Source organism: Hydra vulgaris, chromosome 02, assembly GCF_038396675.1.
Source record: "Hydra vulgaris chromosome 02, alternate assembly HydraT2T_AEP".
NCBI lineage: Eukaryota > Metazoa > Cnidaria > Hydrozoa > Anthoathecata > Hydridae > Hydra > Hydra vulgaris.
In genome coordinates, this window is record NC_088921.1 from 55682203 (window position 1) to 55754291 (window position 72089).

Consider the following 72089-nt stretch of genomic DNA (forward strand, 5'->3'; position numbering starts at 1 on the left):
TTGCTTTTAACATTGTACAACCAACTAAAACATTGGATAATTTTTTCGGAGAAAAACCCAACACTAGTATAAATAATGAAAAGATAACTAAACGAATTTAATAAAGCAATTATTGAACTTAAATGCAACTAGTTTTTTTTATTGTTTTTTTTTTAATTTTATTTTGTTGATTCGCGGTGCTCTGTGATAAGACCGTAAGAAGTCCTTACGATCTTTTCACAGAGCACCGCGGATGTAAAGACTTCTTACGGTTTTATCACAGAGCACCGCGGATGAGTATTGAATTAGAAGTTCACGCCTCTTTCCTAACCGATGTTGCAAAACCACGAACCACGGATTTTAAACCATGGATCCTATGTTTCTGAGGTGAGTACGCTACCACTGCGCTACGCTTGATATGGGTATAATGGAATTTCCAGTAATGTAGTTATTTATCTTATAGACAGCATTCGTTAACCATTATTTTATTTAATATCATCTTCATTTGAAAATAGTATATTCCCTGACAAACTCAAATTAGAATTTATGTTAAATATTATTTAAAGTCAAAATTATTCCGATTCTCAAAAAGGTGATTGCAGTAATGTTTCTAACTATCGACCTATTTCTCTACTTCCAGTATCTTCAAAGGTATTTGAGAAAGTAATTTATAATAAAATTTATAACTACTATATATAGAACAATTTATTTTACAAAAATCAGTTTGGATTTCAAAGCAATTACTCTACTGAACATGCTATTATTAAACTTGCTGACAAAATATATAAGTTGTGCGATAGTGATGAACTGGTATTAGGAGTTTTTATTGATCTTTCCAAGGGCTTTGATACAGTTAATCACAGTATTTTACTTTCCAAAATAAAATATTACAGTATAATAAGCTAAACATTTAAGTGGGTTCAAAGCTATTTGTCTAACAGAAAGAAGTTTGTATTACTAGAAAACTCAGGAGCCCTCGATACTACGTGTGAAGTTCCTCAGGGTTCAATCCTAGGTCAATTATTGTTTTTAATATATATTAACAATATGCATAAAGCTTCCCAAAAAATATCTACAATTATGTATGCTGACGATACAAATTTATTTTTTAATCATCCTGATGCAAAGACTTGGTTAGAAACTATGAAGATTGAACTCGAAAATTTCAACCTCTGGTTCATAGCAAATAAAATCTCTAAATTGTGAAAAAACTAGATCTATCTAACTAGCAAATAAAAATCAGTTAATCTTCCGTTAAAGTTGCCTAAACTGCTTATTAATAAAATAAAACTAATCGTGAAAAATAAACAAAATTTTTGGGAGTACTTTTTGAAGAAAATTTGTCATGGAGAAACTATATTAGTCTTCTTAAAACAAAAGTGTCCTCTAAAATAAATGTTTTGTATAAGTTGCAACCTTTTCTCGATAGTAAATCACGTAATATGCTTTACTTTAGCCTTGTAAATAGCCAGCTTTTTTTACGCAAATATTGTATGGGCCAGTACCCATAAAGCAAAATTGATAAAATTGCAAAGCCTGCAAAACCATGCATGCAAAGCAATTAATTATTTAAATAGGTTAGTAAACCCGGCCCCAGTGATAAAAAGCATAATGGTTCTATATATTGAGAAGCTTAATACATTACAGATATTAGTTTTTAATGTATAAGTATAAAAGCAATCTACAACCAAGCGTTCGTTCAGATAATTTCTTGATATCTTTCTCTGAAAAATATAATCTGTGTTCAAATACAAGGTACAACTATCACCTAGGGAAAATTAAATTACAGCAGTCAAGTTTTCTAATTACAAACCGTGTTCAATCAATATGGAATCATTTTCAAAATAAAAATATTAAAGACCTAAAAAGCATTTCATCGTTTAAATGATAAACTAAAATGCATCTTCTTGATTCCTGATATATATATTATAATTTACAGTAATTGCTTTCAAAGGAGTATGTCCAACTTACATGAAATTTTGGCCCTTTTTTTTTTTTTTGTTTAAAAATCATAATTAAGCTTAAGGATGTTAGAAAACTATTTTTTACAACGTGAAAATAATTTTGAGCCCCCTTCCCCCTCTTCGCCCCTCCCCCAATTTTTTTTTTTTTCCTCCTTTAAAACTTATAATTACGCTCAAGGATATTAGAAAAGTACTTTTTATAACTTAAAAATAATTTTAACCCACCCTCCCCCCTCAAAAAAAATAAAAATTTAAGGCAATTTTTTATTTACAAAAAAATTGAAAAAAAGACTTTTAACTTTTCAATACGCACTTGTGGCTAATAGAATCGATATGGTATGGTTAAATTCCACATTTTAAAACGATATAAAAGGAATTAGAACAACAGTTAACTACCCCGCAACTATTTTAATTGAGCTTAAATAATAAAGTTTAAAACACTAATGGTTTTTTTATTTCATTTTTATATTTCCTTAATAAAAAGTTTTGCAATTTTTATTTTTTATTTCATGTGAATTAAATCCTTTAAAGATTTTTATTATAACTACTGAAAATTAAAAAAATTATATAATAATATTACAAAATGGTATTAAATAATCTTAGAAATAGATATTGTTGTGTTTGTAAAAAGTGAGGTGAAAGTATTGGCTCAAAAAAAGTTTTTAAAATTAAAAATGAAAATATGATAGATAAAGTTGTATATCATTTTAAACTTGATCGAATAAATCTTATACATGATCAGATAATGTGTTACAAGCACTTAAAATCTTTGAACAAAGCCGGGTTTTTTCTTGATAAAAATATAAATGTCATTTCTAACAATACACTTGTTGAAGATAATTCTAATGATGAGTCAAATCCTAATATTGTTCTTGAAAACTATGATCATTTCGATTCTAGGAGTACTGATAAGGGTTCTGAAGAGTTCGAGAATGTCGATGACAACGGTGACAATGATTATTGCAATAAATCTATTGAAAAGAAAAAGATCAATATAGAAATCGATAGAATTTCAAATTCACATGGTTACTGTTTTATTTGTAAATCTGAATCTGGTTCGACTCCATTTAGTAAAATATCAAATGAAGGGATAATTGATGTTTTTATTAAAACAAATATATTTATACCTATTGATAGTAGGTGTTGTAAGTTTCATTTGACAGACAGTAAGTGGCTTAAAGATGAATATTTAAATAATATTTCATCTTTCAAAAACTCCGTAAACTTAAATAAAACAATGATACAAGATTTATTTAAAAGTTTTCTGTCTAGAGATTCAAAAACTGCATCTATATTTGCAAAATTTAGCGAAATAAATAACGTAACAACTGAGTTTTGTTTCCAAAATGCCGGTTTTACCAAAGATGAATTTTTATATTTGGTAAGTGAATTAAAAACAATTAAAAACTCTTTCAAACGTTCAAAAGAGCAAGCTCTTGCCGTTTATCTCTTTTGGTTAAAGACTGGTCTTGATCAAAATTCAATTGCGTGTTATTTTGGTTTGTCGTGTCGGTCAAAGGTTCAAAAGTATTGCCATCAGATAAGAACCTCACTTAGTGCTGATTTTGTTGAAAAGAATTTAGGAGCAAAATCACGATCACGAAAAGATTGGCTCTTAAATAACACAGACATGATCAAAGATTTGTTTGACTTAAAAGAAGAACAGCTAGCAATTATAGCCGATGGTACTTATCTATTCTGTGAAAAAAGTTCTAATAATACTTTACAACGAAAACTGTACAGTGGGCAAAAAAAAAAGACATTTAGTTAAGCCTTTTGTAGTATGCACTGCAAATGGTTTTATTATTGATGTTTATGGACCTTTTGCTGCAACTATGAATGACGCAACTATATTAAGTAATATTTTAAAAACCAAAAATGATATAAGAGAACTAGTTGAGCCCAATGATTTATTCATTTTAGATAGAGGTTTTAGAGATATCGTTGATGAATTGAAAACTACATATAAAGTGTTTACGAAGATGCCAACTTGTTCTAAAAGTCAGTTAACTAGTTTACAAGCGAACCATACTAGGTTTGTTACAAAATGCAGATGGGTTATCGAGGCTGTTAATGGTACATTTAAACAATCTTTTAAATCTTTGGAAAAAACAAGGAATACAATGCTTCCTCATATAATGACTGATGTTAGAATAGCTGCCTCTTTGATTAACTGTTTTCATGTAAAATATATATCCGATAAAAAAGACGGTAAAGATATTGCAATTCTAATGAAAATTAAAATTAATTTCAAAAATGATTTGGAATCATATATTTTGAACACAAAAAATAAAAGTAAAAAGCATTTTGAACCAATCGACGCGTTAGATTTAAACGATTTCCCAAAGTTTTCTATAGATGATATGCGAAAATACATCACATTTGGTAGCTATAAAATAAAGCAAAGTTACAGTTATCTAGCAGAACATTTAAATAAAAATGGAAAATATATTATTTTGATTGATAAAAATATTCAACAAATTCAAAATTATAAATTGATTTCCGCTGAAATTCAGTCAAGACATTCAAACGCGACTAAGTATAGGTTATATATTAAATACTTGCCAAATATCGATAGTCCAGAATCAGTATTGTCTTGGGCATGCGGGTGTTTTTCTGGTTTAAGAACTTGTGGTTGTTGTAGTCACATTGCTAGCATTATACTTTATTTGTGTTGTGGAAAGTATTTAGAAAAACTTCCTAATCCAGGCTCAAGGCTTATGTTTTTTTTACAAAGTGAAAATGAATCAGAATGCGAATCTGAAAAAGAAACATTAGAGATAAATGAAACTATGAAACGAGATATATCAACGAGTTTAATACAATCGAAAGCTAAATCTAACGTAGAATTGAATATAATTGATTCTGAATTAAGTATTTCACTATTGAATAAGAAATCTGCAAAAATAATTAATGAAACAAACTTTAGATCTTTTTCAAAACATTTACCAAAATGGGGCGGCTGTATTTTGTTAAATAAAGATGATTTTAAAATGGATACAGATTATTTTTTGCTGTGTCAGTTATACCGAAGTATTATCATTCAGAACACTTGCACAATTGATTATTTTTTGTTGGCTATTTGGTGCTCATCTTTATTGTCACAAAATATCATAAGTGTATTAGAAGAGAATAAAAAAGATATCAAAATATATAATCACATACTCGATATACTTTCTCTCATTGAAACTTGTGAATGGGATAGAGTAAAAACTATATGGATTCTTCTTGCTATGAGACTAAAACCAAATGATTCTTTAACTTTCAGTACTCTTGATACAGAATGCAATGCGTTTATTCGTTTTTTAATACATTTTCAGACAATTCAGTTTAATTGTTCAACCTGTAACAAAACGATTTGTCCAAACATTAATGAGTTTATCTTAATTAAAAACGCAGAGAAAGTAACATATTTAAATATCAAGTTGAATGAATTGTGTAAAATCTGCTCTAATGATTCTACTGCAAAGTTTTTATTTCACCCATTTTGTTTATTTGTAGAGGTGTTCCAAGAAGATGAAGATGAACTAAATATAAATGATATCCCATTATCATTTATAATTGATAAACGTTGTTTCAATTTTATATGTTGCACAATATTTAATAATGAAACAAGCCACTATAGATCAATATTTTTATTAAATAGTGAATTTTATTTGGTAGATGATTTAAGCAATTCTATCATCAAAAAACTACCAAAAATGTATAATATAAAAACTATTTTTTATTATTTGGCTTAAATATATAAAATTACAATAATTTTTCTTGTTTTTTGATTTTTTTTTTTTTTTTAATTTTTGGCCAAAAAAATATTTTTACCAGATACCAGATTTACCAGAAAACTATGACGCCAAGCTGATCGGGTTTAGATTTTTTGGCTGGTAATCCGTAAGACACTAACAATACGTTGATGTAAAAATCTAAACACGATCGGCTTGGCGTGATTATGGGCCAAAAGGCATAAAAGTAGTACAGACTCCTTTTTGAATTTTTTTTTTCTCTTCTTCTTTTCTTTTTTCTTATTTGTTTTAATATTTTTTGTTTTTAATTTCTTACACTAAAAAAAATATAAGCTTTGAAAATAAAAAATATATACATTTTTTATTTCAAAACTTAAAGTGTTTATTTAATGAGTGACTAGAGAAGGTCTATGAAAAGGTTGTGGTGATAAACGCATCATCCTTACCTTCTTTGAGTCCCTGACAGATTATAACAGTGTATATATATATATATATATATATATATATATATATATATATATATATATATATATATATATATATATACATATATATATAAATAATAAAAAAAAATTAAAAACGTTTTTATCATGTTTAGAATATTATTTATTTTTTTGCATGATTATATAAAAAAATTGTAATATAGTTTAATCAGCAAAATAAAAGTTAATATAAATAAAAAAAATTTTTTGAAGAATCAAAAAGTTTATTCGAATGTTATGGTCATCGTTGTTATCAAATGCATTTTTTGTTTTAAGTTTTCTTTTACCTGAACAAGATTTTTAAACTGCATATTTTTTTGTCATCAAGCTTGTTGTTTTTTGTGAATCTGTTTCCTTTGAACTTCATCTTTTTTTTTTTGCTTTCAAAGACTTTGACATCTTTAAAAATAAACTAATACACTTATTAAATGTTTTTATAATTCTAGTTAAATATGGAACAGCACTAAACAATTAATTATTTGTACTTAGGTGTGTGCTTCACTTTAGAACTTGAAACTTGTAGTCATGATTTAATGAAAAAAATGTGTTTTCAACTAATGGGTTTAAAACATTTTATGAAAAAACTTATTTGCAAAAATTCATCGTGACCCCCTGTTTAAAAGCATGTATATATATACAAAAGCATGTATATATTACTACATATTGGGACAAAACCAAATATCGCTTGGCGTTCCTAAGGCGTTGCTAAGTAAATAAAATTATACCTGGTTTTTTAAAAACCTTATATCTTTAAATATCATTAAAAAAATATAAAAGTTATTCATATTTGAAACCAGAATAAAAATTTAATTTTAAAATAGTCTAGTCTAATTAGAAATCTATATTAAAATCATTAAAAAAAAAAAATGTGGGATTTTTTTTTAATGATTTTAATGCTTTAGTACCTTAACATATCTAAAGTAGAGTTTCAAAGAAAAAAATTTGCTTAGTTTCTATTCCTCTGCTATTAAATACAGGTTTCTAATTAGACTAGAATATTTATTAACGCCATTTTTAAAATATCTAGTAAGTTTTTTTATTTATAGAGTTTGACTGTTATAATGAGTAAATTTCATTTTACTAAAATGTTATTCTGTTAATCAAACAATTCAGTAATCAATCTTTAATGTAGACATCACTGCTTAAATATCAAAATTAGATCAACAAACATGCCAAACCAATTTATTTTAGGTATATAACATATACTAAATATATGCTATGCACTTACTATATGCTATATGCCGGGCACCAGGCCAACTTTGGTCTTCTTTCTCAAGCATTATGTATTCCCTTTCAAGAGCATCGTTGGGCCTGCCGCATTTTGCGTTATTTGACGCAACTGCATTTGATTTGTAGTTGTATACGTCACATTTTGTGTTAATTGGATAAACAGATTTGTACCTACTCAGGTTGCTTAAGGCCAGTCTCCATAAATTTTGGTTTTTTTGACGTTTATGTGCGGGTGACGTGCTTTTTTTATTGTTCATATCTTGCGGGAGACTTTCAAAACGCTGATTTAAAATATAACAATGACTTTTTGACTTACGAAATATGACAAAAGAAGTTTCCTGTTTTATCATGAATTCATAACATTATGAACATTATGAATTCGTGTTAGGGTTATGGTCAGCATAAATCTTAGGTTATTGTATTATTTTTATTCGAAAATTTAGAACTTGAATGAGGAGTAGAAACTAACAAATAAAAAATAGTGAGCCAAAATAAATTTCAATATGAAAAACTATATTGTATAAAAGAAATTTAATTAATAATATATATAAATGCGAAAAGATCCAACTTTAATCCAGACAATTTCTAAACAAATAACAAACTATTACAAAAACTATTGATAGGCTTGATCATTATTGTTAACAAATAAATGAGATTTCAATAACAATGAAATAATTAATTAAAACATTTGAAATATGTCTTGTGATTTATTATTATAATCTAATAACATTTTTTTATTTAAAATTATTACTCAAGTAATATACCAAAGCAGTACACTAGCTTTAGTGCAACATTGTATCAATGGTCTAACGATGTTGAGGTTGTTTTGATGTTGTCCTTAAAGAGTGTGCTGCTTGTATAGACAATTTCATAACAACAGGAGTTGTTCAATTCACCTCCTTATGTAAAAACTAATTTTCTTTCTCAGATGAAAACTAATTCAACTTCTTAAGTGAAAGTCTTATTTATTATCAAAACCAATTATTTTTTTGTTTTTCAACTTTGATTTTTGTCTGTCCAATTCATTTTTATAAATATATATATAAATTTCTACAACTCCCACTATCTTTAAACTGTTTAGAACTACTTGTTAATTAAACAAATAATTGATTATTTGTTGTTGATTTAAAACTACCATCTTTATACTTAAATCTATAAGTCCTTTGAATAATATTTATTTTACAGAAAAAAGCTTCTCACGATATTTTATTAAATCACTTTTTTTTACTTGCAGAAAAATTGGTTGAATTAGTCATGTCAAAAGTATAAAAACATTTTTACATGCGACTTTATTTAACTTTACAACTCGATGTATACACCGAGTAACTATAATTAACTATAGTTAAGGCAATTTCAAAATATTATAGCGTCTGTATGATATTTTGTCTTAGTAGTAATTCTAGTATTTTTTGTGAAAATTGATAGAAGTATTGTATTTTGATAACTATATATAGTTAATATACGTAAGAACCGATTAGAACTAGGATCTATAGTGGGTTGAGGCACTTTTTCAAAAGATTTTAACTAAGCTCATGTTTACACCGATGAGCAAAAGTGATCTAAAGACTCCAAAATGGTGTTCTTTAGATTCACTATTAGGGGTAGTAAAAAGGTTTTGAAAATTATATAAAAAAAGAAAAGTTTCTTTAAATATTAAAAAAACCTGAAGCAAAAAAAATTATAACATCTAAAGCTCTTGTTTGGACATAATACACTGATTAAATCATGCTAAATTAAAATAAAAGAATTCAAATAATTTGTAAATCACCTTAACAATACCGAGAATTCATTCAATTTTTAATATCTTCCGTTAATTTATTTCTTTTTTAAATTATTTACTTAAATCTAAACCGTTTCTTTTCTCCCAATACATTAATTGTTGTTACAAAGAAACCATTGTCTCCAATTTCAATATATCTGTATTTTGTTTATTGCAAATGTTATTCCACCCGGCATAAACATTACTGTTTTATGGCCATTTTTATTATATTTTCTTTTTTAAATTTGATAAGAGCTGGATACAATGCCGTTAATAATGCAGCGAATGAGCATAACAATTGTGCAAAAGTAGATAAAAGCATGAAACCTTTTTTACACATTGAAAATAAGTATATAAATCATTTAAGATATGGTGGCACATTCAGATTGATATAGACATAGATATATATATTGATATAGCTCGTATATTATACCAAAAAGGTATATTATACGAGCTAAAGCCTTTTTGGTACAATACGAGTTAAATACGTATTAACAAGTATTACTACGAGTTGTAAAAGTTTTAAAACACGTCTTGTGCCCACAGTGTTAGTACAATATACCTGGATATTAAAATACATGAGTGTGTCATTACCTTGTGTGATTCAAAAAAACGTGCTTTCGGTTGACGCTTGCGTGCTGAAACTTACCAAGCAGGCAATGTAACCGATTTTGTAACACGTGTGTGCATTTTCTTTTATTAGTTATTAGTTTGCATTGAAGAAAAGCGGTTAGACATAAGTCTTTCACCCAATTCAAACTAGTTGATCTAGCTAGACTGATCAAATAATTTGAAGATGCTGATCACTTGCTCCAGCAAACTGAAGACAAGTTACATACTTTAACTCAGTGTATTCATATCACACGGTTAAAAGAAAGATTATATTAATTATAAAAAGTCTCCGAAATCCTGTTGCGTACCCATAACATGTGTACGCAACAGGATTTTGGAGATAACAGAACAGGATTTTGGAGATAACAGAACAGGAGTTTTTATAATAATTTTAAACTATTTCTTGTTTTTAATGATGAGATTGGTCAAACACTTCTTAGAGCCTGTCAATAACTTTGTGATCGTGATGTATTGTTTAGTTTGCAAAGGCTGCGCAAATTATTCAGCAAACCATATTTGACACCGCTAAACCTTTTACTGGTGAATTTCAGCCGGGGTGTCAGGAAAGATCTGTATTAAAAAAGCTCCTTGCACTCTTTATGATGATACTCAAAGGTCAAAGAATTGACATACAAACCAAGCCAAATAACATTCCAGCTGCACTTGCTATAAGCCAGCTACTTACTTTTAATAGCATAAAGCTCTTTCACTTATTCATTAGCTACTTCATCTCGGTTTGGGTGTAATATATGATTGTATACTTGCACTGACAAATAAATATAGTAAAACTTTTTGTGTAAAGTGTGTAAATAATTTTTTGGTTATCATAGCATACCAATAAAATTAAGAATCCAGAAAAAAATTTGTTAAAAGTTTCATTGTTTCCACTATTACAAGATTCTTTCAATAGTGAAGCTATAATCAGACACTCTATGAATGTAAATAAAAAAACTCTATCCATTAGTTTAAACCTAAACAGATCCGTTTTATCACATTTGATCATCAGTTTGCTAAAACTGTTTAATGGCACTAGTCTGATCTGTACGGGGAAATTAAACTCGTTGTATTGATGGGTGGTCTACACATAGAAACGGCTTGTTTTAAAGCGCTTGGTATCTTATTAACGAAAAAAGGCTTGGCTGAAGCTGTTATTACAACCGGAATTGCAATATTTGGCACCGCTGAAGCTCTTTTATATGCACCCCCTGTAAATTATTGTCGGTATATACATGAGGGTTTCTGTTTCTGCAGACTATTTATATGTATATATTTCTTACGCTATCAGGCATACGATTTGTATTGGAGTATTCTAGATAACGATGTTCAACCTTTGACTTTACCTGGTGCGTAAAGCAAATGGTTCATTCACATTTTGCTTATTGGATTTCAATCAAGAAAATCAATCTCTTTCTGTTTATCTTTGTCAGGCATCTGAATACTTCTCATTTTGATCTATAATTAGATAGTTTGACAAAAATCGTACCATGTTTTTTTCAAATTCAGTTGAAAAAATTTTGTTTAAAATTGTTTTTGTTATCAGGACTGTAAGTGTGTATGCGCCCCTAAAACGTAACAACTTATCCGTATTTAGAACTTTAAGCAACAATGATATATTTCCCAGATTATACATTGGTTGCCAAACTAATGGTAAACATTTTTTGAAAGCTTTGAAAACAGTCATACCCCACATCAACCTCTGAGTTTAAGCTCTTCGTTTTGGAGCTGTCTGATTTGAAATGCTACGTCCTCAAACTCTTGCCTGTGAAATGCTATTCCATTTACGTGTAGCAATACAGCCGCAAAGATAAAAAAATACGACCTGGTGTACTTGGTTCTCTTTTAATGATGTAACTGATGCATTGTTTGCACTTTCTGCAGCTCATAATCTAATGACAGACAATACTGTTGTTAGAAAAATTTGTCATTTTATTGTGTGACCAAACGGAGTGTAAACAAATATAAATATTGTTTCGAAGTTATTCTTTATTTAAAAGAACTGGCAGATTGGCAACATTCCACCCACACGTGATTCAATAATGCCATATGTGAAGCGTACGGTGTATTAAGCGTATATTTGGAGTCAAACAATAATAGTATCTTTACCTAGATTGCCATCTTTACTTTGCCATTTGGACTAGGGTTGGAAGCTAAAAGGAACTGATTTTCTTTGTTTAAGCGGTCGTAATTAGAGCTTCTGCTTTAAAAGCAAAAGATCCAAGGTTCAAAACAAGCTCTGGGTATATATTGGAGGCGTGAACTTCCAAGTTAAATGCTTTTCGGCGGTACTTTGTGACAAGAACGTTAGACTTTTGTGGGGCATTTGAAATAAAAGTTAAAAAGAAAATTATTTATGGATGATGCTTCCTGAAGCTGATAAATACTTTCCTGAGTTAATTGAATACTGATGTTACACAGGTTGTACAACTTACCGCTGTAAACGTTCTTTGCAGCTGTGAAGAAAAGTGTACCAAAGATTAAAATGTAGCAATATATATATATATATATATATATATATATATATATATATATATATATATATTTAATTTTATAAAAGTTGTTTTAGCTTGTTATCTGCTGAAAATCAATCTGTCATTCAGATTGCTAAATATAGTTTTTAAAAAAAGTTACTCCAGTTGTAAAAGGAGTGTGGCTATTAATACTTATTCATTTACAAAATCTCTATTACATGATAATAAATTTCTGAGTCATACATTAGCATGTAATATATGCTTTTGTTGTTTTTTCACCAGGCAAAAACTGTGTAATCCAAGATGGTAACAGTCACTAATATGATAGCCATTTAGATCGTGATTTTTTCTCCCAGGTCGTTTACGGTAAGGCAATCAATATATAAATCATATGATTTACCTTGTCTGAGATTTTAATGAAAATTAGTTCAACGGTTTATAAATTATTAGGATTTTGATAAATTGTATTTCTCTCTCAGTTTGATCAATATTCAATATCTTATGACCAATTACAACATATCGTCTCTGACCAATTTTAATGCGGGAGCGGATTTCTTTGCGAGTTACTTCCTCAGCACGCTATCTAAATAGGTCATAAAAAGCTGAAGGACAATTTTTAGTTATAATAGAACGAACAAGTTCAGTTACATGCTTTTCTCTTATTCCCTTTAATGAGTCCAGTTTTAGTTCAGTAAGAAGAGGGTTTGAATCAGCACCTAGATTTGCTTTGCAAACAATTCATGATGCAATTTTTCGAAATGTCTAGCTTCTTTAACTGTAATGGTGCCGCAGATAATAGAATTACACTAGAATACTGCGGAAGAGCATTTATCTAGGAAGTTCACGCCTCCTTCCTTACTAATAGCGCGAAATGTCCAAAGTTCGCTTTGAAACCTGGATCTCTTGCTGCTAAAACAAGCACTCTAACTACTGCGCCAAGGCTGCTTAAATATAGGTCTGTAATTCTCTGGTTTTGATTTCGATTTTTTTTTTTTTTACCCTATCTTACAGCAGTTTTTTGCTTCAGGTTTGCTAAATGCTGGTATACTATTATGCAATCAATTTTTTTGAGACTGAATGAGTCTTTAATGTTGTAACCTGAAATTAAAAAGCCCTTAAAAACTTAAAAATTGCAAAAAGTATTACCGAATTCTCAACAGGTATTCGTCGTTTAAAAAAAAGACGTCGGATTTTCTAGCTAATCAAATTATGGAACAGAAGTAGAATACAATATTTGTATTCCATCTCTGCATCTTAGGTTGTAGGTTTCTAGAAAAGCTGTGTTTAGTGATTTAAACTACTACTTTTTTAAATGTTCTTCTTTTAGTTGAAAGGCAATTTACGTCCACCCTCTTACTGTCGTCAGTAAAAAAACTTTTTTCTTTTGGGACCACTTTTGCTAGATATTATTCAGTTTAACCAACAATTTTCTAAAGCAGCTTGTTTTAAGTGAAATACGTAGAAGGTCAGTCGAACTCAGAGGCGGTTCTACAAATAAAATAAGGAGGAGGAGGGGGGTGAATCCTTATAAAGTACCAACTGGTTCCTAAAAAAAAAGTCTCTAAAACTAAAATTCACCTGGCCGAATTTTGTCAGCCAACTACCCAACTATACTCGCCAAAAAACCAACTATAACTTGAAAATCACCTTCTTTAGGATGGGAGGGTGTGTGTGTGGCGTGGAGCACCTACCCACACACTACCCCTTCTCCCCTAAAACCGCCTATTACGAAGATAAAATTGCGTATGTCAAATAGGATGATAACAGGTTAGTTTACTAGCTGAAATGACAATAATTGTGTTTTTCAGAGATATGCAACGTGAATTGTCTTTTTGTGAGTTTTTACTTTTTATTTCTCCGTTTATTTAATAAAAACCGAGCGTAGCATTAATTTTGCGGCGTTGTTAAGTGTAAATATTTAAATATTTCTAGTCGGGCATTTAACGTTAAATGAAGTCGCGAGGGCTCGAAGAAGACCATTCAAGGGGTAATTATGGGAGTAAAATTAGGAATATCAGGAAAAAAAAACAACAACTTAAAATCACCTGACCGAAATGTGTCATAACACATTTCAAGATTTTTAGTTTGAGGTATTATAAAAGTGTCTTTATTATTAAACACGTTATTTTTATACTTAATTATTTTAAAGGTTATTGATTTAAAACTGCGGGGGCAATGGCATTATGGCGCTGGAATCATGGATACAAACAATCATTAACAATCATTATGACATGGTCATAATGGTTCAAGGAAAAGTTTTATAAAAAACGAAATGCGGTATTAAGCTGATTATGATAGTAATTGTCTAACTTGTTTTTAAATACTTGAAAATTTTTTTTATTTTTAACTTTTTTATAATTGTATAAGATAATTTTTTTTTGACCTTATTTTATATAAAGATGTACGAACAACAATTAAAATAATAAATAGTTTGACTTTGTGCCGCGATGCATAGGTCGATGCTCAAAACAGTTTGTCTATATACCGAGTGAAAACAATCGTGCTAAACAGCATGAAATTTTTGTTTTTCATTCCAATTTGCCTGACTGTTGATACTTAAAACTACACCCCATACTTTAAATATTCAAGTGCTTTTTTTTGTATGTAGCTAAAATAGCAAAAATTACAAATGATTTCTCTTGCACACTTTAATTGTATTTTTTACAATTTTTAACGTTAATATAAATGAAATGTTACGTTAAGTAATTAATTTTAAATAAAAATAAGTATATTATTTTTAAAATTTCATGTTTTATGCTCATTAACTGTCTTTTTAATTTTTGTAATTATTACAGTCTGTAGTAATTTTAAAGATATTTTTCAAATAATGTTAGGATATTTCAATATTTAAAAACTCTAAAATCTTGTATAATAAAAGTAGTATAGCTTGTTCTTACTAGAAAAAAAAATCTATTTTCAGATATACATTTAGAGAAATGGAAGTAATAAAAAAAATAATATGCCACTTGGTTTTTATCTATATGACATATTTTGTAACTGTTAATTGCAATATAGAAAACCTTGATTTAAATTATACAAGTAACAAAGAAACCTACGATGAGCTTTATACAAATGCATTAAAAGCATACAATGAAGATAATTATCTACTAGCCACTATTTATTTAGAGAGAGCTATTGCTGACTATCATCATGCAAATGAAGTTAAAGCACAGTGTAGAATACAATGTGATTTAAAGTTTAAAAAAGTTCAATCTTTGTATAGCAGTTATTTTAATGGTGAACTAGATTATTTACATTACTTTATTAAAGTGAAATCTTGTTCAGAGTTATGTGCTGAAAAATTTCTTGGTAGAAGGCAAGCTGTGGCAGGAGAAATACGTGCTTTATTTGAAAAAAGAGAACCGTACAATTACATTCAGTATTGTTATTATAAAGTAGGTCGTTTGTTTTTAATGCTTTCCAAATATTTTTAAATATAAGTCTAATAAATTTCAAAAATATCAGTTTGTTCTTATGGTGTATTGTGTATATTTTGGATTATTATTGCTGTTAGTCTTTTATTCTTTCAAAATACTTTAAAATACAAAAAGTGTTAAATAAACATAATTTATAAAAAGGTTGTAAAGAATAATCAAATTAATTATGTTGGCTCAAAAGAGCTATAATTATACTAGTCTATAACAAAATAACTAAATACATAAAGTATATATAGTATAATACAAAATGTATATGTATTCATAAATATATTGATAATAATATATATGTATATGTATATCACATTAACATAACATTCACCATCCTCTTAAAAGAGTTCAGGTGTATTTATAAGTTAAGTTTTTCTGTTGCTTTAGAAATTCATGAAGATCTACGAGGAAGAATGTTAATTTGCTCTATAGGATTCATTTTGTTTTCTAGTTCCTTTTCAGAGATAAAAGGAGTTTCATTGCTACCATTAGGGGTTGGGGATAGTTATCAATGGCTGTTACTTCTAAATTGTTGTTTGATGTTTTTATTATAGAACTTGTTCCAATGGGAGCCAGCTGTTTAGTTGACAGGGTAGTCTCATGATCACTAGGAAATCTCACATATGTATAATGAGGATTTGCTTCAATGAGTTGAACCTCATATACTGAAATCATATTTATTTTGCGTCACATTTCTTTTTATAAATACAGGTCCAGGGTTGACAAGTCATGAAAGAATTAAGGACCCAGATGATGGTTTTTGTTGAAAATTGAAAAGATATTCATGTGGACTACAATTAGCAGAAGTACATATTAGAGATCTTGTAGCATGAAGTGCATCAGGAAGAACTCTTTTCCATAATGATATAGGCAGATTTCCAGATTTCAGAGTGAGTAAAATCGACTTCCAAATAACTTCATTGTATCTTTCAACTTGCTCATTTCCAGTCGGGTTGTAAGGGGTTGTTCTGCTAGTTGCGATTCCTTTTGATAAGAACCAGTGCTTTAATTCAGAAGATATTAATGAGGATCTGCGATCAGAGTGAACATAGCTAGGCATACTAAACATGGAAAAAGATCAGCTAAACAGTTTATTATTGTCTGAGTTGTCATATCTTTTACAGGATAAGTAATGGGAAAATGTGAGTATTTCTCTACAATTGTTAGCATAGATTGTTCAGGGGTTGAGGAAGGTAATGGACCTTTGAAGTCAATAGGTATATGTTTGAATTATTTTACTGCTTGATTTATATTTATACATAAATGCCACAGATTGTTGGTCAGTGATGAGAATGAAATGTCGTCTCAAAAGTAAAATGCGCCAATGATTTATGGCTTCGACTATCGCTTGAGCTTTTCTCCGATGATAAATAATATTGTTCACTCCCTTGAAGGGTTTGTGAATGGCAGGCAACAGGCCTTCCGTCCTGGTTAAGTGTGTTGGATATGGCAAAATCAGAAGCATCAGTCTCTACAGTAAAAGGTATATTCTCATCAATAGTTTGCATGGAAGATTGAACAAGCTCATTTTTTAATGTTTCAAATGCTGATATTTGCTGCTGATTGAGTGGGAATTGAGTAACAGAGTTCTAATTTTAAACAGAGTCTAATTTTTTCTGAAAACTTTCTTATCTATTTTGGATTGTACGAGAACATTCCAATAATATGCTGTAAAGACTTTGCATTATCAGGTGGGGGTAACTTAATGAGGATCCGGTTTTAAAGAGCCATAAGATATACGGCAACCTAAAAAATCTAAAGTCTCGTTTGAAATTACACACTTTTCTTCATTAAATGTAATTCCAGTATCAATGGCAGCTAATCTGAACTTAAGCAGATTTTCATCATGTTCTTTCTGATTATTACCATATATTGTTATGTTATCAATGAAAGGAAAGCAGTCAGTTAGTTTATAATTAAATGAACGTCATTAAAACTTTTCGTTATTGAATTAACAATAAACAAAATATCTTATTAATAAAATATTATTAATAAAATATTTACATCAAATTAAATCATGCATTTTTTAAAGTATTATGGCAAAAAATAATTTCTATATTTAAAAGGAATTTATATATTTAATTCCTTAAGATAAAACTTAAAACACTTTTTTTTTTTAACTAATTTTTAACAACAACAAAAAAATTATTAAACAAACTGTTTCTTTAACAAAAAATATATTAGTTTACAATTGCGGTTAAATGCTTTTACTTACGATTGTTTCTTCTGAATTATATCACGTCACGTAAACGATATCAAAAGATAATTTAAATATTTTAAAAGATAAAAGTTTTTGCGTAACGCAAAACTGCTGAATGTGTAGGCAAATCGCCTATTCGCAGGCAAAATGCGAGCTGCGTAACGCTTCTTAACAAGGCCTGCATTCTAGTATATTGCCACAATTTATTGTCAGCTTCAAAAGCAGTATATGGTCGATCTCTTTTAGATAAAGGTATTTGGTAGTATGCTGAGCGAAGGTCGAGGGTACTATAAATTTTGTATTTAGAAATTATACTTACAATCATTTCAATCTTAGGTAGAGGATATGGGTCCAATTGGGTATACTTATCAAGAGTTTCAGAGTAATCGACTACCATACAATGTTTAGTCTTTTTATTTACTACTAAGACCTGGGCACGCCAAGGTGAATTACTTGGTTCTATTATTCTTGCTTAGACCAGGCTGTGAATTTCAGATTTTATAAATTCTCTATCTCTTTGAGAATAATTTCTAGATTAGTGGCAATCGGTCGACAATCTTTCGTGAGATTAGCAAACAATTCAGGAGCTTCAGTTTTCGTTGTTGTTAAAGCTACAAGCTTTATGGGTGGTCTTTTCCCATCATACTTGATGATTTTACTTAATAATAATTAACATTTAGTACATAGATATTTTATATTTCCACAAAACCAGCACAATTGTTTTGATTTTACTGTAGCAGCTAAGTGATTATCAGTCATGAATTGTTTTTGTAAAGATGATTTAATTTCCTGAATTGAGGCAGAGATAGGTATGGTCGATTGTGAGTATAAGTTTGAATTTTGTTGAGCCACATCTAAAGATCTAGCTTGGTCAAAGCCTGATGAAAGGTCGAATATCTTGTTTTCTAGTAAACGTTGGCATATAATGTTGGAGAGTAAGCCATTTATAAATGCATCATGAATCATTTCAGATTTATATTGCTCAGCACTTACAGCAGTGAACTTACAGTCCTTAGATAAATTTTTAAGTTCAATTAGGAATTAATCTATTGATTCACTTGTTTTTTGCTTCCATGTTGACAAAATGTTTCTGGCAAATATTTCATTCTTTGGTTTTATGTAAATCGAGAATACTTATTACTTGTTCAAACTCATCAAACTCTGATATGAATTCATAGACATTAGGTTCAATATGGTTTATTAGGAGATTAGGCTTGATGGAGTTATCATCAACTGTACTTACAAAATTGCAAAATGTTCTTAACCAATGGTTGTATGTTTTTGCTGCATCTGGTGAGTTCGGATCTATACCAAGTCTATCAAGTTTCATGAATCGCTCCATCTTTCTTTTATTTCATAATAATATTTTAGCTCTTTTGATTGTAAAGAATAACCAAATTAATTATGATGTGTCAAAAGAGCTACAATTATACAATGGTGTATAATTATAATTATACTATAATAAAATAACAAAATACATAAAGTATATATATTATAATACAAGAGGTATGTATACATAAATATATTGATAATAATATATATGTATATGCATATCACATTAACATAACAAAGGTACTTTTTATAGGTTTTGTTTATTTGTTCTCGAGTAATTGAAGTTGAAGTTCTTGAGTTGAAGTAAATCAAATATTGTTTAGTCTTGTAAACTCTTTGCTCTCATTTACTATAAAAATTAGTTCTTAAATATAAATGTATAGTAGAGTTTTATAAATATTTTTGGGGTGTCATATCATTATGTCGCCCAGTGTATATCATTATTCTTAGCTATATATCATTACTCTTAGCTATATATCATTACTCTTAGCTATATCATTATTCTTAAGCAGTACAAGTATTGAAACAAAAAAAGTTAGAACCACATTTTTTTTTTAAGTAGGAGTTGGTGAGAATAGCGTGAAGTGGTTTTAAATGGTAGTGACAAATTTAGAATTAAACACTTTTTCATTATCATAGACCAGTCGATAATTTTCTTGAAAGAAAAGCTTACTGCTTAAGAGTCTGCAAAACAGATGTATGGTTTTCCAACTAGTTTTCTGGCCATGGCCATTCCTGTCATTATTGCTTCTGCCAAGTTCTTGTGTAGTATTTATCCTTCAGACTTACCTACACAATTTCATGATGAAATTGACCAGTTTTACAAGTTCTTAACAAATGAAAATAAGTATCTGCGCTAGGTTGTTTGCAAACAATTTGTAGGAATAAATTAGAATCAATTTTACAATTAATGTTAACATTCCATATTGGATTTTTCTAACCCTTCCCATTCAAAAATGACAAGAGTTAAGAATGATCTCCATTCCTCAATATTAAATAGTCGCTGAAATGACAATTGAAATAATTCTGTTGCAAAATATAAATTTTGAAGATGTCATAATTGACATCGCTAATGTTAAAGCAAGAAGGGTTACTCTGTGAATAAAAAAGTAATTTCAGTGCTGCTATATCGACTGAGGGTTTGGGATGGACACAATCTTTTCTTTCATTATTCTCCAGCTTTTTCCTTTTTTTTCTGAAAAAGCTGAATGCTATAAAGATAAGCAAAACTAGTAAGCAATTGCTGATCTATATATGCTATAGTAGATATATATATATATATATATATATATATATATATATATATATATATATATATATATATATATATATATATATATATATATATATATATATATATGTAAATTATGTTAGTGTATTTTACAAATAGAGTGCTCAATGTTCTTAAAGAACAGAGCAATAATTAATTAGTAAAAAACACTTATCTAACTTTTATCTTCGACTTGAAGTTTCACCATTTTCATTGATTTTGATATGAGAAATGAAGTGCATGGAAGGCTACTAAAAAAATAATCCAGACAAATATGTTTTGGTTGATTTTCAGTGGGAAAGGCCTTGATCAACTGTACAATGTGGATGGAATATTGAAACAGGTCCAATACAAATAAGTTATTAAAACTTGTCTTTTAGCTTAATTAAAGGAATGGCCTCCAAATAAGCCCAAAATATTTGTGTGAGATAGAGCCCCATGCCACACTGCAAATACTATTAAAAAATTATTAACTTCTCAAAAGATTCTACTATTTGATTGGCCAGGGAACTCCCCAGATATGAGTATATTTAAATGTCTGTATATTTATGAGAGAGATTTCTCTTTTTGGACTTGAGTTACATTCATTTAAGGGTCAAATCATTATATTTCAACCAATGCCTGTGGGTCACTATCTCTGATTTTCCTGATTTTTACATATTGTTATGTGCATTATGTAGATAGGTTAAATTTGAAATAAAAGAGGCAGTAACTTTTTAGAGACCTTCATTATGGATCAAATGAAGGTCTCTAAATTAATTTAAGTATTTAGAAACTTAATACCTGCGGTAGTGGTGTAGTGGTATGGGGTAGTGGTGTAGTGGTAGAGCGCTCGCTTTATAAGCGAGAGGTTCTGAATTCGATCCCCACCACATCCCTGTTAGTACCGCGCTCAACTTGTTTCTCTGCGCAGCGGCCTTGTTCGTCAAGGTTCGTGTTTCAGAGTTATAGAGTTGAGAGAGGGTTATAACCACAATTAGGTTGCCTCCTCGTCTGTAGTGGCCTTCTCAGCCTTGGGGAGGTGAATTAACAAAAAACTAAATATATAAAAAAATACCTACATATCAAAATTAATTTCAAAATGAAAGCATTAATTCTTTAAATTCTTTTTTATTATAGGTAATTAGTTGTGTAAAAATGTTGTCTGAAGCTCCCCCTCCCCTCCTCTCCTCCTCCCCTCCCCACTCCCTAAGGTGAGGGTGAGGGTGAGTGTGGGGAATTGGGATAGCATCAATCAAAGGGAGGGGGGGAGGCAACTAACTTTTAGTAATTTAATTAACTTTTGTTAATTTCTATTTCCAAGCATACATTAACAATTTACAAAATTTTCAATTTTGTAAATTGTTAATGTATGCTTGTATCTTTGTAAGTTGGTTGCCTCCCTCCCCCTTTGATTAGTGCCACCCTAAACCCCTTTTGCCTCTCACCCTCGCCTTAGGGAGTGGTGGTGGTGGTAGTAGGGGGGGGGGAGGTCCAGACCACATTTTTAGACAACTAATTACCTATAATAAAATAGAATTAAAAGAAATAATGCTTTCATTCTGAAATTAACTTTGATATTTAGGTATTAAGTATCTAAATACCTAAATTAATTTAGAGACCTTCATTTGATCTATAATGAAGGTCTCTAAAAAGTTACTGCTTCTTTTATTTGTGCCCCTATCTACTATAAAGACCAGATCAAGAAGAAGACAACCAACCATATATTTCTTTTTATTAAAAAATGACTTGTAATTAGTTGCATCCTTCACATAGGCCAGTTTGCAGATTAGAGGGGCACTGGTTTCTAGTAACACATTCAATGGTTGATAATTGAAAAATAGGGTTATTTAAAAATGCTGGCATTTTTGGTGTGGATTTGACAAGTTTATAATGTTTGCATTTTCAGATAGTTGAGTCTAATGGTCTTATATGCTGTTAATCTTAGATCAAAACTAAGTGTTAGAAAGATTTACAAGCATCTCAAAATGGCTGAAAATTGGACTTTTTAGGCGAGTGGACATTTTGCTTTTAGATATATTTGAGTTCTAAACTGCTATATTTTGCCCATTTATTGCAGACAGTAGTAGCTAATCAAAAAAAATATCTGTAAAGACTTGTCAAAGATTAGAATAATGCTACGGTTAATTTTATTTTGGCAATTTTAGGATTTTATTTCAAAGTTGAGGAGGTCATAATTTTTTTCTAATTTAGTACAAGTTAATAAAAACCACTTTTTTAAACAGAGAACCATCCAGAAAATAGTTCTAGAAAAAATGAGACACTTGTTAAAAGTGAGAAAAAAAGTTATACAGCTCTAAAGTAGTCTGTTTTGACCATTTGTAAATCCAGGGGGACCACTGTCTCATGTTTCTAAGACTATAATTTCTGAACCGTTGTACTTGGAAGTCTGAAATTTCAAATTTAACCTATCTACATAATGCACATAACAATATGTAAAAATCAGGAAAATCAGAGATGGTGACCCACAAAGTTTTCTTCAAATTGGTTGAAATATAATGATTTGACCCTTCAGCGTTTTCATCATCAGGTTTTAATGAATAACCAGAAAAAATGTTTATGTATATTGTACACTAAAGTTTCGAATGAACTAAGAGTAGACTTGTTATTACTTTTGCTTGTTTGATTTAAATGTTTTAAAAGTTTGTTTTTAATAGATAATAAAATATTATTTTGTATCATAATAAATATTAAATATAAAAATGTTTCAACTTTAATAATGTTAATATAATAGCAACTATAGGAAAAATTTGGAAATTTTTAAAATTATTTAAAACATTTTTTAGATATTTATTAATTTTTTTATTACTTTTTAGATAGGAGAGATTGAAAAAGCAGCTAATGCCGCATTTACGTATCTTGAAGTTAACCCAAATCATACTCTAATGCAGGAAAATATAGAAATATTACTAAAAAAAATTGGCAAAGACAACTCCACTCTTCGATCACAAGAAGAGTTATCACATATAACTTTATACAAATCTGCAGAAGCTTTTTATAGTTCTGGTAATATGGAGAGGTGTATTGCTGATTTTGAAGAGTCAATGAATTTATTTTTCAAACAGTTACAAAAATGTCAATCACTTTGTGAGTATCAAAGTGAAGACAAGCATATTTCATTTACATCCACATTGTTCAGTCATTTCAAATCAATTCTTAGTTGTAGACATAATTGCCGAAAGAAAATGACTACCATGGATGGAAAGCAATACTTGAGTACTTTTGTACCATACTATCTTCATTATCTGCAGTATTGTTATTTTAAAGGTGGACAATATTAATATTGTATAATTAATTGTATAATATAATGCTCATCGTTTTTAGGTTTTAAGTTTTATAAAAATATATAAAATATACTTTATTTACTTTAAAGTATACTTTATATAAAGATAAGTTTTTATGTATTTTTTATGCAGTTTTTTAAACTTTAATTTTTTTTTAATTTAAATTATTATTATTGTTATCATAAATTAGCATAAATGATAATTTATAATTTTAATATAATTTATAATTTTAGCATAATTAATAAAAGAAAAGGTTAAGACTTGGTCATACCATTATACTGACTATTATTGAAAACTAGTTTTAAATATATTTAGTTGGTGAGATGATCAAAGCTGCAACAAATGCTAAAACATATTTAGAATTTATGCCTGATGATCCCATAATGATGTCAAATATGAACTTTTATGTAAAGCAGCCAGCTTTAAAAGGGAAAAAGCTTGCTCCAAGAAAGGTAATGTTATGTTAATTAATAAAAGTGTTTATTGCTGGAAATTGCTTCTGAGAAAACTATGATCATCTAAGTTGTTGTTGTAAACTTAATTTTTTTTATAGTACAAAGCAGTACAGCTAATATGATTTTTTTCTTCATACTTTGCTAATAAAATTTTTTTCTTCATATTTTATTTGTTGTTAATAACTTTATATTTAAAACATGTATATATATTGTTGTTAATAACTTTATATTAAAACAAATATAAAAAAATATTAAAAATTATTTTTTATAACCTTTATGATTATTTACTATGTTTTTATAAACTTTTCCTCTCTAAAGTTGTGAGTTAAAACCTATACAAAATTGTGATTGAATTTGAATTTTGATTTATAATCTAAATAATTTATAACCTAAATAATTATTTTTAAAGTTATGATTTAAAAATTGCTTAAGTATAATAAAATTTTGTTTGCTAATGTTAATTTTGACTTTATTTTTTATGATGATTAGTATAACCCTGAGCAGTTTTTCTTCTGAAACAGAGCTTTCTGATTTGATTGTTTTTATCGAAAGTTTAACTTTAAATTTAACTAAATATGGATTAGAAATTTTAGTAAATATTATTTACAACTAAGATTTTTAAATTCTATTAAATTATATTTTTAAACATAGAAATTAAACAGCTCTGGGTAGAGAAGGATAGATAAAATTTTCTAGAAAAATATGAATCTTAAAGATTTGTAGTTTTTTTATTATTTCTATTTCTTTGTTTACTAATATTATTTAATATTATCATTACTACTACACAAAAATGTACTAAAAAGAAATATGGTAGAAGTTATTACCATTTTAGTGTTTTCTAATGAGTTCTCAAAACTTAAAAGTTATTTTTTTACTCTGCTTTCATGATGAAGGTTCGAAATCAGTTTTAAATAAACTGTTAAAAGTAGTGTCAATTCTGAAAAAGTAGGAACATTACAATTTTGATCCTTTTTCTGCAATTTTTAAAATTTTAATTAAAGATCTTAATTTACTTTAATCTACCTGCTGCGCTTTAATTTTACTGTGCTTTACTTTTGTGTTCATTTGAAGAAATTAAAAATCTCTCTGAGAAATTCAACAAAAGTAATGTAAATCTTCTTCTGTTAGATCTTTCTGATGAAAGTTCTTGATATTTTACTAATCAAGGTGTTGCGTTCCTCTTCTCACACATTTTTTAATCACCAATAGACTGTAGGCATTTAATTTACATCATTTAGTTACCTGTCCTCAATTGAAGAAACTCTTATTCTCTGAAAGCTTCTAACTGGTTGAACTTAGCATCAACAAGTCACCTAGGTATGGACCAAATTAATTTAACTTAATGGAAATATCTTTTAAGTAGTGTTTGCTTTTAGAAGAGTTGATTGTAAAATTGGATTTTAAAATTTCTTTGTTGCTGCATTTAAAACATTCAATCCAAATAGACAGACATCTTTGGAAATGCTCTTAGTTTCTTCTATAGAAATTTTATATTTTCTTATAAAAGAGCATAAAATGACATTGAAATTACAATCACATGATGTCGTCAAGCAAATAATTTTATTAGAAATCAGGCTCAAAAGATGATTTTTCAGTAGGTCTTGGGTTTTGGAGTGATTATCAAATTAGTTTATTGTAGATTTCATCAGACTATAACAGGCCTTGTTTTGAAGTGTTATAAAGTGTGTAATTTATGTGCATGTTAAGGAATTTCAGTTTCAATGGCAATTATGTAAAAAGTTTGTTACAAAAGTTTGAATAAGTTACCTTCGATTTAAGATATATTTAAAAATGAAATAAATTTACACATAATATATAAAAACAAAGAAAATTTTATTTTAATCTCAATTTTAAAATATTACTAGATATTGTTGAATAATTAAATTTTATTTTTCCTTAAAAAAGTTAACTTATTTTTATTCACAATACTTTTTTGGGTTTTCTTACTCCTTTTCATTTTTTATAATTTTTTACTAAAAAAAAAATTAATGTATTTTAATTTATTTATACAAATGTTTAAAAAGATAGAAATTAGTTCATATTAAATATTTAAAAAAATTTAATATTTAATTTAGTTATTTAATATTAAAAAAAAACATTTTATAATATATTTACATAATAGAATTAATTTTTTAATTGAATTTGTTTGGCTGGAATTTATTATATTTTAGTAGTTTAAAAAAGTTCATGTCCTTGACAAAAATAAAAGTAATAAGAAATTTATGACGTAAAATTTACATCAAGGTAATTCGTTAATCATTTTTCGTTTAAAACAAAGTCTGCTATTGGAAGCATGAAGATAGAAATGAAATTTTTGTCTAGTCTATCTAAATTATTGCAAAAATTTAAAAAAATGTACAATTACATATTATTACTAATTACATACTCAAGGCTTCTTTAAAAGTGAATATCCATGTCAATATTTGTAACTTCATTCCAAAAAAAAATAAGCCTTTCTATGTAATCTATTGTAAATACAAAATAAATAATTATTTGGAGATTTTTTTAAACAGCATTTTTTAGTTTTAAAATTTCCTTTGGGTCAGTAATTTAGTGTTGAACATTTTTTGTGTAAATAAAGCAGCAGAAGGTTTTAGCTTTTTTGAGATACTATTGAAAATACTAAAAGGGTTATAACTTTCTCAAATTTTGCTAAATATTTATATAAATTTGTACAAAACCCAAGAGCCAGTTCAAAGGGTTTTTAAGAATGTATTTTAGATTTTATAATTAATTTTCATTTGTTTTATTTCCGTGCATGTTTCTACTTTTCATATTTACAGTTTAAAAATTTTTTAATATCACAAGCATTCTTTCAACCTTATAGCATTTTTACAATGTTTTATTTAACTTGCTTTCTTATCGGTTTATTTTTTTGGTGTCAGCAGTAATAATAAAAGAAATCATTAAGAAAAGTAATTAAAACAAACAATAAACAACAAACTTTTAGTGTTTTAGTTTGGCGTAAATAAACTTAATAAAAAATAAACTTTTTAGTCCATTTATGGACTTAAATGGATATTTCAGGTTGTGTACGTACACCGACCCAAAAACTGTGTACGTACACAACCTGAAATATCCATTTAAGTCAATGACTGATAATGTTGGGCACCAATAGGAATGAGTTGTACTTAGTTGCCCAACATTTTCAGTCATTGACTCTAATGAATATTTCAGGTTTACACACATTATTGGTGGAATGCAAGAAGCGAACTTGAGTGAAGTTCAACTTGAACTTTGAAGTCTGACTTTGTCAAGTTAGGCTTCGAAAAAAAGCTTGAGCAAATATTTAAATGAAACTTGAAAATTTGAAGATTATGCTTGAGAAAGTCAAACTTGAAAAACTTAAATGGTGTTGATTTAAAGGCGGAATCGGGGAAAAAAAAAACTTTGCAACCAATAGCGGCAAAGTATTTGAAAAGGGAAAATCTTTTAAATAAAGCAAATTAACTATATATTTTTAAATAATACTTCTGAGCTTTATACTTTGAAATATTAACTTACAAAAATAAATTAAAAGGTGTTACAAAAATAGAAATATTTATTTTTCTATTTTATTTTTATTAAAACTTGGTAATTTAATAAAAAAACTACTTGATTTAAATGAACATGCTTGTGTTACCTTCTATTTAATCTAAAACTTTAACTACGATGTAACAGCTGTTTAACATATCAGCAAAGCATATATGTCAAACAAAAGGTTTTTATTATTAATTTTTCTTGTTGAAATTTTTAACAATTCAGCAGTAGAATAATAGGACCAAAATTTGTATAGATCAGGGGTAGATCTAGCGTTTCATGGTCTTTGAGATAGCTAACCTCCAGACACAGAGCAAACTCCAAACAGTTATATGTTTATACTTATGTCAAATAAGGACGCTTTGCAAAAGAATTGCCCCTCAGTTTGAGTTGTCTTGTATCATTAAAGCAGAGTTGTTAACAAGCCCAAAAGTAGCAAGGCCAAGGCCACATGTTACAAAGCCAAGGCCAAGGCCAAAAGTTACAAGCCAAGACTTTTAAGGTCAACGCCAAGATTAAGAGTTTCAAGGCCAAGGCCTACGCAAACATTTTCAAGGCTAAAGACTTCAAATTTTGCCTTACATTAGGCCAATTATTAACAAAACTGTAAGTAGCAAGTACTGTAACAATAAAACCACGTTTTTTAAAAATAGACCAAGGTTATGCGCAGGATTCAACGAAATCAATAAGAAAATATGTAATTTTTTTTAAGGCCAAGGCCAAAACAATCAAGGCCAATGTCAAAATTTTCAAGGCCAAGGCCAACAGTTTCAAGGCCTAGGCCTCACTTTTTGGCCTTAAGGCAAGGCCAATGCCAAGGACTAACAACTCTGCGTTGAAGTGAGAGGAAGAGTGTGGCCATTTAGTTAAATATATGAATCAGAGAAAAAGTTTTTTGCATTTATTAAGTTTATAATATAAACAATTAATTTCAGCTAAATAAACCTATTAATTTTTTGAACTTTAGTAAAAGAGAGGAAAAGAAGACTGGTGAAACTAAACTAACTAAACTCTAATATCCTAATAAAGCCTAAATAAACTCTAACATTCTAACAAGAGACAATGTTTTGCAAATATTGCCACAAAGTCATTTAATTCTATTTTAAAATTTTATGGGAATGTATAAATTATGTATATAAATTATGTCAGTGTATTCTACAAATAGAGTGCTCAATGTTCTTAAAGAACAGAGCAATAATAAATTAGTAAAAACACTCATCTAACTTTTATTTTCAACATTATGAAATATAAATAAGTTTCTTTTAAAAATAAGTTAAGTTAATAAATAAGTTTAAAAATAAGTAAAAATAAAATAAGTTTCTTTTAAAAAATTATAAAAACAAATGACCAGTCTAAAATTATCCTAATTCTAAAGAATTCTTTTTATGATTTTTTAATTATCTAATGTAGTTGATGTAACTTCCTGGTTGCAAAATACTACAGTTATTACATAATTAATTATAACAGTTTCCAACTTCCTGTGAAATAATTTTTCTATGATTTGAACTTTTTGATGTTCATTCTTCCTAATGAACCTACTCATGGAGAAACATTATGTTGAAGATAAAAGTTATATATATATATATATATATATATATATATATATATATATATATATATATATATATATATATATATATATATATATCAGCGGCGTATCCATGTCGATTTTGATACCGGTATACCGATCACACCTGTCCAAAATTGGTAGAAACTACTTTGAAGCCCTCCAGAAAAACCCTTTGGAGGGATGATTTTGGTATTATTCCAGATCACAAAAATGTAAAATTTGAAATCATCTGAACCGTCCGTGGAAGGAAATTTGATTTGAAGAATTTTTCTGTTTTAAGATAATTTAAAACAATGGTTTAATATCTCATTTGCATTTTTGCAGCATTTTAGGATAAAATAGCAATCAAATACTTAAATAAATACTGAAATAACAATTTTTTTTGCAATAATTTTAGCTTTCCTGGAATTTAAAATATTTAAAAGTCAACAAAATTTTTTTTCAGGAAATAGCAAATTCTCTGATACTTTACCTTTAGAATTAGACCTTTATTGAGCAAAATTTTGTTAAAAGTCTCAGAAAAATGCCAAACTCAAAGAAAACTCACGAAGACTGTAGAAAAACAGTTTGTATCTTTTGCTTGAGAAAATGTACAAGAGAGTTGAACAATCAATTGATCAATACAATTGAAACTGTGCTCCAAATGAAACTTGACATATCAGACTCTAGAGTTCCAAAAGGGATTTGTGACACATGCAGGATTGCTCTTGGAAAGAAGAAAAATGGTGAGAATGTTTCACTTTCTCTTATGTTTCAATTTGAAACTATAAAAGTCAGACCTTCAACTAGGGAACAGGACTGTGACTGCCTGATTTGTCAAATAGGACATTTGAAGTCTTATGAAAAACACCCACTGGAGACTTCCTCTGAACATTCACAGTCTTCTTCAAACCAAAAAAGATGTTCAGAGTGCTTGTCAATTCTTGGAAAAGGAATATCACATAACTGCTCTGACTTCTCATTTTGTGAAAACATGAGAAAACTAGCAATGAGGGATTCTCTTGTCAGTGAGCAAATTGCAGCTTCAGTTGTTACTGTCAAAGAAGCATCTCCACATGGAATTGTCAAACTTGCACAAAGCAGAGGTGGCCGCCCTTTGTGTCTCACAAAAGGTACATAAATTTATGCTAAAATTACTATTGTGTTATGTACAAGCTTTCTTATCCTTAGTTATCTTAAGACTAAGCATTCTTATCCTTAGTTTACTATTTTAAGAAATCACAGACACGTTATCAAAAAGCCTCTTGTAAAAAGAGATATGTTTGTTAGTTATCTCTTATAATAAAATAAAAGATTAGTTAGTGTTTAATGTACCCTTAAATTTGAGATAGGGCAATGTTTGAATAAGTACAAAATTTATTTTGTTGCGTGATAAAGTACACCAAACTTAACTTACAGCTGAATTTAGTTGAATCAAACATATCAAATAATTATCCAGGTTTAGTGTAGTGTCAAATCAGTAAATGCATATTTTCTTACACATTTAGACTAGCACCTAGCCAAAGGTCAAAAATTATTAATTAGATATCATTATACTTTAAGTGTCTATTTTACTTGTAGCAAACAAATACAACTATATATAAATGTTTTCAACTTTATTTTAGGATCATCAAGTGCCAAAAACTTTTTGGAGACACCCCACTACTGACAGCAGAAGATCTGGTGAATGTCCAAGTCAACACTGGTTTGTCCAATTCCTCAATGAATAAATTGATGTCTACCATAAACCAAGTCACCAAAAGTCACGTTGTGGAACCCAACTTTAAAACAAAATTTATTGAGATTGGAAAGAAGCTGTCTGCTCATTCCACTCAAACTGACATTGAAGTCTGCAATGACAAATCACAGAGGAAGCAATTGGTTGTACACTGCAAAAACCTAGAAGAACTTCTGAATGATGTCCTGCTTCAAAGACAAGTCTATACACAGCACATTGTGAAGCTTGGTCTAGATGGTGGTGGTGGCTTCTTTAAGTTCAGTCTGGGCATTCAAGAGATGGAGCAAGTGTTAGAGTCTAGGTCTCCACCTTGCAAGAAAACCTTGACATCACAAGTAGCTAAATAAAGTGGAGTGAAGCGTCAACTTCTTGTTGCTGTAGCAGAAGAAGTTCCAGAAAACTACAACAATGTAAGAAAAATTTCGAATCCTATTCATCCTGAGGATGCCCATTTCCTCATCTCATGTGATTTGAAGTTAGCCAATATTATCTGTGGTTTGCAGTCCCATTCAAGCTCTCACCCATGCACTTGGTGTGAAGTTGACTCAAAGGATTTGTCTGCATGTGGAAGTCCTCGAACATTTGGTTCATTGAGAAAATGCTTCAAAGCATTCTAGGACAATGGTCAGGACTACAAAAGAGCCAAAGATTTTAAGAATGTTGTCCATGAGCCTCTTTTAAGCTTGCCTGATAATGTCCTAGTCTTGAACTTCATTCCACCAATGGAACTCCATCTCTTACTTGGAGTAGTCAACCATCTGTTCAGAGCATTGAAGGAAGAGTGGTTGAAAGCTGATGAGTGGCCCAAGGCTCTTCACATCAAGCCTCAGCCTTTCCATGGTGGTCAGTTTGCAGGAAATGAGTGTAGAAAACTCCTCAAAAATGTAGATATCCTTTAAAGGCTTGCAGAAAAGACTGTGTGTTCAACATTTTTGGCATTGTTGATGCACTGAGAAAATTTGATGCAGTGTTGTCTGCCTGCTTTGGAATGACCCTGGAACCTGACTATTATGAAAAACTATCATCATTCCAAGCCTCCTATCTGGCTCTTGACAGAGTAAGTGTTACTACAAAAGTCCATGCAGTGTTTTACCACATCAAACACTTCATAGAAAAGAATCAAGACTCCCTTGGAAAATATAGTGAGCAGGCCACTGAAGCTCTTCACCATAGCTTCATTTCTCATTGGAGCAGATACAAGAGGCCAGTAGACCATCCAGAATATGGAAAGTGGCTGCAAACTTGTCTCGTGGACTACAACAGCAAGAATATCTAAATTGGGAGTAAAAACTATTTTTTTATTCTGCCAGTAAACTAAGATTTTTTATTTTTAGGAATGAGTAATTTAAAACTTTCTTCCTTCTTAGAACACACAGAATACTTCTTTTTATTCCTATCAATATTATGGACATGATTGTGGTTTCATGTGTGGTTAAGAATGCTTTGCAATGTAGAATTTAAAAACTAATATTTACTAAAGAATACATCACTTTATGAAAATGTCACAAAGTTTTTTAGCTCTTTACCTTATGTTTTAATCTAGTTAAGTACACATATGATAATATTTATGTTTAAATATAAACTTTCAAATTTGAATGCTCTAGAAAATCAAAATAAACAGAATGCTCTCATTTTCTCTCTATTGTGTAGGATGTAATTTTCAAATCAAATTTTCTTCCAAGGACGGTTACAGATGATTTCAAATTTTACATTTTTGTGATCAGGAATATTACAAAAATCATCCCTCAAAAGGGTTTTTCTGGAGGGCTTCAAAGTAGTTTCTACCAATTTTGGACAGGTGTGCGATATGGGCCCCAAATTTCTGCCCAAACTCAGTTTAAAACAATTTTATATTAGCACCAAGTTTGTTTAAAAAAAATTAAAATAAAACAATTTTTTATTACTTACTGTCTTCCTGTTTTGTGATAAAATTTGTTATGATAACTATGATGATAAAATTTGTTATGATATATACAAAATTTTTATTAATGTTGTTTAGAAAATGCAAAATTTGAAAAAAAAAACTATTAAAACAGATTATAAATGTATTTTAAGTCAATCAGAATGCTTAATTCGAATCCACATGGATGGAATATGTTACAATTGGATTTATATGAAAAATGCATGTTTTAATTGGATTAAAATATGAAACGCTTAGCATTTTATATTTTTAAATAAAAACATTGACTTTTTTTAAATACTCAAAATATGAGTTTCTCCTCCGCTTACATTTTCATATAATTATTTTTCATATAATTTACAATACAATTAAACTCTATAAGCTTTAAATTTTTTTATTTCAAATAACATCAAAATTGCATTAAAAATATTTAAATAATAAAATAATAAAATAACTCTTTTAAAACATAATAACATTTTAACAATCATGCCAAAATACTGGATTTGAAAAGTAAGAGCATAACAACAGCAAAAAAGTTACTAACTTATGAATTAATTAAAATTTTGAATGAATTGACCTTGTTACGCTATAAATATGCTATGTAATAAATCTTTTTAACAAAAGAAACATACAAACATTGTTTATTAAATGTTGTGGTTATCGCTTGCTTATTAAGTTTTATAGTTAACGCTTCTCATGCGAATAAAGCAAACAAACAAAGTAAATGAAAATTAGCCGCAAATCGAAGTTGGCACTAAAGTCATCATGTTGTAATAAATGTAACATTATTTTGGTTAATTATTTATATTTTTATTTGGAAAATATAAAATACTAGGGCAGGGTATATTATATATAAATCTTTTAAATTTGCGCTTTAAAAAAAAAAAGGTCCTCCAAACGTAGACAGGATTTTTAGACCGGTATGCCCAAAAAATTTCTGGACTGTATACATATACTTAATTTGGTATAATTATAGTTATGATAATATAATTATGATGATAATATATATACTTCCTCACCTGAAATGTATCAGTAGCATAAAACCGAAATACATTTGACAGTTGTTGTACTGGTGAAATGTATTTATATAGTGTAAAAATAATGATTTATTAGTAATTCACTCATGAAATGAGTAAATTGACAAAATTCTATATAACTTTTTACTACATATTTACGAAATGGTAATGGCAATTGTTTTTTAATTTCAAGTTTATTTTCAAGACTGGTTTTACCGAACTTCAAAAAACGACTCAAAATCTGATTTTTCAAGAACAAATTAATTTCAAGTTTGTTTCTTGCATTACACTTTAGTTAGACTTCAGATTTGAAGTATAACTTGAAATTTCAAGTTCGCATCTTGTATTCAAAAAAGATTTTCGCTTTCTCAAGTAGGCTTTTTAAGACTAACTTGAAAATGACCAGTTTTCAAGTATAGCTTGAGTTCAAGTTCACTCTTTGCATTTGCTCAAGTCAAATTTAAGACTTAAAGTATGATTTCAAATTTCAAATTCGCTTCTAGCATTCCACCCTATGTTACTGATTTTTTTTCTGCACCAAATTTAAAATCATTTTTTCAATTATTAATTGAAAATATAATAAATAAAAATGCAATATTTTTAAGTAATTGTATTTGTTATATCATAATTAATAATTAAAAATTTTAATAAAAACTGTTTTGTTTTTTTGCATAGTTTTTACACAACACTTTAAAGTCTTTATAACTTTTTTGTTTTTATTTGTATTCTTTTAACGCTTTATAGCAATTCAAAATGAAAAAGATAATAAATAAAAATAAATTTAAATAAAAATAAAATTTTTAAATGTTTCTACTCTTGCTTAGTTATAAATAATTCTTACCTAATTATATCTTTATCTTTATATCTTATATATTGTATCTTTACCTAATTATACCTTTAATTATATCCTTTTATACTATTGTAACTAATCTGTTTGTTTAGAGGGCAATGAGGTACTTAAGACAATACACTATGGAAGTTAGTCTAGCAGTTATATCAAAAGGTTATGCTCTGCCTATGATGACAGATACCGAAGAGCAACAGGCAAAATTAGAAGAGGAGGTTAGTAACTAGGTTGTCTACTAGTTGCTCTATAATTTTTATTAGTTATTATATGAATTATTTATTATAAATTAGAAAAAATTATAATAAGCTTCATTGAAATGATGTATATATAGTTGATTTTACTTTTATAGATTTTCCCAATTAGTTCCAGTTTTGTTATTAGAGTTTTGCAAAAAAATATTTTCCCTGAACTTAAAAGGATTTTCTAAATCATTATACCATTTTTAAACTATTCAAGTGATGTTGAAAATATTTTTTCATTTGTTTTTATATTGTTGCATAGTTTAAAAGTAACAAAATAAACTTATAATTTATATGGTTATAAAAATTTATAAAAATTATAATTTATATGGTTATAAACAATTGTCAAAAAACATTACTCATTTGGCTAAAGACCGATTGCCAAAAAGCATTTGACCAATTACCAATAGTCAAAAATAAAAAAATATAACTATATTTAATGAAAAACTATACCAAGAAGTTTCTTTATACATAAAATATTTATCAATTTGTAGAATTTAGATTCTGTCTATAAAGAAGTTGAAGCAGGTTTTATGAAATCTAAAAAAGGAGACGATTTACCAAATGAAGATGTTTCACCTGTACAATATCGAAATAGAGCTCGATGGAAGAACAATCAAGCAATAAATGTATTAAAAATTTTTCTTTTAATTTGTTTACCTTTTTTTTTTTTCAATTTCTTTTTAACTTATTTCAAAAATAAAAAACAAAATACCTCAAATATAAGTGTATTTTTTATAAATTATGCATTATTTATGTTATGTATAAATTATGCATTATTTAGATTTATTATATTATATTTAATATTAACTGAATTTTATATGAAATAAAATCTTGTTTGAATCAAAAAAATTTTAATGGCTGTTTTGTTTGTGTTTATGTTTTATTGTGTTTTAATTCAAAAGTAGTGTAGTGGTAAGCCTTTGATTAAGTGGTAACCTTGAACTTTGTAACTCTAAAGAGAGTTTAAAAGTTTAAATTGTAGTCTGTGAAAATTTTGTTTGTCTTGCTTTTAAGTTAAAATTGAAGTTTAATGATATTTATTTCAAAGTTTTAAATTTTTTTTTCTAGAATTCGAAGTTACACCTTGATGAAGTGAGCTTGAATGGAACAGGTTTAGAACGTGTAGTATTTGATCATGTTACTTCAGAAGAAGAATGCAATCAACTTATGGATCTTGCTAAGGTGAGTACTGCAAGAATTTTATTCTGACAATAAAATTTGGAATAAAATTCGGAATCTAGTGAATTTTTTTTATAACAAAAAAGGTTTTGCTTGTTTTAGTTTTGAAGAAATATTAATTTTTTGAATTTAAAAATTCCTTTTTTTATCACTTACCAAGTATTCAATTTTGTCATATCAGTTATTGTTGTCATGTAAGTTGACATTGCAACAATATTTGACACAATGTTTGTTTTAAGGTTAAGTTCAAGTTTAAAAAAAATTTTTTTAGATTAAAAAAAAAAGGAAAACTCTTTTTATAACAACAAAAAGTATAAGCATTACAACAATAAGCATTGAAAATGTTTTCAGCTAATTTAAGTCTCTGGAGACTGGTAACTGAAGGTCTGTTTTTAAATGTATTCATTTTTTCACATGATCTTTTATTTCATAAACAACACTGGTTTTAACTGGTTTCGTACACACAGCCTTATAACTACAAACCTTGTTAACTTAGTTACCAACTAAGTTTTTTTTTTTGGAAGGCAGGGGAGAGAGGTGGGTGAAGAAGAAGATGTTTTAAAAGTAACTAGGTTTTAAATTTTTGCTTTTAAATTTTTGCTTTTAAATTACTTTTTTATTACATATTTTTTTAAATTTTAAATGCTAAAATTTTGTAAATTTTGAATGTTATTCAAGCAGTTGATTCAAGCAGTTGTTGATTCAAGCAGTTGCAAGCAACTATTTGAATCAACACCAGCACCAACCTCTCCTTACTTTTCTTTCTATTTTATTCTGAGTTGTATTTTTTGCCTTTATTATAGCCTGAAAATTTCATTTTAAATGCTGTATGTCACATTTTAACTACATTAAATTTAAATTGATAAAAGATTAAAAAATTTAAACCATGTTTACTTTTTGGGTAACTGTCATTATATTTTAAATCATTTCAATGGTTAAAAGAATGTTGTTGTTTTTTTTTTTTGGATTTTTAGACTTTAAACAAAGATGTAAATTTAAAAATAATAGAGAAGAGAAAGAGTCAATATGAAGATATGGTAACTTAAAGCTTAAATTTAATAATGCCTGATTTTTAAAATATAATTTACAATAAATTGTAATAAACTTATTGTTTTTAAATAAATTAATAGCAATTTTATAATAAACTCTAATAAATTAATATAATAAATTTATTGTAATTTTATAGTTTATATATAAATTATAATAATAATAATAATATATTTAATTTTTATTGCACTAGTTTATTTTTAAAAAAGTTTAAATTTTAAAACTTTTTAAAATATTACCTTAAAATTATTATTAAAAAAGTTGTCATAATGTAGGCATTAAAGTTTTTTTATAAATAAATTTGTATATATTTTTTATAAATAAATGTGTATATATTTTTTTCATAAAGCATGATCTGAGTGCCATGTAGAAATTATTTTATTTTCTTATATATTATTTCTCCTAGGAGTTTTCCATAAAGTATGTATGCAGGTATGAGGGGAGGATATAACCCAAAAATGTACAAATTGGATACAGGAGGGGAGGGGGATAACGTCAGCCAGTATGTATCCAGTTCTCTCCTAAAACTGGAGTTCTATTTTGTTTTAACAAAAGTATCGAGTTTCACAAGTTTAAAAAGTCAATATTATGTTATATAATATAGATATGTTGAATTAACAAAAAGATCTTTTGTTTTTAACATTTTTGAAAAATTTATGTGTTAGAGAAAGGGGATTGATTTTGTGATAAATAATGCATGTTTGCAGTGGAGGGGGAGGGGTGGAGCTAAAAGTATACAAGTGTGCACAAGGAGGTGGGAGGAGGAAGGGTCCTAAATTAGCCTTACTGTGTATGTGTTTTATAGATGCCCATTTACAAGAAAAAAGATTTTGATGCTGAAGTAAAAATTTCTATTCAAAGTATCTTTTAAAATGTCCAATTTTATAATCTTATGTTTAAAATAATATGCTTATAGTAATTTTTAGATTCTTGATAAAAACTTTAAAAATAGTTCCATAATATGTATCATCTTTGTACTAATCTTTAGAAAATTTCAGTAACAGGTGATGGATATCGACATAGTCATCAAGATCCTGCCAGGCCTTTTACTGAAAAAGAAGTTTTCAAAGGAGTGACTCTATCTGGTGCTGTTGATGTTAGTATTTTATTTACATATAAGGCCTTTTTTTATTTGTCTTTATTGAAGTAGTTGTAAAGATTCATTATAGACTTATCATTTTGTTTTTCTTAAAATATTTTAAGGTTATAGAAATAACACTTTGTTTTTATTAAAGCTTTTCTTTAAAATAAAATGGTATTTTCACAATCTTTTAACCTTGAATTATTTTAGTTGCTTTTTATAAATATTTGTTTTATATTTTATTTGTTCATATAAAATAATTTTAACTATTTTAAATAATTTTTTTTTCTTTCTCTAAATTACTTTTTTAAATAACCTCATTAGTGACTCAGGATTCCATCATCACTGTGTTGTATTTTATTTTCATTGTTGATTTCTCTGGTAGCTAGTCACAACATTAGAAGCAACTTTATATTCAAATAAAACAATTTTATAACGTAATTTTGATAAAGTTCAACAATCTTGAAGCTTGTGACTTACAGTGGCTGGTGATTTAAAACTCAAATATAACTCAGCTACTTTGATCTCTGGAGACTGGTAACTAACGTTCTCTGGAGACTGGTAACTGAAAGTCTTTTTATAGCTTATTCTCTTTATTTTTTATTGTCATCAGCTTAATTATGAATGCATGCTTCTTATTTATAAATAACTTTTTTTTCATTTTATACACTTTTGCCATAGATAAGCTTATGTTATTGATAATCATTGGACCTATTATTTTTATATATTGTGATTTAGTAGCATAAATGCTTCCTATGGTTACTGTTGTTGTTTTTGCAAACATTTTTATTCACTTATTTTCTTTTTGTGGTCTAAGCTCTTTTTAACATCTTTTTGTTATTGCTTTTTCTTGATTTATTTAATTTGTATTATTTATTTTTTCACATATTTTGTTATTTATTTTCTTCTAATACACTGGCAAACAAGGTTTTTGGTGTTTAAAAAAAACATCATTCTTATATTAAATTGGAATCCTGAATTGAAAATCATTTTGACCTATCAGATTAAGTTTTTAAGTTATTCAACATAGTCAATATATTGTATCCACTCATTTAAGTCAATATATTAGGTTTGTATCTATTTATTTAAGAATTGTTGAAATATTTCAGGCACCAGACCAAAAATTTTTTTTTGTTGCTTATTTTGTTTGCTTATCATTATCTAGTAATTTTTATCAACTGTTGTTTGTATATATTAATCAATTTTATATAAGTCATCAAATAATTCCTAAATCATTTCAATGGTAATTCTTAAATTTACCTTTGCTTCCTTTATGGGGGAAATTTAAATTAAATTGAAATGTTATATTCTTAATTTTTAATATTGATATATAAGCAATTTTTCTATTTTTAATTAGGCTGTTGTTGCTGGTAAAGCTTCTGTAGAGCAAGCAGAACTTTACATTAATGTTAGCGAGCGACTTCGTTTGCTTACCCAAGAGTACTTTGATATGAAGGTGCGGTTGAACTTTGCATTTACACATCTAGTTTGCAGATATGCTCTTGAAGATGGTATTCTTTAATTTTTTCTCAAATCATTATATAAGTTATGTTTGAGTTTTTATTTACATATTTTAACAATAGTTGTCATTTAGCAATAACACCAGGAGAAGAACACATAAGTCATCCTATTCATTCTGATAATTGTATACTTAATGGTGATGGCAATGGCACTTGTCCAAAACGTAGTCCAGCTTTTACATGGCGAGACTACAGGTATATTTACAAATATAGAAAATTTACAAATATATAAAACTTATTTTACAATTTTAGTAAAATTTAGGGGTTGATAGGGTTTCATTAATATGGGATTCAAAATTTTAGGTATTGCATTATTTTGTGCAATTTTATAGAATAACAGAAATTTCACTTGTCAATGTTTTCAAAATACTTTTTAGTTATAATTTTTTTCTTTTTTCTTTTCTAAATTAACCTAAACAGTATAGTATTATTTTAATATTCAATTTTAATCTTTAAAAAATAACTTTTAAAGAACACACATGTTCAATATAATTACTTGAATTGATCAATGTAATTTCTCAAACAAATATAGTGGCTTTTATAAATATTATTGAAATATTGAGATAGTCATTGCTGTTATTGAAGAAAAAAAACAATGGATCTAAACCAGTTAGAAAATGTGAATAATTAAATAGTACTATTTTACAGTTCTTAAACTTTTTTATGTTTATAGTAGTTTATGTTGTAGTCATAAAATGTGTTTTTTAATTAAGTTTTTTTTCACGACCAATTGAAAGTTTTTTTAAAAAAAATTTTCAATTGGTCGTGCTTGAGGCACATTTGAGGGATTGGATTCTTTATCAACGTAATAGGCATATTGGTCTATCCAATTTAGAGAATTTTTAGAATAATGAGAACATGCTAAATCTGGCCAAAATAAATAGTTAAAGTCTCCATGATACTTGTGAATAAATGGAAAAAGTCGTTTTTCTAAACATTCATTAATATAGATTGATGAATTGATCGCTACAGCCTTGGAAGTGCGAAACAATGGCTCGGACATACGACGGTCAGATATGGCTATCCACATTAATAACTTTTTTGGAAATTTCTCTTTTCCTATAAAAAGAACACTTTCTGGGCATGTCTTTTTGTTGTTTGTGTAGTATCCAGAATTTCCAGGCATGTTGTCCCCTGCAAAACAAAAGTATTTTTCGTCATCGATGACTAGAAGTGGTTTTGTGTTATAGAGTTGGTTAACTAGTTTTCTGCTTCTTTTCTTTGCCTTTATTTATTGTTCTATAGTGTATTTGAGTCTTTTCACGTTTTCTATATTTAATATACTTTTTTTTTAACTGACGACCAATTGTCGATTGATTTACACCGAATTTAATACCTATTTTTCTCTGATTGACCCCTTTTTGATTGTTGACAAGTCTCGTTAATTCGGCTTTCTTTTCTCTAGTCCAGGATGTCGGACGGCCAGGGTGCTTTCTATCAGAAAACGATTGAACAGTTTCAAGTCTTTTTAGGTTATCACATATTGTACTTCGAGCAAATCCTTCCTTTTCAAAATGATTTACGATTTTTTTTATTTTTATATTAGGTTTATTTACAAAAAACATTTTTAGTTGCTTTTGAAAAGATTCTCGTTCAGCTGCATTTAACCTCATTTTAAATAATTGTGTTTCAAATAATAAAGTTTATATTTTATAGAACGTTTATGCCTACACATAAAACCATAAAAACTAATTATTATACTCAAATAATGAAATTAGGATTTGTCCGATAACTTCCGCATCACCCGTTAAAAGCATAGAGATTTTAGCCTAACCACATGTATGTATGTATATATATATATGTATGTATATACATATATATATATATATATATATATATATATATATATATATATATATATATATATATATATATATATATATATATATGCCGATAATATAGTTTACTATTATAGAATTACATTATAGAAAAACGTCTAAATTTTATATAAAAGATAAAAAAATTAACAACATGATTTATTTTCAATAATTCTTTACGTTGAATGCAATTTGGTATAGTATAATAGTATTTCGGAATTGAGGAGTATAATTTTTAAATTTTACATTAAATAAAAAAATTAAGTAATGCAACAAAGAAATTTTATTTCATTTTTAGTATTAAATAAGTTAAAAAACTTATAAAGCTTATTAAATCCTATAGAAATTATGAAGAGCAGCTGTTAAAAAGAGTCATTAAGGAGACATAAGTAATTAATTATCTTACTAAATAATTAATTAAAATAATTACCAAATATTGTGCAAATAAAGAGAAGTAGTTAAACATAAGAAAATGGCTGAACCTTCTAATTAAGAAGTTTTTTAAAAAAGACCCACCCACCACGACATTGATGCTAAAAGAATTTGTTAATGTCCAGAAAATGTTTTTATTTAAGTACAATTCTTAATTTAGTTTGTTCTGTAAAATAAACTTTGTTTATAGTGCCTTGTTGTATTTGAATGATGATTTTGAAGGAGGAGAGTTTATTTTCGCAAATTCCACAGACAAAATACAGGTAATAAAACTTGTTAGTTTTTTAAGTTTAGTGTTCGAGGGGTTACTAAAATTAGAAAGTTTTTTTTGTTTTTTTATTTTTGTCATTATATATATATATATATATATATATATATATATATATATATATATATATATATATATATATATATATATATATATATATATACAGGGTGTTAGCCAGGAAAAAAATTCATACAGCGTTTTAGCGGAATTGGGATTTTAGGTGCTTTCTGACATTGAAAAAAGTAAATACAATTTTTTAGAAGCAATTAAGTTTCAATACAAATTTTCTATTTTTGCTGGGTTATTCATAGGAATATTTTTGACGATTTCCAAGATCCTCTTGTAACTTTTTAACTTGCTAAAACAACTTTTTAATTAACGACAGTCGATAAAAAACACTATACGTTATACGTAGGAATGCCAGAATTTTACGGCTTTTACGAAGGAAAACACTAAAAAAAAATTATTACAGGTTTATTACAAAAAATACAAGAATTCCGACCAAAAAACAGAACAAGAGCCAATAAACGATCGGAACAGATCAAATTTTTAATCTATGATGTTCATTTTACCTAAAAATCGTGTTTATTTAAAATCTTATTCAAATTTGGACAAGCGATTGGGATTTTAAAAAGATTTAAAAAAAAAAAGAATCTACGGTCTTGGTTTTTTCGCTTCAAACATTTACATTTTATGATAACGCAAAATTTGTCATTTTATTTTTTTCGTCTTTTCATGATTTACAGACCTGATCATTTAACGGAAATATGTCGTAGTCAACAAAATATCATACAGACGCTATAGTATTTTGAAATGAGGGCATCAACTAAATTTAATCGGCCTATTTAAATATCTAGTAAATTAGGTATTTAAGTAAAAAAATATATTTAAATACAAAAACTAATTTTTTTTTTTTTTCAATTTACAGATATACATTAAATAACTACGTAAATTTTGTATTTGTAAATTTAAAAAAAAAACGTTTCATTGCATGTTTTATTTTTGATTTTTTTGTTGTTATTTTCGGTTTACTTTACCAGCTAACTTATTTTACCGAAATTATTAATTATCTTTTATTTATAACGTTATTAACTTATTTTAAATTATAATATTTATCAATATGCAAATTTTATTTGTAACTTTCCTAACTTAAGATAAACAGCAAGAATGTAAATTAAGATTTTTTGAATAACAAAAATAAATTAATGAAATAATTTATTAAACGTATTGAATAATTTTAACTGGAGAATAACTGACGTCAATTAAAAATTAAAAATAACTTTTTTTTCAACTTTAGAATGAATGATCTTGCTTGTTAATGACGACACGTTTTTTCACATTAAAAAATTGATCTTAATTCTTAATTCATCAACTTAATTCATTTCCTTGTCGTGCGTACTAATTGCTTTTTTTTTACTCGTCTAGCGCAACACTTTAAATCTGAAACTGATTTTTTTTTTTTTTTTTACCATGATTTTAAGAACCTTTGGGAATTTTAAACCAAGTGGGAAACCGCGTTATAGGCGGTGCCGTCAGGCTGGCTAACACCCTGACATACATATATATATGAATAAATGTAAAATATTTGTATATAAATATATGTATAATATATATATATATATATATATATATATATATATATATATATATATATATATATATATAATAATAATAATAAATATATATATATATATATATATATATATATATATATATATATATATATATAATGTGTGTATTCGATAGTTTGAGTAGTGTTCTCCAAACGATAGTTTGAGTAGTGTTTAATGTGTGTAATGTGTAATAACTGAAAATGACCCGATGATTAGCTTGCAAATTGTATTTACAACCTTGCATTGTTTATCTAAAATATTGTTATTTGTAGGCGCAAGTTCGTCCGAAATGTGGACGTGTTGTTGCATTTCGTTCCAATGGATTAGAAAATTTACACGGAGTTTTAGGTGTTAAAAAAGGTGTTCGTTGTGCTTTACCCTTATGGTTTACGTTGTCAACAGACAAATCTGAAGATGGAAGAGCTGCACAAATAATTAGATTATTTAAGATAAAAGCTGAAAAAACAGAAATAAACAAAAAAATAGAACTTTAAATACTTTTAAAGTTCTATGCACAATAAAATCAAACGCTGTTTAAGTTTTCATTTTTGATAGCCTTACTATTTCCTTTAGACTTTTTGAAACCTATTTTATATTACTTCACGAAAGCTTCCCAATAACTTCCTTTGCAAAACTTCTATCACTTTCTTTACAAAACCTTTCATATTGCTTCGATTAACTAAGGCGATTCGCTGAAATTGAATTTTTTTCCTTTATTTCTTTCTTTCAAAAACATTTAAATTATTGCTTTGATATAAAAGTTAATATGAAAAGCATTACAGTTAAAGAATATCTGCATTTTACGACTACCCTAATTATAAGTTATTTCACAACCAAAACAAATTCCAGCCAAAATGAAACTAATATTGTAAATAAGCTTTCATATTTATCTTATGTGTAAATAAGCATTCATATTTAGGTTAAATACTTTACGAACATAATATTGAAGCAATTTTTTTTTTTACTCAAGATTTTTATATTGAATATATTTTATATATATATATATATATATATAAGTTTTTAAATATATATTTTTAAAAAACGTTTTAATTTGTAAAAAGAAAAAAATATGAATTTCGAGGAAAATATGTAAATTTGTTAGAGATTTAATTTGGAGTATATCTCTCTTAAAAACCAAATATTAATATAGATGTTTTGTTGTTATTAATGTACACTATCTTGTGTAAAGAATAGGGAAGTAAATTATCCTGTTCAATGCAATATAGTACCGCTTACAGGAAGTAACTTTATTTAACTACTTTAGGTCAAGTTCAGGATTATCGCGATCATCCTGCTACTTTTTACTTGTTACCAACAAAAAAATGTAACATCTCTAAACTAAAAAAAAATCCGAAAAAATATATATATATTGTTGTTGATAACGAGTAAAATTTATTAAACGGGGGGAGGGGGTCTTTATAAGTTTGGGGTGGGTGGAAAGATTTTAAATAAAATAATAAACGTCCCGTCCCCCCTCCCCCTTTTATTAAGGACTTCAGAGTAAAGTATAAAACTTATATAAGTATATTAAATCCTATAGAAATTATGAAGAAACAACTGTTTAAAAATGTGAATTTGACCACAAATAGCTACGCTAGAATTAAATTGTATTATTCGAGTTATTACCCCCGCCAGTTCATTAGATCTAGACTAAAAATCCCATCCCCTTGTAGTAAGCACGCGAGAGTAAAGTAACCAAAATACTAAACATAAAAACATTCATCTAACTGTTTCAATACACCTCTTCACAAATATTCGTGGTTTTAAAGTAACTTTCCAACAGTCGCGTCTTACCTCTTGCAAAATTTACCAGACTCTTTATGAGACTAATTAAATTTGGCTGTTTCTTCCTCAAATCTCAGCATTAATGGTTACTACCCTTTCGTTCGTTATGGCTACAATAAGCACATGCTTGGCTTGGTCGTAAACTTACGCATCAATTCACCTATTTGTTGAGAAATCAGTTTTAAATCCTTGGACCATTTTTTTATGTGCTTCTGCTTAGCACCTCTTCACTCTACCACCTTTCTTTTTCTTCTTTATCAATCTTTTTCTTCTTAAGACTGCACTCTTTTAGATGTAATTTCTGATCAAACTAACCATATCCTTTCTCTTTACCCATTTGCTAATGTTGTTATTGGTGGCTTTCATGCTCATCACACTAAACGGCTAAGCTCTAACACCACTGACCCTGCTGGCACTAAAGATGTTTTTTTTCTCTCAGCTGATAAATGCATCTCCTACATAACCTCCTGGATCCAGGCAGGTATTTAAGCTTTTATTTCTTCTAGTCGGTTTTAAGTCAAGTCTTCTTGCGCAGCTGCTATATTTAATCATAATGATTTTTTTTAAGTTTCTTTACAAGAACAACTCTCTTGAGAACAAACGTCTTTTTATTATTGCTAGAAATCAATGTAAAAAGGTGCTGTCTGATACTGAGCTCCATTATTCCCAGTATACTAAATCTTGTATCTCACCTCAGAAGTTAGGCTCTAGAGACTTTTGGAAAGTTTTTAAAAGTGTCATTAATAAAGGTGAGCCGAACTTTTTACCTCTTATTCTTATTATTATTATTATAACTTTTATTTCGCTGATTAAACCATATTACAATTTTCATATAATCATATAAAAAAATAAATAACATCGTAAACATAAAAATCTTGATAAAAAAGTTTTTAATTTTTTATAATATATATATATATATATATATATATATATATATATATATATATATATATATATATATATATATATATATATATATATATATATATATATATATATATATATATACATATTATAAAAAATTAAAAACTTTTTAATATGTATATTTTTAGGTGCCCCAAGAAGACCTAACGGTCTTGTTACAGAGCACCGCGGAAGTGCATTTAACCAGGAAGTTCACGCCTTCTTCCATACCGTGACACGAAAATGACTGTTGTTATTTAATTCTTCGTGGGTTTGATGTCATCAGGAAAATGACAATTTTTAAAAACTTTGGAGAACACTACTCAAACTATTGTTCGATCGATCTCTATTACTAACTTTTATTATTACAATTTCCTCTCTATTATTAACAAGGTCTTTGAGTCTTTAATCGACAATTTTTTAAAATCCCATTTTGAGTCTAACAACTAATTCTTTGACAATCGATATGGTTTTCAATCATCTTGTTCTTCTGCTAACTTGCTAAATGCTGTCACTGAAAGATTCTACTGTGCATTAGACAAAGGCGATGAGACAAGGATTGTTGCTTTGAATATTTCTAAAGCTTTTGATAAAGTTTAGCATGCTGGTCTTCTCCATAAGTTTGCTTCAAATGGTGTATCTGGGAAAGATTTTGAGATTATCAAACAATTTCTTTATAACCGCAGCAATAAAGTCATCCTCAAGGGCTAGCACTCTTTTTGATTTTCAGAAACTTTTGGCGTACTTCAGTGCTGACTTTGAACTTCCAGTTCTGAAGCCAGAACTTTAATCACTACACCACGGCTGCACAATACCTCTAATACTACTTTCAATACACATTTACACAATTCACATTTAGAGGTATTGAAATACAATTTTTGAAAATTGTTGTTTTTTGGCCCACCCTACTAGCTTGGGTAATCAATCTACATTGTTTTCTTTCACCCATGGTGTGATTTTACAAGTTGTGTGGACAGGTACCATATTTTGTTGAAACTGCTGTCATTCGTTTAGATCAATCAGCTAGTCTATCGATAGAACTATTCAGTTTTCTAGCGCCTCTATCAAGGTGCATTGGTTAATTCAGCCTGTATAAATGTTGCTCCCAGGTACTTTGTTAAAGTTTAAGCAGCCCCAAATACTAGCACTCCCATTGCCAACTGCAACCTTTGCACAATAGCGGATTTAGGTTTAACATTGTTGGGGGAAATGAGTAGGGGGCAACAAGGTTTATGGGTGGCACATAAATTCCAAGAAATTTTTTTACACGAATCGCACTTGTGATAAATCTATTATATCGATGCTTTTATTTGTCTTTTATCATAACTATTAAGCATGTCTAAGACAATAAACAATCTTGAGTTGAGTTTGCAAAGTTTCCTTTGGTTAACAACTATCGTTAAAAAAAAAGAAACATTTAATGATATTGGTTTGGTTATTAAATATATATTTACACTATATTTATTACTGAGAGCATGCATTAAGAAAGAAAAATATTTTCTAAATAAAATATTCTCACTAGGTGGAAGCATAATAAGTCCAAAAAAATATTGTTTTGTCTTTCTTAATCGCAGATAATTTTTAATCTATAGTCAACTAAAACTCCTCTTGTAAAAGTAAAAGAAAAAACCAAGTAGATCTTGGAGAGACAAATTAGGAAAACATGATGTCATCAATTTCTCGATTAAGAATTTATAGTTCAGTTTTTTATTTGTAGTTCAGTCATCATTGCTGGAGATATTGTTCCAGATATTGCTGGAGATATTGTTCCAGATATTGCTGGAGATATTGTTACATACATATCTTTGAAAATAGGGCCGGCGCGAGTAGGTTTCAAATGGGGAGGGGATGCCATACGGATTTTTGCCGAAAACATTTTTAACACATAAAAACAAATCAAACTGCTTCACAACTTTGAAGTTTGTTAACTTATAACTTTTTGTTTTTCTCCTTTACAAAAAAAAAAAGTTTACCGTTTGGAAAGTCATTTTAGTTTTATGAACATCTTTCACTGTACAGTCGCAGTAGTTTTAATACACCGAACTATGCTAAAAATCTATCGACTGTGTACATTATGATTATAAGAGATATTTTTTTTATACAAAACGTCTCCGTTTTGTTTTTGCCAATAAGAAACTTATACTTTAGGTTGCGCCAGTTCACCGGCTTAGGGAGCGCGGGGTAGCAGCTCCCCCTCCCCTGAATCTGCCACTGCACTGTGGAAAGTAAAGGTTTGTTTTGGATCAAAAATCAATAACTTTTTTGTAACTAAATATTATGTGTTGAAATTTTGCACAAATGTAAAGTAGTATATGACACTTCTAAGGAAATATTTTTACATTAAAAAAATTTAAATATGAAATTTGTAAATAAAAATCAAAAACTTCAAAATTGTCATTTTTATTTTATTTTTAACTAAACGTGTTTTTTTTTAATTATATGAAAAAACTTTGAGAGTATTCGAAACAGCAAAAAATACATAAAATGCTTATTTAGTTGGAAAAAATATTCATATTAAATTTTTAAATATAAAAAAAAAAACACTTATACGAGCTTTCGGCTAACCTCTTGTCAGAAAACAAACACGTACTTTTTAAACATTTTGACAAACATTTTCCTTATATTAGGCTTAATTCTTTTATTTATATTTATAAGATTTTTTAGTTGTTGCGTGTAATTAATTAATTTGCATATATTTCAATACTTACATGAATATTTGCAAGAGTTTATAAAATGATTATTATAGAAATATTCAGAATAGTTTGTTAATAACAATTTTTATACAATAAGTTTTTATGAAATAAATTATAGATTGACTTTCAAAAGCTGCAAAGTATCTTCATCAAGTTCTTCGACATTTTTGCTGTACGGTTTTCTAATGTTGGTGGTGTAGGGATAGGAAGTATACAGAAGAGTGTAAAATACGTCCTTATTTGTAGCTATCTATCTAGAACATTTTCTGGCATGATGAAGGCGAAACTTTATATAATCTTCATTACGCGATTCTTGGGATCTCCTGAAAGTTGACCGATAGGCATTACTGCAAAATGTCTTAGGATATTTTCTCCGTGAAATAAAAGTTTGTGTTGAAACTGGAGACAGTGGTCTTTTCTTCTTTTTCGGCAATCCTTAATGCCTCAACAAGCTTTGTTTCTGTTTCTTCTCCAATTGAACGTAATGCCTGATGATTAAGCTATCCTGAGAAACTTGATAATTTTTTTTTTAAATTGATAGTGTCTCAATTGACCTACCTCTATCAATATGGGAAAGTAACAGTTCATGTTTCGAACACTTAAAATTTGTCATTTTACAAAGTAAGAAAGTATTTAATTTCTACTGTAAATTATTGCAGTGATAGGGGAGACCGGGGCAAGTTGGCTCGGTTTTTACTCTATGAGCTCTGTAGCCCTAACAGCACATTTTTTTGAAAATAGTAAAGTGTAATCTCAAAGAGTATGAATTTGGGTAACTTTTAAAATTTGCATTCATTCATAAAAAAAAATTCTCGGGCCCTCAAAAAATAAAAAAATTTGCGCCAACTTACCCCACCACGAGGTAAGTTTAATGGAAATTCTTTTAAAATTTTTTTAACTTTGGCAACAAATTCAAGCCAAAAATTTAATATTGCTTTTAGCTGGTACCAAATATTAGTACGTATAACAACCAAAACAGTAACCCATTTTTTATCTGTAAAAAAAATAAAACTAAAGTAAAATTTTTTTAAATTTCCTTGTAAGAATAAATTTTTTCAATATTGTTAAAAATTATTAAAAAAAAAAAATTAATTTTATAAAAGTATATACTTTTTCCATAGTAAATGCTATGAGCCAACTACCCCGTGAAAATTTTGCCAACTTACCTCGAAAGCCTTTTTTTCAATCAGTCTATAGATCCTGAAAAACGGAAACTTTGAAAAAATGTCTAACTGGATATAGTAAACCAATTGTGACTGGAACTTTTACAATAATTGTTTTTTCATACGACTAACTATTTTCTTTGTAAAGTAAAAAGGAAGCAATGTTCCAAAAATTACGTTTTTGTCCAAAAAACACATAAATCTTAATATCTCCCATGCGCATGCGCAAATCCTGACGATACTATAGTGAATAATGAAATGATCAATTAGGAAGGTTCTGTGTAATTTTTGTCACTTTCTGATGGAAGACTCTGAAGATAAACGCAGTTCATCAACTTACCCCTGCGGCCAACTGGCCCCGGTCTCCCCTATATGTTTTTCAATTCTTTATATATTATTTCTAAATGATGCAGTGTTCAAATATTGCTGATGACATTTTCACCACAAAATGCAAAAATAATAGAATGTATGTCCATTAAAATTAATTTTCAATAAAAAACTGACAAAAAAACTTACGCAAAACTTTTGTTATAAATAGATAAAGTCTGAAACCACGATAACTTGATACAACATAGCAGTAACTATACTCATGAGATTTAAAATTTTAATTAAGAACTTTTTCTAGTTATTATTTCAAAGTTACTTTCACCGCAGTGAATTATTTGCTTCCACTTCCCTTCCACTTCACCACGATGAATTATTTGCTTCCACTTCACCACAGTGAATTATTTGCATCCCCTTCCCTAGCCGTAAGCATGGTTTTTTTTTTACAACTGTATAAACACATATAAAAGCAAAACAGTATTTGAAGAAAGACGTTTTCTATGATTTTCATTGAATGTAAATTTACAATAACTTAACCTTAGATTGATATATAGATTGTCACTTGATATATGAGACTGTCACTCTATATATGAGACTGTTTTAACACTTTGTAGTTTTTTGTAACCTTCTGAACCCTGCGTGGCGTTTATAGATCACATTTTTGAGCCATCAAATCAAAGGAAGTTTTATTAAGAAAGAAAATTTTAAATTAAGTCAAAAAATCATTTCAAATCTTCGAAATTGTTTTTTGCTTCTATTTTTATTACTGTGGGTAACGTTTATCGCTTAGATGTATCCTCTTAACACAATAGCACACAAAACAAATGCTGCACTTTACCACTCAGCGCCGTAATCGTGTTTTAATATAACTCAAGTTTTTGATATATACGTGGTGCTCAAGTGAGAATGTTTGTAGTAAGAAAATTTAAATAACCTGCAAAATGCTAAAAATTTTGATAATTATTGACACAACAAACTCATGATGTTGACAAGTACTTTATTTTACAAAATATCTTTCTCTAACAGTGATTGTATGTATATGAGGGGTATAAAATAAAAAAGAATTTTAAGATATTCAAATGAGCATGTCACCTAGTTATGAGCATTTATATTTTGAAAAAAATGACAATAATTTTAACGTACATCCTTTTAAAAAACTCACTCACCAAATGAATTATAGTTCCTAAGGGATTGTCCATAAATTACACAACGCTAAATTTATTTTAAAAACAAATGTCGGAGATCTTAAACTTTTACGTGGCGATTTTCATTAAAAATTCTACTGCAACCAAAATGGCAAGAGACGTATGGAAAAAGTATGATTCACTTTGAGAAAAGTAAAAGATTACGTAAGAGTAAATCTCAAGAATCATTAAGGAACAATATGTAAAATGCCAACCAATTGACCGATACACCAGCTTTGTATTAGACTGTAAAAATGTGAAAGGACGAATAAAGAAAATTTCAGATGAATATTTAGAACTATGGGCTAATTTGAATTTTCTAACAATAGACAAAAGATCAGTGCTAAGAATAATAGAAAAAATGATTAAAAAGAGACGAATTGAAATAAAAAAAACCAGGTACTTTTTGACTCATCATCCAGACAACTCTAATCATCAATGATTTGCACTTTGTCAATGACTTTAGCTTTCGTCAGTTTATCCTTGTTCATTTTTAAGCGGTTCAGGCTTATGATCTTAATTAAGAACTTTTTCTAGTTATTATTTCAAAGTTACTTTCACCGCAGTGAATTATTTGCTTCCACTTCCCTTCCACTTCACCACGATGAATTATTTGCTTCCACTTCACCACAGTGAATTATTTGCATCCCCTTCCCTAGCCGTAAGCATGGTTTTTTTTTTACAACTGTATAAACACATATAAAAGCAAAACAGTATTTGAAGAAAGACGTTTTCTATGATTTTCATTGAATGTAAATTTACAATAACTTAAAAATTACCTTATGAGTTTTTATGGTTTATTAGATATAAAGAAAGAGGATGGACTTTGGATGAATACAGAGAGGAACACGAAAGTAGTAATGAGTCAGTAAGTGACAGTGATTATGAACCTTCAATAAATATTAATAAAGGAAAAATTAAACAGAGGACAGTCGAAGCTGTTAAATTGGTTTGTCAATCAAAGCTAAGTACACAAAAAGCTGCCACAGCGTTTCAACAACTTCAGATGCTGGCGTCGATCTTCCTGTACCAATTCAACCAGCAATCTATGACAGTCACCAGAGAAAGTAAAAAGTTACGAGATAATTTGAAAAAAGAACTAAAAGTCGAGAAAAAGAGCTGGGGTGGAACATCAAGTAGTCGTGATAAAGAACAATAAAAAAGCAGTTAGGCCAATGGTACTGAACTTTTGAAGAACGTCGATAGCTTTTGAATAAAATGATTTATGGGAATTTATAAAAATGATCGTGGCAGACACTACAAATATTAACACTAAGAAAACAAATGGCGCAATAAAGAGATCAATGACAGATTTTAAAAGTATTGGCTTTCAGAAAACTCTCTATGTTGGTTGTCACCACAATATATTAGATCCATTATTAAAGCTATGTCTGGATGACGTTTTTGGAGGTAATGCTAATTCACCTGGAATGTTATACTATTTTGTTGAAGCAATACGTAGTAAATATGATTATTTAACATTGAACTTTCACAAAAGTGGTAAACAATTGAAGGAGAATGAACTGAAATGGAGAGATGATATGCAGTTTTAGAAACTGATTAACGTAGTGAAATACTTTTGGAATGAAAAGAAATTTCCTAAGGTTCATTTTAAAAGTTCACCAAATATTAGCCAACCTAGATGGAACTCTCGAGCAATTTATTTACTACTTGCTTACATACTTCATCCCCCAGACAGACAGCGACTTGAGATGACAATTGAGCTTGTTGCTATAAAATGGACGGAAATCTGGTTTTCAAGCCAAATGTTTAATCCTGAAAATGGTAAAGAATTGGTGGAAGCCATTACAGATCATCCAAAGGCTTTCAATACATTCACGAAGTTTTGGTGTGATATTCCTTTGCCTATGAAGAGACAAAGATCCAACATTTGTGCCGAACGAGTACTAAAGGTTTTAGAAGATATCGAAAGTCTTCGCAAATCTGAAGAAACTTTGTATTTGTAATATTTATTAACAAATCATGATAAGAGCAAATGCAAACCTATTTAAACATTTTGATGTTTTGTTGATTTTACCAATATAGCTTTATTTACGTGATATATATATTTATTACTTATTTGAACATAACTTATTATTTTATAACAAAGCGGAACCCAATTTATTTCAAATTAACAGTAAAGAATTTCTAGGCGTATTTGTTAAGTGATTAACAGCTTTTGGCTCGGCTTTCTAATAGGTCAGTACGTGAGTTTTTTTCTAGAAACATTATAATGAAAGTAAATTCTCTTAATTACTTATAAAAGCTCATCAGAATATGACATGCTCATTGAGTTTGAAATATATCATACCCCTAATGATATAGAAAGTAAAAAATATAAAATTGGTATATTTATAATATTTGCGTGTGTGAATGCGTGTGGTGTCTCTCTCTCTCTCTCTATATATATATATATAAAAACAGTTAGAGAAATAAGTATCCGAACAAAAGATTTTTTTATGAAAAATAAACTTTGTTAGGTTATTTCCGAAAAAAAAAAACTTTATAAAAATAAAAGAAATGATTATTCTGAAAGAAAATTTTATTACGAATTCAATATGCAAAAAAAAAATATCAATAATAATATTTAATTGATAAAAAATTAAGATACATTTAAACTTTGCAATTTTTTAGCATTAAATAAGTATCTGAACAAAATTTTAAAGATTAAGGCTTAAAGATTAACGTTTCTCCAAGTAATTATTTTTATGACTTTTTAATATCGAGTTGGACCGCCTTTACCTTTATGACTTCTGCAAGTCGACATGGCACCGATTCAACTAATTTCTTTGTCGTATCTGAGTCGATATCAGCCCAAGCTTCTTGGAGCATGATTTTTAAATCTTCTTTTCTTTTTAGACATCGTGTGCCACATTTTTTATCCAGAATAGCCCAGAGATGTTCAATTGGATTGAGATCTGGACTTTGCGCAGGCCATTCAAGTAACTCAATTTGCTTTTGGATAAAAAACTCTTTTGCTTTCTTTGACGTATGTTTAGGGTCATTGTTTTGTTGGAAGATAAAATGTTTTCCTAATCGCAGTTTTTTAGTTGAAGCCAGAAGATTTTTATTGAGAATGATAACATAAACCTCAGAGTCCATAATTCCATCAATAAACTCCAGTTTTCCTGTTCGTTCCAAGCCATCGATCCCCATACCATAACATTGCCTCCACTAAATTTTACTGTGTCTCGAATACAACTGAGTGTGAATGCTTCCCCTTTTTTTCTCCATACTTTTTGAGCTCCATCGGACTTCACAAGATTAAATTTTGACTCGTCCGTCCACAAAACTTTCCTCCAGAATGATACCGGCATATTTACATATTTTTTAGCAAATGCAAGTCTTCGTTTTCGATGGGTTTTTGAAAGGAATGGTTTCTTGCGTGGAACTCTTGCTTTGAATCTACTTTCTTTCAGTCGATTTCGAATAGTACATGAGCTCACTTTTAACCCAAAATCTTTCTCAAGGAGGCTTGACACTTTTGGTGCTGATAAAAAGCGGTTTTTTTGCACCATCTTGACAATTTGTCGATCTATTCTTGATGTTGTTTTACGCTTTGCTCCGAATCTAGGCTGATTTTGCGCATATCCAACAAATTATACTTTTTAATCAGATCGCTGATGGTTCCTAATGACATTCCAGTCGCTTTATTTATCGACCTAAACGTTTTACCTTACTTAAACAAGTCAATAACCAAATTGCGCTGAGCTTGGGACCATTCCTTGATTTTAATTCCCATACTTGATGATATCAATGGTAAATCAAATGAATTTAAAAAATATCAGTCAATTATTAAAAATTACTCGTTGTAAAACAACAATATTTCTAAAACTATTGGTTTAAAAACTTTTTTTAATAACCAATTTCAAAACTTCGTTTACAAAACAACATGTTCGGATAATTATTTTTCATTGAAGTTTTAACACTCCTTCGGGAATCGTTAAATTTTAGCAACGCAAGTTAATTACCGTTGATTAATTTTTTGCAACATAAAATCGTAATTAAATTTGCTTTTAGAATAATTATAAAAGTATTTATCAAAAACATATGTTTTTCTGAAATAACCTGACAAAGTTTATTTTTTACAATAAAATGTTTTGTTCGAATACTTATTTCTCTGACTGTATATATATATATATATATATATATATATATATATATATATATATATATATATAGATATATATATATATATATATATATATATATATATTAGGGTGTTTCATATTTTATCAATTTTTGAAATTGAGCTCACGAATCGATTTATAAATTTATAAATTATATAAAAATAAGTTTGAGCAAAAAAAAATAAATTTTAGGGCTGGTTTGATTTTGGGCAAAAATGTTGAGTTTTTTAAACGGCTGACGGGGACCTTAAGATTTATCCTATACAATTCTTTATTCTTTTAAATAATATATGATGTATTGAATATTAATTACATAAAATAAGCACGTTGAAAAAATTAAGAATTTATTTTACAGAATCTTCTGAAATTAGTTAAAAAGAAAAAAAAATTTGTTTACAAAAACCTAATTTATAACAAGGTGGCGTATCTTCATTTTTTCAACATGCTCCTTTTTATGTAATTAATATTCAATCCAACATATATTATTTAAAAGAATAAAAAATTTTATAGGATAAATTTTAAGGTCACGCGTTAAAAACACCAAACATTTTTGCCCAAAATCGAACTGGCGGGGACCCTAAAAATTATATATATATTTTTTTTGCTCAAACTTATTTTCATATAAATGGTCAATTTATAAATCGATTCGCGAGTTTAATTTCAAAAATTGTTAAAATATGAAACACCCTTATATATAAATACACACATATACATATAATTATAAAAAAGCTTTCAGTTCAGAGTAGAGATCACATTTTTACCAAGAAAGTCGTTTATTTTTCCATCATCATAATGAAGAATTTCGCTCAACACATGTTTAGTATGTTCTCCTAACAACGGAGGATGAAGTGGTGTTTGAAGAATTGATTTTCCGTTAAAATCCACTGCAGGCCCTGTAATAAAGAGTATCATATTCATAACATATCTGCAACAAAAAGTAACATATATATATATATATATATATATATATATATATATATATATATATATATATATATATATATATATATATATATATATATATATATATATATATATATATATATATACTAACTTGTAGACTAACTAAAGCTTTCTACATTTTTCTGACTAAAGTATTTTGTAGAAATTATTAAAAAAATTTATTTTTATAAGATTGAGATCATGAAACCTAAGAAATGTATCTTGGGAAAAAGTTGAACTTGAGATCAGTTCAAAATTAAAATTTGTTTCGTAAGACAGCACATCTTTATGAAAAGAAAGTCTGCTGTTAGACAAATTATGAATAGATATGAACGTACTGGATCTACAAAGAGCAATCAAAGCAACCGGAAAGACCATGAAAAACAACACATCAAATAAAAAAGCTCTTGATACTTAGCGTATACCTGTTTGAAAGCTGATAATATAAATGTTCAAATGAGACGTTAATATGAAATCATTCATTTCTACTACAAAATGTTGTTTGCATTGTGTAAATAAATTTGGAAAAAGCCCTAAGAAGAAATTGATTTCTTGTTTGTAAATTTTTGAATATATCAAAAATTGTTATTTTGTAAACCAATTTAAAAATGTTAATTAAATAATCAATATTTAATCAAAACAATATTGTAAACCTGAAAACCTTTTTATTGGTATTTAATGTTGGCTTTAGTGTTACATGTGCTAAAATATTTGAAAAATTCATTTTTTTTTGCCTATACATAAACCTTTGGACGTTATTGCATATGTATATCTGTATCTATATTTATCTATCTTTATATAACAAAAATCTATCTACCTATCTATATATAACAAACAGATATATATATATATATATATATATATATATATATATATATATATATATATATATATATATATATATATATATATATATTTTTATTATATATACATATAAATATATATATATATATATATATATATATATATATATATATATATATATATATATATATATATATATCAACCCTCGGAATTAGGAAAAATAAAGTCGGCAATTATTTACCGACCTCATTCTTTTAGATGTCGGCATCAGGTTGGTATATAAAATTTAATACAAAGGTCTTACCATAAAACAAAGAATGTTACTCACCTGGAAAAAAGAAAAAAGAACTTTACAAAAGCAATTTATGCCGCAAGAAATACAGGTATCTATTCACGTGAAATAAATCCAAAAATAAAAATTCAATTATACAAGATATACTGTCGACCAATTTTATAATATGGAAATGAGTGTTTAACTTTATATATATATATAAAAAAATCTACAAACAACTGAATCAATTTCAATTAAAGGTATTTCTTGGTATCAACAAAAGAACAAAATCGACATAGATATTAAATGCACGTAAAATAGAGAGAACAAACAGAAAAATTGAAATTACAAAATGGTTTTTTTTTTAAAAGATTATTAAAGAACGATATAACAAAAGAAATTTTAATTGAAATCAGTCATAACATGAAAAAAGAAAAAATAATATATAGAAAATGGTCAAGCATCATCACTGAAATATATAACATATGCAATATATATATATATATATATATATATATATATATATATATATATATATATATATATAATATATATATATATATATATATATATATATACAAATAATGGGATCAACAAAAAAGAATTTGATATTATTAAAATGAATGAAAATATTTAAACAATATTTGAACAAATGATAAAAGATAAACAAAAAGAATTTAAATCAGGAATAGCTGACACTATCAGCTATTTAATTGAACAAAAAAGGCAACTTCAACAGTGGAAATGCAAAGAAACTGTTAAACATATTAGTTCAAGCTTTTTAATAGAGTATTACGGACAGTTTTTAACAAACAGTATTGACTGTAAATTTGTTACCATCGCCTTCAACGGCGTTAATTGATATTTGAAAAATATATATATGTGTGTATATATATATATATATATATATATATATATATATATATATATATATATATATATATATATATATATATATATATATATATATATATATATATATATATATATATATATATATATATATATATATATATATATATATATATATATATATATACAGTGGGTTGCCAAATTATTAGGGACACTTTACTTTATAAGTAATTTTAAAGTTTAAATGACTTTTGCAATCAAATAAATTGTTTTAAATAATTTTTTTTGTGTATTTTAGTTACTAATAAAGCTATGATTGTTTTTAAACTGCGGCAATTGTGTCAGTCCACCCTATCTGTCAAAAAGTTAGGTTATTACTCAATTAGCTGTCAATTGTTGATAAGTGTGTCAGGAGAAAGTTCAAAATTGATTTCAATTATTTATTTTTGGAACAATTTTTTGCAAGTTTTTTGAGTTCAGAAATATTGAAACCTAAGTATTGGTTAATAGCTCAATTAGTTACAGTTAATAATTTATTATTTTTGCTAATTTTAGTGCATAAATCCTGACTTGTAACCATTCTCACCTCTCATTGATTTTTTTAGTATGGGCAAGTTCTCCAGACTCAAAGAAACCAGACCCAAAGAAAAAGTAAGGAAGTAAAAACCTAACTTCTTCATTCTACACATTCTCAGAGAGAGATAGATAGCAGCAATTGCAACTGTTTCAGTAGTGAGCCGAATTAAAATAAAAATTGATACATATGTGCCTCTAGAGCCAGATCGTGTCGTCAAAAGTGGCAGAAAAAGGATCACTACTCCTCGTTGTGACCGTAAAAGTAGAGACATCTGTCTTAAAAACAGAAAAAAAAGTGTGGCTTAACTAGCTACAATGACAAACAATGAAGGAATTACCATCTCCGAAAAGACGGTTCAGAGAAGGTTGGCTGAAGAGAATTTAATGGGTCGTGAAATGAAAGAATTTAATGAGCCATGAAAAAAAAGCGACTGGAATGGACTAGAAAATACCAGCATATGACTATTGAAGACTGGAGTAGAGTAATTTATAATATTGTAAGGAACCAGTAAAATTCAAGGGTAATAATTTTACAATATCTTTGAAATGTTCTACAGGTCTGCTTTTCCGACGAATCAACATTTCAAATTTTGATGAACCCCATAGAAAATCTTTGGGAGATCACAAAACAGGAAATTGCCAAAAAAATCATCACTACCAAGCAGCAATTGATAGAAACTTTTATAAGAGAGAGGCATAGCAACCCCAGTGCTCCCCTCCCCTCCAACACAATTCAAAAGTCTGCATAGAAAGCATGCTCTGACGCCTAAAAACCGTTTTTGTAGCAAAGGGTGGCATTACAAATTGTTAAGATTGTAACCTATTTGTTATGTTAAAACTTTTTATAAAAAAATAAACAGCTACGAATAAGTAATTATGTTGTTTTATATTCTAAATAAAGTTCTCTAACAATAAAAACAATAAAAATATAACTACAAGATACATATTTATTCATTAAAGTAGTTTATACTTTAAAATTACTTAAAAAGTACAGTGTTCTGAATAATTTGACAACCCACTGTATATATATATATATATATATATATATATATATATATATATATATATATATATATATATATATATATATATATATATATATATATATATATATATATAAATCATGCACAGAGTGTTGCTACTTCGACTATCTTATAGCCTGACTTGCAAGAAAGTGCTGCTACATCTACATATATATATATATATATATATATATATATATATATATATATATATATATATATATATATATATATATAATATATATATATATATATATATATATATACACTGCAGGCCAAAAGTTTCCGGACATTTGATATTTTTATATAAAAAGCTAAAATCTATCTTGTATCATTAAATTAATCAATAATATTAAGTTATAATACTTAAACTTACTAATTTTAAGTGTTTATGTAAGTTTGAGGTCAGTAATTGGGTATTACTGACCTCAAACTTACATAAATAAGTTTGTTTTTTTAATTGTTTATTTTAACTTGGTATATAGCGTTACATTACTCTTAAGAGTTTGGTCTTGTTAAAGTTATTTATTTGTTGAAACATGAAGTAAATATTTATAATATAATGATAGCCGACTAAAATGATTAAAAATATTTAGTTTTGTTTAGTTTTCATTTGATATTAATGACGGTTGCATTGAAAAATCTTGAAAAAATTTTAAAATTTTATAATTCGACTATTTAATTAAAAAAATTTGGGTAAAAAACCTTCTTTAACAGTTGCAAAACGTTCTGAAATAATTACATTACATAAAGAAAGTTATTCAGTTCGTAAAATTTGCAAAAAATTAAAAGTTGCCAGAAGTACTGTACAAGATACCATCAAACGATGGAAAGAAACAGGCATTTTTGAAGACAAAAAAAGATCTGGTAGACCACGGAAGACAACAAAGCAGAAGATAATAGTATAATATTGATGAGTAAAAGAAATTAAAGACTTACGGCCCCGGAAATAACTTCAGGCTTTAATAGGAGTCATTCAAAATCTATTTCATTAACCACTACAAAATGACGTCTTAGACAAGTAGGACTTTCTGGCCATATAGCGGTCAGGAAACCGTTGCTAAAGATTGGAAATAAAATAAAAAGGTTACAATGGGCTATAGACCACCAAAATTGGACAGAAGAAGACTGAGGAAAAGTACTATGGACCGATGAGCCCAAATTTGAACTGTTTGGGTAAAGACGTAGAATTTTCATCAGAAGAACAACAAAAGAAAAAATGATGCCAGAGTGTTTAGTGCCAACAATCAAGCATGGTGGTCAAATATGGTATGGGGATATTTTTCTTCAGCTGGTGTAGGTGACCTAGTTAAAATTGAGGGTATTATGAAAAAAGAACAATATAAAACAATTCTAGTAAACAATGCTATACCTTCTGGCTTCACCTCAAAATTATGTAAGACTATATAAAGGAACAAGAGGATAATAGTGTCCTCAAAAACATAACCTGGCCGGCCCAATCACCAGATTTGAACCCAATAGAGTTACTGTGGGAAGAATTGGACAGAAAGGTCAGACAAAAATGCCCAACATCCAAAGATGTTGTGGCATTTTTGTCACCTGTGGCAGATATTAGAAGAATCCTGGTTATCAATTACACCCGAAATAATAAATAAATTAATAAATAAGATGCCACGGATTGCAAAAAAAGTGATAAAAACTCATGGGTTATTTTTTGACAAAAAGACAGTTTAATAATAATAGTGTTATTAGTATTTATTTCATTTTTTTCTTTTTTTTTTCTTAAATAGTAACTATATGTATCTTTTATAAAATAAATATATTTGAATTTTTTTGAAATAACTATGGGAGTTTTAATTAAAAAATTAAACAAAATCCAAGTGTCTAGAAACTTTTGGTCTGCAGTGTGTGTGTGTGTGTGTGTGTGTGTATATATATATATATATATATATATATATATATATATATATAATATATATATATATATATATATATATATATATATATATATATATATATATATATATATATATATACACACACACACTGCTTCCAGAAAGTATTAGCGCACTCAAATTTAAATTTTGTTTAAATGAAAAATAACATTATTAATAGTTTTTCATTTAAACAAAATTTAAATATTTATTGCTCTATTATAGTAATATTGAGCACTGTTTTATGTTTGAGAGTTTTTATAATATTTTAATATAACATAATATATGTACAACCAATCAATCAATCAATATATATATATATATATATATATATATATATATATATATATATATATATATATATATATATATATATATATAATATATATATATATATATATATATATATATATATATATATATATATATATATATAATAATAATAATAATAATAATAATAAAGTTTAGGCTGCACTAGAAGTAGGTTCTAATAAACCAGTTTGCTTGCTTATAGCAGCTGTTGCACTTTTTAGTGATTGTCATCAAAGGTTCTTGAAGCAGTTAACTGACGAGGCGTTGACGACTTTTATTGGTAGCTGATTCCAGATAGGCACAATTCTATTTGAAAAGAAATTTTCTATTGGAGCACAGTTCTCAGCTACTTGCTTAGAAATACGATAAGGGTAACCCCTTACTCCACTCGCTGGTCCTTCTAAACCAATTTAGCTTGCAATTGTGTTTGGGTAATATTGTTTGATAATGTTGAAACTATTTATTATTTTAAAATATTGAATTGCATCACCTCTATTAAGCCTTTCTTCTAATGTTGATAACCCAATTTTTGTAAGTCTCTCTTGGTATGTCATGTTCTTTAGTTCAGGAACCAGCTTCATAGCTCATCTTTGGACCTTTTCAGTAAGTTTGATGTCTAATTGGTGGTAAGGATTCCAAACTGAGGGCGCATACTCTAGATGAGGACGGAAAAAGGAACAATAAAGTATTAAAATTGTTTCTATATTCCATATTTTAAATGACCACCTCAGAGACCCAAGCACGAAGTTTGCTCTGGTTGAAACAAGTTTTGAGTGATCTTTCCAATTCAGGTTATTTGTAACTTGTACGCCAAGATTTCATTCAGAAAAAGTTTTTTCTAGTGAATAAAGAGACCTATTGTTGTTAAATATTGTATAATCATATACAGGAACTTTTGGTGTTGCTGATTTCCTGATTACCATCGATTTGCATTTCGCATAATTCAGCTTCATTTTCCATTTTTTTGACCAATCAACAACTTTGTTCAAATCTTTTTGTAGTGTCATTCGATCGCTCAAACTTTTGATAATTCCTATTAGAACACAGTTGTCTGCAAAGAGTTTGACATAGTGTGTCATCGCATCGGGGAGGTCGTTGATTTGAAGTTATTTATTTGTCTCCTTTTTTAAAAGTCACAGTGATGTTATCTGATTTCCAAGATATAGGAAAAGTACCATTTTGAAAGGTATGAACAATCGGAAGAAGAGCTTCAGAGAAGCTGAAATGACACTCGTATAGTGGTTGAGGGTGGATGTTGTCGCCACCAGGAGCCTTGTGTAAGTCGAGATTTTGTAGCTGCGCATCAATTATCAAAATCAAGAGAGAAGATTGATTGAATAAGCAGATGTTCTTGATTTGAAAATCAAGAGTGGATGATCAATATTCAAACAACTTTTATCGAAAACTGAATAAAAGTGTTCATTTAGCCGTTTTGTAATTTGCTATTGGTCGAAAGTAACTTTGCCAGATTGGAGTTTTATTGATTTGATTTTAGATTTTGTTTTATTTTGAGCATTTAAGTATGAGTACAAAAGTTTTGGATTAGACTTGCATTTGAATTGGATATCTTTTTTTGTAGTTTCTTACTGATAATTTTATTTGTTTTTTAAATTTTTTTGAGATTTGTTTAAATTCGATAATAGCATTTGATTTATCAGCCGAGCTGAACGTTTTAAACCAGAGCTTATATTTAAGTTTAGTTAAATTTCTCAAATCGTTGGTAAACCAATAAGGTTGGATATTTGTTCGTTCTTTAAACATAGGAATGTGTAATTTAATTAGATTTAAGTAAACATGGCAAAACTTTGAGTCCATTTGCTCAATGTTCAGATCTTTGTAAAAATTTGACCAGTTGGTTAAATCAAGACTTTGAGTGATTTTTATATAATTAACTTGTCTATAACTCCGTCTTTTGGTTAGCATTTTATTTTTATGAGTATATGTGCTGATATTATAGTTCCAAGTCTGAGTTGATTGAAGATGGTTAAGATTGGAAGAGCTTAGAGGTGGACCAGGTGGACCAATACTAGTTGGAAATATTCTTGTAGGATTTTCAGTGATGATAAGATCTCGAGTGTTGCTTGAAAAAGTTGGTTCGTGCACGTGTTGTACTAGGAAGTTGTTGCTCATAAGATCGATGAATTTACGACTAGCAAGTTTACTTCTGTGTATACACAGACCACCAAGATGAGTCCATTTAATGTCTGGATGATTGAAGTCCCCCATGATCAGCAGACCCATGTATGTGTTTTTTTTTAACTAGATTGATGGCTGTTTTAATAGAATTATTGATATCAAGAGTAGTAGATGCGTTCGGAGGTCGATAAATACATCCAACAAGGATTTGTTCTTGTCTGATAGATATTTGACCCCAAATCTGTTCACAGTCCTGATTTTCACTTATGCGTTGGATCTCGATGGCTTTAATATTATCTATGACATAAATAGCAACGCCACCTCCTCTGAGTTCTCTGTTTTTGTGGAATAATAGATAGTTTAGTATTAATGTATTCGAATCGATAATAAACCATGTTTCCGTAATTGATATATATATATATATATATATATATATATATATGTATACATATATGAGAATACTTATATATGCGGTATTATATGAGGTAGTGGTGTAGTGGTAGAGCGCTCGCCTCATAAGTAAGAAGTTCTGAGTTCGATCCCCACCACATCCTTGGTAATACTGCGCTTAACTTGTTTCTCTGGACAGCGATCTTGTTTGTTGAGGTTCGTGTTTCAGAGTTATAGAGTTGAGAGAGGGTTGTAACCACAAAAGTGCCTCCTCGACTCACATCCACATGGCTGAGAACGCCTTGGGGATGTGAATAATTAAAAAAAAACAATTAACGAATAATTAACAAAAAACTTTAAGGCTTTGAGAGTATGGAAGGTAAAAAATAATTCTTAAAAAACAAATTACATCACTTTTAATTATTTTCGACTTTCGTCTAACACTTATGTGTTGTCTAAAAGTTAAAATCATTAATTTAATTGCAAAATAATGTTTATTTAAATTACTGCTAAAACACAAATTTTATTGACTAGAACTATTCATTTTTTTAAATGCAGAATGTGTCTGTCTTTATTTTTAAATGTTTTATACTGTTTTTATTTCTTATTTTTATTTGTTTTATTTTATTTTAGTCTGCATACATTAACTGACAAATTGGTAGAAAATGCAAAGAGTGCTGCTGCATTGACTGATAAATAGGTAAAATACGCAAGGAGTGCGGCTACATCGAGTGACAAATAGGTAGAATGTGCAAGGAGTGCTGCTACATCAACTTGGAAACAGGTAGAACATTTGAGGAGTGCTACATTGACTACGGCAGACAATCATTTTATTTAAAAAAAAATTTTCAGTTTTGTTTTTTGATATTTTTTCATATCAACAAAATAAGATAAAACTTTTGTCTAACCTATACAGGTTCTTATAGGTACACGTAACAGTATTGATAACAACCAAATTGAATAAGTTCGAAAAGGGACTTTCCAGAATAATATCAAAATAGAAAATAAAATTGAAATTGTAAAAAAAGGAATTGTATCTAAAATAAGAAGAGCAGAATAAGGTCAAAATGGCTCCAAAGAAAATAAGTTCAAAAAGGGACTTTTCTGATTAATATCAAAATAGAGAATAAACTGAAATTGTGAATTTAAATTGATAGACTGCCTACCCAAAACCAAACTCTCAGTCAATGTAGTAGCACTCCTGCATGTTTTACCTATTTTTCAGTCAATGTAGCAACACTCCTTGCATGTTCTATCTATTTTTCAGTCGATGTAGCAACACTCCTTGCATGTTCGACCTATTAGCTAGTTTTTTGATACTATTCCTAAATCTAAATTTTGATATTAATTTGTATAGGCATTTTTGATATTATTCCTTCTAGATTTTTTTTCTTTGAATTAATTCCTTAAAATTAATTTTCGATATTAGTCCCAAAAAAACATTTCAATTAACAAATTTCAATATTAATCCGTTTTTTGAGCAACTTTTTTAAAATACTAAAGTTAAATACTTTTTTTTAAATACTATTCTGATTTACCTTTCTCTCTCTCTTTCTCTCTCTCTCTCTCTCTCTCTCTCTCTCTCTCTCTCTCTCTCTCTCTCCTCTCTCTCTCTCTCTCTCCTCTCTCTCTCTCTCTCTCTCTCTCTCTCTCTCTCTCTCTATATATATATATATATATATATATATGTATGTATATATATGACTCATATATATATATATATATATATATATATATATATATATATATATATATATATATATATATATATATATATATATATATATAATATATGTATATATATATATATATATATATATACAGTGCTTCCAGAAAGTATTAACGCACTTGTAATTTTTTATTATAGACAACTTCAAATAAATATAAATTGAAAAGCAATTTTAATTTTGAAATAGTTTTTTTTTTAAATGAAAGGTAAAACCAAGTAAAATTGTTGGCCTGAACAAAAGTGTTCTCAGCAATCAAGAAATCAGACGCCAGCTTGAAATCAGTGAATGCAGTGTTAGAACAATGCTCAAAAACTATAATGAGTTTGGAACAGTCAAAGATAAAAGTCGCTCTGGTTGTCCCAAAAAAATATCAGAAAGGGACGAAAATAAAGCAATTATGCTCGCTAGACGCAACCCAAACATGAGCATAGCGGAAAACGCCTCAGACCTGAATATGGTGTTGGGTGCACATCAAGTTAGCCGATCAACAATTAGCAAGCTTATGAAGAAAAAACATCTAAATTCGTACCTTGTAACAAAGAAGTCACTATTAAATCTGAAAGACTGTCTCAAGCGAAGAAAATGGTGCAAAGAGAGAGCTGCATGGACTGTAGAGCAATGGAGAAAAGTTTTCTCAGACGAGTCAAATTTTGAACTTATTAATCGCAAGAAAAAGGTTGTTGTGAAGAAATACAAAAACAAAAAACAAAATCCTCATTTTATCATGTCAAGAGTTCAAGGAGGAGAAGGTTCAATTGGCATTTGGGGCTGCATTGCTGGATCTAGCAATGGACTGGCGCATCTTACACTGATCGCCTTAATCAACATCAATATAGAGAGATATTAGAAGATTATTTAAAGCCATCAATAAATGTTTTCAAGATTGACTCCACCTGGAAATTTCAACAAGATAACCTTCCTTGCCACACAGCACGCTCAATGAAGCAATACATGGAAGAAAAACGGTTGAATCTAATACCTTAGCACACTCGCTCACCTGATTTAAATCCTATTGAGAATCTTTGGAGTTGGGTGGGCTGCAAATTACAAAAAAGCAAGCCCACTAATTTGGTGCAGCTCAAAATGCAAATGCAAGAGTTGCGGAATACTGTGCCACAAGAATTAATCAGAAAACTTATAGATTCTATGCTGCGTAGAGTCTTGGCATGCCTTAAAAACAAAGGTGATCACATAAAATATTAAACTTTCTTAGAACCTTTGAAAAACTGTAAGTGCGTTAATACTTTTGCACACTTTTTAATATTGTTTTTATCACTTTTATTGTATTCTAATTAAATTCAAGATAATAATAAAGAAATATCTTTTATATATTTGACAATTAGTATTTTTGCTTTTTTATAAATAAGTTAAAAAAAATTATCAATCAGCCTTTTATTGTTTTTGAATAACACTTATTTGAAGTTTACTTAGGTAAAAAAAATATGAGTGCGCTAATACATTATGGAAGCACTGTATATATATATATATATATATATATATATATATATATATATATATATATATATATATATATATATATATATATATATATATATATATACAAAATAGATAATGTATTATTATGGTATAATAATAATAATACAAATACTCTTGTGCGTTTAAGAGTGCTCAATATTATTAAATAATAGAGCAATATTCAAAATCAATATCCACCACATTACAATATTCACCACATTATAATATCCACGACATTACAATATATTTGTCTGCTGCAGTAATTTTCTCTAAAAACAGGGACATGACTGTATTTTAGTTTTTTTGCGTAATCGCGTAAATGCGTAATCGCCGCAACTACTAATTAGAAAAAGGCCATCTACTAAACAGTTAACTTTTTTAGTTTGATAATTTTATCTCCTCTGGAGTATCTAATTTATCTGGAGTATCACTTTAAGTATATGTGATTGCAATTTTTCAAAAGTTTTTGATACTTAAATACAGAAGGTAGATGCACTATTTTATAGCAAAAAAGATTTTTAACCAAAAGTAAATAAATAATAAATATATTTGATGAGAATAGTGAAAAAATATGCGTTACATCAGTAAGAAAAAATATTTAAACAATATAAATATAAAAAAATATTTAAATCTTACAGTAAAAATTTTAAATTTTTGAAATTTTTTTAATAAAATCTAACTCTTGATTATTTAAGGTGGTAACCTTTAGAACAAACACATTATGTGTCTAGAATGAAAATTTATATACAAAACAAGATAAATTGTAAAGCATACTTGAAAGCCGCTACCGACAGTTTGCGGTCAAAACTTGGAAAAATAAAGGCAGACAAAACGTCTAATTTGTATAAATTATCTAAAGATGAATACAACAAACTGTTAACAAACGCAATTATTTCCACCTACAAAAAATCGATGCTAGAATTAAAAGATCAAATAAATAAGGAAGGAAAAAACCTTTTAATCCACCAGGAAGTGTATAAATATATTGAGATAAACGGATCGTCCAGCTGCTTTTTTACTTAAAAAGACCATAAGGATAACTTTATTAACAACCCTTCAGTTCGCCTTTTAAATCCTTCGAAAAACAAGGTAGGAAGAATTAGTAAAGTTATTTTATCTAAAATTACTCACAAATTAAAAAATAAACTACAGTTGAATCAATGGCAAAGCACCCAATTTGTTATAGATTGTTTTAAAAAAATCAAAAATAAACACCTTTGCAAATTTCTAATTTTTGATATAAATGATTTTTACCCATTTATTAGTGAAAACACTCTTACCAATGCAATCAACAAACAACATGTTGTTATAAATGATGACGAAAAAAAATTAATATATCATGCAACAAAATCTTTAATTTTTAAAAACGATGAAGCTTGGATAAAGAAAAGAGGCAGATTATTTGATGTCACAATGGGAACATTTGATGGAGCTGAAGTTTGCAAATTAGTTGGTATTTTTATATTGTTTCAGCTCTCTTAACATTACGATAAAAATAATTTTGGCATGTATCGTGACAACGGACTTGCTATTTTTGAAAACAGAAGCGGCCAACAAATGGAAAAAATCAAAAAGCATTTTACGCATATTTTTAAAAGTAACAACCTACTTATCTCCATCCAATGTAATATTGTCAATTACCTTAATGTAACATTGAATCTGATTGATAGTTCTTATCAACCATATTGTAAACCTAATAACCAACTTATTTATGTTCATTCTGATTCAAATCATCCACCTAATATATTAAAAGAAATCCCTTGCAATATTGAGTTAAGATTATTGACTATGGCAGTAAATGAAACTGTGTTCAATAATTCCATTCTTCCGTATGAAGAGGCTTTACGTAAATCAGGATACAATTCAAAACTCACCCACCAACCGCAAATAAACAATAATTAAAAAAGGCATTGCAAATGTAAAATTATATGGTACAACTCCCCGTTTAGTAAAAATATTGAAACTAAAATTGGAAATCGCTTCTTAGCTTTAATTGACCAACACTTTCCAGTAGGACACAGACTTCATAAAATTTTTAATCGAAATTATATTAAGGTTAGCTATAGATGCATGCCTAATGTCAAGTCTCTAATAAATGCACATAACAACAAAATTTTACAAAGCGATAAAAATGAAACATCAAAAAAATGCAACTGTATAGATAAAAAAATTTGTCAGTTAAATGACCAATGCCTTTCTAGCAATATCGTATACCAAGCCACTGTAAGTTCTGGAGATCCTCAATTCAAAAACAAAGTTTATTTCGGTATAAGTGAAACCACTTTTAAATTCAGATATGGCAACCATCTTAAATCTTTTAATGCACCCAAATATAAAAATAACACTGAACTTTCCAAACAAATATGGACGCTAAAATCGAAAAATATAAAACCTGTTGTTACATGGAAAATAATAGCACCATGCAAGCCCTACAACCAAGCATCAAAACTTTGTAATCTTTATCTCCGCGAGAAATTTCATATATTATCATATAAAGGAGAAAACTTACTTAATAAAAGATATGAAATAATATCAAAGTGCCGGCATTTAAAGAAATTTTTACTATCCTTATTTGATACCGGGGACTAAATACCTTTGACGTCTATTTGTTTTTGTTTTGTTTTGTTTTTGTAACGCCAGAACTTGTTCCACCATAATTTTAATTTGTAATTTTTTAAACGGTTTTTAAGTGACAAAATACACAATGGCTGATGATTGCCGAAAGGCATGAAACTCAGAGTTCCATCAAAAGTTGTTTTTATTCATTTTATATAAATAAATATATATATATATATTTATATATATAAACATATATATATATATATATATATATATATATATATATATATATATATATATATATATATATATATATATATATATATATATATATATATATATATATGTATATATATATATATATAAAAAAAAAATCAAATAAAACTTGTAAGCCTATCATTAGAAATCAACATTTGTTTTCTTACAGTTAAATAAATATATATATATATATATATTTTTTTATATACATGTATATATATAAAAATATATATATATATATATATATATATATATATATATATATATATATATATATATATATATATATATATATATATATAAATCAAATAAAACTTGTAAGCCTATCATTAGAAAGCAACATTTTTTTATTTCAATTCACTCGCTGTATTGAAAGAAACACATTTTTCAGTATTTTTTTTCCATTTTTGTAACTGACTTTATGACAGACTTGAATTTAATTTAAGCCTGTCATGGAGTCAGAATGGCATTGAATTTAAAAAGAAAAATACATCATATTTTATTTTGAAGAACTGTATTTTTGATGGTAAAAACATTAATATATTAACATTGCTTACCGCATATTTTAATTAAACCAGCAGTTGGGTGTAACAATTCTTGTATCAAATCTAGCTCTTTTACCTGAGGTATTTTGAAAACCTGTTCAATATCATTAATTGATCCACAAGGAACACCGGCATTCTCTAACGCTGTGATCCAGTAGTCTGCAGGTTTTG

The 72089-nt window shown here is 28.1% G+C and overlaps 2 protein-coding genes across 4 annotated transcripts in view; one reads left to right on the forward strand and one right to left on the reverse strand.

Moving 5' to 3' along the window:
* The first annotated feature begins 14197 nt into the window (after positions 1-14197).
* Positions 14198-44597, forward strand: LOC100203735 (prolyl 3-hydroxylase 2). Of its 3 annotated transcripts, none has more exons than XM_065791427.1 (12): positions 14198-14324; positions 23278-23728; positions 24061-24197; positions 34865-34984; positions 35503-35637; positions 36080-36193; positions 37165-37227; positions 38226-38333; positions 39676-39829; positions 39913-40033; positions 42278-42350; positions 44241-44597. In XM_065791427.1, exons 2-12 carry the CDS (start codon positions 23347-23349, stop codon positions 44460-44462), a joined length of 1629 nt encoding a protein of 542 aa, XP_065647499.1. In that variant the 5' UTR covers positions 14198-14324; positions 23278-23346; the 3' UTR covers positions 44463-44597. The 3 variants fall into 3 exon arrangements, with proteins under 3 accessions (XP_065647499.1, XP_065647497.1, XP_065647498.1); XM_065791425.1 differs by lacking the exon at positions 14198-14324 and adding an exon at positions 15133-15629; XM_065791426.1 differs by lacking the exons at positions 14198-14324; positions 37165-37227 and adding an exon at positions 15134-15629.
* A 12162-nt stretch (positions 44598-56759) lies between these two features.
* The window catches only part of LOC100199476 (succinate--hydroxymethylglutarate CoA-transferase), a 38794-nt gene continuing 23464 nt past the window's right edge, over positions 56760-72089 (reverse strand). Inside the window, exons 10-11 of the mRNA XM_065791428.1 lie at positions 71931-72089; positions 56760-57043 (exon numbers count right to left, since the gene is read on the reverse strand). The exon at positions 71931-72089 is cut by the window's right edge and continues 8 nt beyond it. Coding sequence (XP_065647500.1) covers positions 56883-57043; positions 71931-72089 — 320 coding nt within the window. The 3' untranslated portion in view covers positions 56760-56882. The remainder of the gene's footprint in view (positions 57044-71930) is intronic.

Coding starts and splice junctions, on each gene's coding strand:
- LOC100203735 (XM_065791425.1), top strand. CDS start 15,171: ATGGAAGTAATAAAAAAAATAATATGCCACTTGGTTTTTATCTATATG. Junction 24,198..34,864: donor AAAAGCTTGCTCCAAGAAAG/GTAATGTTATGT, acceptor CTGTTTGTTTAG/AGGGCAATGAGGTACTTAAG. Junction 39,830..39,912: donor CAGATATGCTCTTGAAGATG/GTATTCTTTAAT, acceptor GTTGTCATTTAG/CAATAACACCAGGAGAAGAA.